General features: G+C 39.8%; 1 protein-coding gene across 3 annotated transcripts; it reads right to left on the minus strand.

The window, feature by feature from the left end:
* Positions 1-12,158: 12,158 nt before the first annotated feature.
* LOC126323496 (gametocyte-specific factor 1 homolog) lies at positions 12,159-43,393 on the minus strand. 3 transcript variants are annotated; one of them, XM_049994686.1, is made up of 3 exons: positions 43,220-43,393; positions 32,599-32,984; positions 12,159-13,495 (listed from the first exon to the last, which is right to left on the minus strand). In XM_049994686.1, exons 1-3 carry the CDS (start codon positions 43,305-43,307, stop codon positions 13,151-13,153), a joined length of 819 nt encoding a protein of 272 aa, XP_049850643.1. In that variant the 5' UTR covers positions 43,308-43,393; the 3' UTR covers positions 12,159-13,150. The 3 variants fall into 3 exon arrangements, with proteins under 3 accessions (XP_049850643.1, XP_049850644.1, XP_049850645.1); XM_049994687.1 differs by having other exon boundaries at positions 43,007-43,282; XM_049994688.1 differs by lacking the exon at positions 43,220-43,393 and adding an exon at positions 42,487-42,583.
* Between the last annotated feature and the right edge of the window lie 28,696 nt (positions 43,394-72,089).

A 72,089-nucleotide genomic window follows, 5' to 3' on the forward strand; every position in this document is an offset into this window, starting at 1 on the left:
GCTGAAGTATTAATTTATTTTTCAAAGTGTTAACAGTAAATGTAAATCCGAAAGATTTCTTTGTAAGAACCTTTCTAAATTGCAACAGATAATTAATTTACATTAAAGTTCATTTTTTAAATTATACAGATTCCATAAGTTCAGTAAGTTTTATCTTGGCTGCTCCACGGCAACAATCTAAATTCTCTCGAGCCTTGCTTTGCAATCAATAAATAGAAATTACCAAAATTACATTCAATTCAGTTAACAGCAACTATATTTTAGTCATCCCGTTCAAAATCTAAAGTTGGTACATGAATAACAGCGGCCCTTCAAGAACCCGTTTCACATTTACTTATGCATGTAAGGAAAAGTGATAAGAAAATATAATATCCCTGAGAGAAAGAATCATCCTCTAACAAAAGAAAAATTCATGCTGATAAATTAAAAATAAAAATGTATAAAATATACATGTAATTTTTTTGTGCATATGCCCTTGGTGTCACAGTGTGAACCATTCAATGAAACATCATTGATATGGGCTTTCGGGGCCAAAGGCCCACTTGTGTACCCTTGATGACTGCACAACACAAAACTTTACACCTCGCCTAGACTGGTCAACACTGCCATTGGACTGTTGATAACGGAACATGCTGCCTGGTCGGACGAGTCTCATTCCAAATTGTATCGAGCTGATGGACATGTACAGGTATGGGGCAACTTCATGAACCCCAAATGTCAGCAAGGAGACTGTTCAATCTGGTACCTACCGCAACCTACATCCTTCTGAATTTGCTTAGTGTAAGGGAAATAATAATGTGTGCAATATACAGTTTATCAAGTGGACAAGTAGACTTAAGGATGCAGGTGCACAGCAATCAGTGCCTCTCTGACTACCAAGACAGGCAGAGTGTGACTACTTCTTCACTCGTTTCAAATTCATACCTTCTATGAGTTTCAGAGATCTTCAAGGAACGGTGTGGGGCTTCGCAATTGCAGTCATACGAGACCCTGATACTTCTAGATATGACTGACAGGTGACATCCTGTTTGATTGCCTGCATCCATTCATGTCCATTGTGCACTCCGGCCGATTTGGGAAATTCCAGCAGGACAATTCAACATCACACACACGTCCAGAATTGCAACACAGTGGCTCCAGGAACACTCTCCAAATTTTAAACACTTCTGCTGCCCATCAAACTCCCCAGATATGAACATTATTGAGAATGAAACTTCCTGGCAGATTAAAACTGTGTGTCAGACCGAGACTCGAACTCGGGACCTTTGCCTTTCGCGGGCAAGTGCTCTACCAACTGAAAGAAAGGAGTGCTAGTTCTGCAAGGTTCGCAGGAGAGCTTCTGTAAAGTTTGGAAGGTAGGAGACGAGGTACTGGCAGAAGTAAAGCTGTCAGGACAGGGCGTGAGTCGTGCTTGGGTAGCTCAGTTGGCAGAGCACTTGCCCGCGAAAGGCAAAGGTCCCGAGTTCGAGTCTCGGTCCGACACACAGTTTTAATCTGCCAGGAAGTTTCATATCAGCGCACACTCCGCTGCAGAGTGAAAATCTCGTTCTGATTATTGAGCATATCTAGGATGTCTTGCAACATGCTGTTCAGAAGAGATCCCTAACCCTTCACACACTTAAAGATTTATGGACAGTCCTGCAGGACTCATGGTGTCATTTCCCTAGTCGAGTCCATGCCACATTATGTTGCGGCACTTCTGCATGCTTGCGGGGGCCGTACATGGTATTAAGAGGGTTGAATAAAAAGTAATGCTTCCACCTTCATTAATTGGGTTTAGATGGGAATATTTTACTAAATCAAATGCAGAAATAATCCTTAGAATGTGATCTTTAATTCTCAATATTCACTTTTCCACATAATCACCAGCCAGCTGGATACATTTCTGCCAACGATGAACAAATTTGCTGAAGCCGTCACAGAGGAAGTTGACACACTGTTTCCGCAACCACGGTCTCTCAATTCTCTCAACGTCTTCATCAGAAGCATGATGATGTCGCCGCAGATCATCTTTCATTATCAGCAGCAGATGTAAGTCAGGCGGTGCTAAATCTGGACTGTATGGAGAATGACGTACAGTGGTGAGATTCAATCTCTGAAGTTCTCCTTTGGTGGCACATGAAGTGTGTGGTTAGGCATTGTCATGCTGCAGGAAAACATTTCCCTTTTCCTTTCAGACCCTTGTTAGCCAGTGTTTCAGAGTTACAGCATTGTGATATAATACACTGAATTTATTGTTGTTCCACGATCAAGGAAATCAACATGGATAACACCATCTGCGTCCCAGAACACTGTAGCCATGATTTTTCCAGCTGAGAGCTGCGTCTTTAATTTCTTTTGCTGGGGCAAGTCTTTGTGTCAATATTCCATAGGCCGACATTTCATTCTCTGATGAACCTCCTTTGGGGTGACACCTTCTGCTATCAAGTATTCAATGACTACATATTTCTTAAATCGTATTGACTGCCCATCTGCGCAGGGTTCCATACTGTACACTGTAACAACACAATCATTCAATGCTAAGGTTTTCCGCCAACTGGAGCTGTAGAGAAGCTGCTACAGAACAAGCCAGTACCTGCCACATACCAATGTTGCCAACTGTTGAAGAGTTACGAAGGTGGAGGCATTACTTTTCAGTCGACCCTCGTAGTAGGCAGGTGTACCAGTTTCTTTGGCTCTTCAGTGTAAAAGACAAACATGTTTAGAATGCAAGAAAATTAATAAATTTGCAATCTAACAAAATAATTTAAAGCCAGCTCTTTGTATTCTGTTAGTGAGTACATTACCATACTGTTGAGCACTCTTGACCCATTCTTTCGTATGTTAGACTAATTAACATATACTCTCAGGAACCATAAGCCCAGTTCAACTGTTTTTAAATTTTACAATATAGTATTTGCTTTTGTGAACTCTCCTGAAAATACCCCCCTTCAGTTCATAAAACTAAATCAGTATCTTTGATAGCATTCAAGTGAAGCATTTGCATTGTAACTAAATTTCTCTGGACAGGACAATACATCATCAACTGAATTACATGTGTTGACTGCTGACAATTGAATAAAGACTTACAGGTTTTATTTAGTTCTACTCTATGAAAAGCAATATTTTTAGTCTTTAACAGTATTTTGTCTACTCTACTTTGACTTTAATTTTTTTTTATTTCTTCGCTATTTTTATTGCTAAGGCAACATAAATTATGGAAGGAGGCACAGCATCGCTTAATAACATGTGAGCATTATTTCAATGGGAAATTCTAGGATTCTCAAGTTAAAAACAACAGAAAACAGTGTGCAACCTTTTGCCTCTGCATTGTCCCACTGTTTAACACACTGACTTCCACGAAGCTGCCACTGGACACGGCAGAGCCTCAGCTGCATTACCAGGCTAGGTAGACCAGGTCACCTCACGTTAACAAGAGATTTGGAAATCACATAAAATGAAGTATTTTTACTTCAGCTTACACATGCACCTTATAGAACAAAAATGTGAAAAAAAATCTAGGTTGCCTTCAGATACATAATGTATCAATGCAGCATGTGAACTCAGTGCCCCAAGGTCAGGCCAGTTGTCTAGTGGTAAAGTGTGTGCCTGGAAATCGAGATGCCATGGAATCAAATTGAAGTCGGACCAGCACCTCAGTCTGCCACAAATCTAGCCATCATCTCTCAACAATGTGAAGAGTCACAAAAATGACACGATTCTTTTTCCATGTTAAACTGTAGGTCCCGTTTCTATAACATATGGATGCTAATAATGCAAGCATGGTGACTGTTGCAGATTACTTATATCACAACAAGCATTAGAAACAAAACCTAGCTCTAAACAACAGGTATACTATAAACAAAAATAAAGGATATTATGTTGTTGTCATCGTCATCGTAGTCGTCGTCTTCTTCTTCAGTCCTGAGACTGGTTTGATACAGCTTTCCATGCTACTCTATCCTGTGCAAGCTGCTTCATCTCGCAGTACCTACCGCAACCTACATCCTTCTGAATTTGCTTAGTGTAAGGGAAATAATAATGTGTGCAATATACAGTTTATCAAGTGGACAAGTAGACTTAAGGATGCAGGTGCACAGCAATCAGTGCCACTCTGACTACCAAGACAGGCAGAGTGTGACTACTTCTTCACTCGTTTCAAATTCATACCTTCTATGAGTTTCAGAGATCTTCAAGGAACATTCCTGGCACCTCTTTAACACTTTTCTATTTCTTTTACCTTTTTATTGTGTAACTGTCAGCCAGTGACCTTTTGAATCCCTGATATTAGACCACGAGATAGTGGTAACTTTTGTTGGCTCCTTAAGACCGCTGACAAGATATTGTAACAGATTTCCTTTACACTGGTATAAACTCAATCAAGAAAAATAAAATAATGCACCGTTCTAGGAGAAATCTATAACAAGTAGAACTGTCCTCCCCGGGGACACCGCCTTCCTTATATGCAAGTACAGATTTTCACAGCGAATTTCATATATGAAGTCTTCAGATTGTCAGCCAAATAGCATCGTCGTCTTGTAGCAACGTTTCGATGGAATGCGTCTCCATCATCTTCAGGCGAAAAGTCGGGATATCGTCAGTCGCAGGCTTATATCTCTGCTGAACCGCTCTCCGCTTCCCGCAGCCAGTCAATCACATGCCCGTGGAATCGCCCGATGTGCCTGGATCGGCCAGTGGGGGGAGGGGGAAGGGGGGGAAGGGGGGGACGTGCGCGGGGTTCGAGTCCCGACGTCCGTCTCTGTCTGCTCTGTCCACGGCCCTTGGAGGAACGGAACGATCTGCTCTGATTTTCCTGATTGCAGGCTCCCAGATTGTGCTGAGATGGTAGCCACTGCCGTGGTTGATTAGGTTGTCGTATAATCGTATTTCTATGGACTCTTTGATTACTGAGTCCCAAAATCTGTTTGCACTGCATATTTTCTTTGTGTCCTCGAAATCGAAGGTGTGCTTCACGTCAATGCTATGTTCAGCCACAGCAAATTTGTTGGTCTGACCCAAGCGTACATGTCTAATGTGTTCACTGCGGCAGCCACAGCAGATTTGTTGGTCTGACCCAAGCGTACATGCCTAATGTGTTCACTGCGGCACTGTGAGATGCAACACTGCGTCTGTCCTATATATTGCAGCCCACATTCGCATGTTTCTTGAGAATTCTCGCGATCTTGGACGTAGGAGAACTCGCGTATGGCAAGAACGCACAGCCCATTGCTTCGTCTTCATCTGGTCTCTCTTCTCGTGGTAAGTCTTCAGAGCTCTCTCTTTGTATCTCACTGTATCCATTTTTCTTGAAGGTGTCCTTTAGGGTTGCAATTTTCCTGGCAATCTTTCCGTATCACAGATGGACCTGGTCCCGTGCAGTAAGGTGTTGAGTACAGCATTGCGTTGCGCAGGGTGGTGGCAGCTATTGGCTGCTGGGACACACAATGTATAGAAAGAAACACACGGACCTCTATGTCAACACCAATAGATCATATGACAATATTCTGCTAGGGTAGTCATTGAAGGCTTCACACATTGCTCTCTAGACTGTCAAATTCATTTCATTCAGCATCTCTCTCTCTCTCTCTCTCTCTCTCTCTCTCTCTCTCTCTCTCTCTCTCTCTCAATAGCTCTCTGCTTTGTTTTATACCTATAATGCAGTAGTCCTTTTTTACAGTGACTCTATAAATGGAGGATCTCTCCCATTAAGAAATGTTTTACTGGCTACAAATCTGTCCCAAGCATGGTCAACTATGCTTTGAAACTTGAGCCTTAGTTCCTCTACATGCTCTTGTCCTGAGCTCAAAGTTTCAAATTCCTCACTATGGTATGACACTACTATTTCTCTCTTTAGTTTGTTCAAGATATAAATCTTGTCTGCTGGTTTTGGTTGTCCTTGGTGTTCTGGTGTTCATTTTAGCTGTAAATCACTCATTGTCACTGTCAGCAGCTTCAGTGCAGGCAACAGTGGGCTAAGACCACTGTTTTTGCCTCCCTGCATTAATCAGCTCAAATCAAATAGAACTGTTAAGAAGCCACAACTGTGACCAAGGCTAAACTGATACATCTTCTAGCCAAGTTTGCATTTACATGTGTCCACAGCATAAGTTCAGCTAACAAGCAGCATGTGACTAATATTGTTAGAAACTCACCATCCAAAGATATACTTTACCAAACATTTAGAAGCTTGTGGTCATCGGCAGGCATGTGGCGTCAGATGCAAGGCTCGGTAGTGTGTTTCTGCAGCCTCATGGCAGTCAAAATGTTAATCTCTGTGTTTCACTTACATGACGTGAAATAAAAAGAACCAGCAAACTTCAGGGCACAGAAAGACACATTACACAGTTGTTTTATCCTGATATCCTTGCATCTTGCAATTTTAGTTTATCAATTTAAAGGAATGACAAAAATATTGAGACAGTAACCAATACCTATTACCTGAATTGCTCACAGGATGTATTTGTATTAATGGGAGAAATTCTGTCAGAAAAAGGGGAAGAAAAAAAATAAAGTACAGCATTTCAGAAACATCAAATATGGGAAGACCTAGTAGGCATGACCTGCTGTGAGAACACAGTACTGAGCTCTTCAACACATTATGTGTCTCAGAAATCTGTTATTGTGCAATCAAATATGCATACTCATTGTTTGCTCAGAACACCTGACATTCACAGATATTTGACAAATTTTAAATAACAGCAAACACAAATCTCTGTATGACAAAACGACAGCATTTTGTGTCATATGGAAAGCTAACATCTGAATACGAAGTAGCAAAGTTTACAGCTGTAGCCAGCAGAAACTTAATGACAAATTTCAAGTTCTGCTGAATAGGTTGTAGTATTGCTATGTACATCAACCAAGGTCATAATTCTTGTAAATGAGATAATTTTGTGACCAGTGTAGCAATACTATTATGAGCAATTAAAGAAGGAAATGGTCAAATTAATGTTTCAGTTAAGCAAACTACAACTCAATATCACATGTCTGAAATCTTCATATAGATAATAGCTTTCAAAAAAAGGTAATTTCATATGAGAGAGAGAGAGAGAGAGAGAGAGAGAGAGAGAGAGAGAGAGAGAGAGAGAGAGAGAGAGAGAGAGAGAGAGAGAGAGAGAGAGCAATCATGGATTCTGTATGAAGTACCACTGAGCATTGTGGGCTGCCAGATTGGTATCTTTACACAATATTTACTGTGTTTGCAGGTGTATGACACTTTTTCCTTCAAAAATAGGCCCAAAAACTGGATGTGCATTATATGCCAGTAGCAAGTTAATGTAGGTATCTGTAAGCTCCATTTCTTCAAAATTTCTGTTTCTGCTTGAAGCAGTTTGTTGTTAGCTTCCTTGGAAATTTAGAGCATTTCAGCTGTATAGAGTTCAGTGCACTATAGTTAGTAGTTTTTATACCGTTCATTCAAGTTTCAGTTCTCGTGTTTACAGTGAACATCCACTTTGCGTCATACCTATATTGGAGTTCTGTTTGCAAAATATGGCTGAAAATTGGCACTGCTGTACTACTGCATTTAAGCTGCAAGTGATTGCATATGCTAAAGAGAATGGAAATGGGGCTGCAGAAAAGCATCTCGGGTCACTTGTAACTGAAAAAAAATTATGAGAACTTGGTAGAATTGGGAAGATGTTTTGAAGAAATCACCTCACAGTAAATATAACCTGAGAAGTAACTGTTAAATGGGAAGCAGAACTCAATATTGGGTTTTAGAGAACAGATAAGTGGGAATTTCAGTTTCTATGGAAATGATCAAGTGAAAGCACTATCCACTAACAAAGGGGTCATCAACTTTATTGGGTCAATGTCATGGCATTCAAGATCTGTTAAGAGCTATCAGCTTTGTATGCAGACCAAGACAAAAATATCATGCAAGTTGTCAGCCAAGTACAAAGAACATATTGTTGAATTTCATCAATTTGTCATTAATGCATGGAAAAGGGAAAAGTTTTAACTTTCGCAGACTGAAAACATGGACTAGACTCTGCTACCATTTTATGTGTCTTTTAACAGAACTGTGGATTCCAAGGGCAAAAAAGTGTTGTTAAAGTTTCGGGGCATGAAAAAGCTCATTACATAGCTGTTTTATCCTGCTATGCTGATGGGACAAATCTGAAATAACTTTTGATAAAAGGAAAGATGTTTCCCAAGGAACAACTGCTGAAAGGAGTCCATGTACTCAATAACAGCTGGACAGGTGGGGGAGGAATGAGGTTATGATTTTTTTATTTGAAATTTGATCTAAGTGACACAGAGGCCTACTGAAGAAGCCTGTCTACTCTGCCAGTAATGGATCAGATTCATTCTCACTGAAGAAGACATTAAAAGCAGATTGAATGGATTGACAACTGAAGTTAGCTGTAATTCCAGGAGGGTTAACTAGTTTTCTTCAACCATTAGATTTAGGAAACAGACCATTTAACACTTTCGCTGCGGCTGACGCTTATAAGCGTCACAACAAGCCACGAGCCAGTGCGGCTGAAGGTTATAAGCGTCCGCGCTCACTGTCTGATTTCGCAGTCTACTTGCAGCGTCTAAGCTAGCATAAGAGCGTGTAAACTTTAGTGTGGTCAGTTATCGAACATACATTGTTCGTAATGGAGACTACTGAACAGACACCTGGACCTTCCAATGAGCAGGAAAAGTGTTAAATTGACAGAGGAACAGTTACTTAGTGTACTAGACGACAGTGATTTTCTGTGTAGTGAGGACGAGGCATACCAAGGAGATTATCATTTAGAGACTGCACATGAACTACAGAGTGATGATAGCGTGGAAGCACAGCTTTCGAATCAGTTTCATAACAGTACCTGCCGTTTCAGAGTGTTACCGGCCCGCACTCGCATGTTGCCGGGCCGTACTGGAGAGCTGCACGTCTGGACCGATGCCACGGCGAAAGTGTTAAGGAAACTACAATGAATGAAACAGGTGGATGCAATGCACAGATTTTGAAACTGCACCATCAGGAAGGAAGGAAAGCCCTTTCATTTCTCAAGTTTGTGAGTGAGTCAACGCTTCATGGGATTCTATAAAAACTGAAACAGTGATTAAATCATTTAAGAAGTGTGGAATCAGTAATGCACAGGACGATACAGAGGATAACATATTGTTTGAGGATTCAGTTTCTGATATGGAAGCTTCAAGTACTACTTCCTTCAGCTCTGAGTACGAATTTTTGTGGATTTGATAATGATAATTAAAAGGTAGGCTTGTTTTTCTACTTGTATTGCCTAATTATTTGGATGTATGTGCCCACACGCGCTATTGCTTTGCAATAGAAGCATTAAGTGGGAAATTTCTCTCTAAAAAAAAGAAAGTCTTAAGAACTATACCATACCTATATACTAAATAATATTAATATTTTTCCAGAAGATAATATATCTTCTAGGACACAACTCATGTGAGACTCTTGAGGCTTCTTTCAATGCAGTAAATATCGCACATGCTCTTAATCATTGCAAAATTCAAACACCACCATTTAACCCAGTTCTTGGGAACCTCAGAAATGCAGTTGATGGGAAGCAGTGCCCAAATCCATTTATAGGTTGCTAGTGATGAGCAAATATAATCAAAAATGCAGCAAAGTAAGTAGCTACGTCCTTTGTAAGAACAAGACAAATCTTAAACCCATTCGTTCCTTATTCCAAAACAATGAAAAACACTCGATATACTGTTTACTGAAATCTTATACCACCTCATGATAACCTCTTGTTCATTTTCTCAGACAATGTACATAGTTTACCAATGCCTCTCATTTTGTATCAATGTTGAGTGGTCTGATCAACTACACAAGCAGTTTGATACATGTCTTCTGGTAAACTTTCCGGGACGTAAGGTCGTGGTCCATGAAACTATTCAGCTCCTAACGTTTCGTCCAGAGCTGCGCTGGACACCTTCAGAGGGGTGTTTCTCCTACGGGTCGGACGTCTGAGGGCGACTTATATATTGTAGAAGGTGGGTGTGGCCAGAGTTACACATGATATGCAGAGATAATCTTTGTCAGAGATAAAACTTAACTATTGATCGTAATCTCGTTACAGATAAAACTGTCTAGCACTTCTGTAGCGCTACTGTCAAAATATCACCCACCTTCTACGATATATAAGTCGCTCTCAGACGTCCGACCCGTCAGTCGGCAAGACTGAAGATGTCCAGCGCAGCTCTGGGCGAAACGCTAGGAGCTGAAGAGTTTCATGGACCACGACCTTACATCCCGAAAGGTTTACCAGAAGATATGTCATCAGGTCGTGAAAGCCTTCACACTATAGTTAGATACTATAAAACAGAATTCATCTAACTAATCACAATATTAGCCTGAAGGTCACTATTTAAAATACCTGTAATAATTTATGGTATTGACGACTGTACCTCATAACACAACATCCCCTCATGTCTCAAAGATTCTAACGATTTTTTGGTGTTCTATAGCACAGAGTGTATCCAGTAGCATGGATGCAAAATGTATCACAGCACCTTTTATTACCACTAAATCAGTGCTGTGTCAATTCCCCAACCACCACCACCACCACCACCACCACCACCACCACCACCACCACATACAATTATATTTGTATAATATCAGCTCAGGTATTTTATTTTAATTTGTGGACAGGAACACATTCTCAATTACAAACAAGCCAACTACAGCAGTGATCCCATATGTTCATAAGATTATTTTAAAACTTTGTCTTGATGTGGGAAACTTCATTCTTTATATGTAACTGAAGAGCAATTTGGATGCAGTTCCAAAATTTGTACAAAGATTTTTGATGTTTCACATCCCATTTTAAGCGAATTTATGCATGAAAGGCAACAAAAACTTGGAACAAAGTTAAAACTAAGAACTTTAGTTTTGTTTTTGAAGAGAGAATTTCACAGAGCTGCCAAAATATTCTTGTCATGGAAGCTTTAAAGCAACATTTACACTGAGCTTGAAATAGGTTTTGCAGCAATGTTCGCAACTTTGTTTGCAGCTGCTATCACTACATAAATGTTTTCAAGCTGTTGCAAACATAAAAACAGTGACCCATGGTTGTGTTGGTACAGATCAAAGGATATTGTTTCTGGCCTGCTACCACTAAATGCCACTGTACGGTGCCAGTATTTATTTTATGATAAACTTCATGAATTCTTGTAGCAGACTGTAATAATTGTGTTGCCTCAGAGAGTGACATGTTCAAATAACTATTGTGTCAAGACAACGGATATTTTATTTAATTACACTGAAGCAGATGAAGTGCCTTTGGAACCGAAAATGCAGACTACATAAATTCCAAATTAAAACAAGGCTCCATACAGAAAATCATGGAGCAGTGTAGTATAAAAAACACTGAGGTCACTGCTGACAAGTATAAATGAATTGTCAATGATCATCTTTGCAGTAGACTAATTTATAAAAGAATGAAGAAATCTTCAGTGAGCCTGGATGCAACAGAGGGATCGACAACATTTGCAGATCCCCCTATCATTTGTTTGCATCAATTTTAACACTCCTGTGCAAGAGGTGGTAGCTATTGCTAATGAATAGGTTTTGATAGTATATTAATAATGCACCACAATCATTCAATATATAATGCAGAAATCCTTTACACACTGCAGGAATTATTTGAGATATTGCTGCCTTTGAAATATATAATAAATTTGCAAGGCTTTGTAAGGAATCTCTTACAACAAAAAACTGCAGCACAGAAACTGCTTTTCTGAAAACTGTCTTTGTACAAAGTTGCTCCCTCAAGTTCAACGCAATTTTAAAACCTTGCAGTGACATCCTGCTGAAGTTACAAGAAGCAGTGTCTTTTTCCACATTCAGTTCGTGCAACACATCATTTCTGCCATTTCCACTATATTATGTTTTTGTCCAACACAATGACTGTGCCTTTTGTTTTTGTCTGCTTATATTGTCAAATATTAAAACTGCAGCACTATATATATCATTAATTCATTCTCTTTGCTGGGCATAACATAGTACATGCTAAGAATACATAATATGACATCTTTGCTCCCAGCTTCAGTGCATCAGACAACGTGAATACATGTGCAAAAGTGATTGACACTAGTGCAAACAGGATACAAACAACAAATACAACTGCAATCATATTGAAGACTATGTTGTGAACATAACATGTTTTTAAAATCAGTGGAAATGTGGGTTTAGAAATCATTTGCGCAACTGATTTTTATAATTTTAATGGTTATTCTAAACACAACAACATCAATTACAATGACACAGAAATCTTGTTTTAAAGTGTCTTCCCCCCCCCCCCCCCCCCCCAAAAAAAAAACAAAAAACAAAAAAGCTAAATACGGATTCTTGGCTAAATTTTTAGTAGCCATGTTATCTGAACACACATTGTAGAAAACATGAAGTGTCTTAGTTTATTTTCTCTCCTACAGCTCACATTCAATTACTTAACAATTAAAGTCATTTCCTTCCTGTTTCAGCTAACAATTCTTTCACTGAGCATCAGTTTGCTATCTACGAAAAATGTAACAACTTAAGTACATTCCTCATTATATATCCCTTTACACAACCACACCTTGTTTATATAAATCCATTACAATGTGTACCAACAACTGTGGGGAAACAATTACAATATCTCCCTCATTTTACTGAGAAATTTGAACATTTTCACACATTTCATCACCGGGATAGTGAAACTAAAGCACACAAAAAATATTATGCACGATGCGAGATGAAGGAGACAGAACAGAGGTATACCACTACTGAAAACAGAACATTAATTATGTTATCTTACATCCTGGAAATATGGGTGTGCATGTATTTGCAAAGTAATAAAAAGATAAAATTACTTTATATTACTTCCAATATATAATTAAAATTATATTTCCCATTAATGAAATATACACTGTTCTAAACTGCACATGACATAAAATAATAAAAAATCTCAGAAATGCCTCTCCACAAGCAAGTAGAGGCGACTTAAAACTGTTTGTAATTTAATTTGGCCTAACTGCCTTTGAAATTTAAGTTACAAGAAAAAGAGTTAATTCTTTATGTAACTGTGTGTCAAGTTCAAATAATATTTGCAGCATATGCAAGATCTCATCACAGCCAGAACCCTACTGCACTCTGATCCATTTATATTTACAACACAAGACTTCGAATTTTCCGAGTTGACAGCACATTGGTAACTTTTTAATTTTACACAGTCCTTTTTATCAATGCACTACCACGACCAAGTGGTCGACCCAATGAAAGTCCTCCCATTGAGGCCACTACTTCATCTGGTATATCTTGTTGAGCAGATGAGGTTGAGATGTCTTTTGACCGGTTCGAAAGAACTCCCTGGAGTGCCAGAGAACGAGTTTTCGGTTCACGTGGACGGATCGTACTATCACTTGCAATTGAAGCATGTGAACTGCATTCAGAGGGTGCTTTTGTGCTTGCTGAAGATGATGGTCTTGAATCATTATGTTGAGCTAATTCCTCTTGCAACCGCATGCGTTGCTGCTTTCTGAATGCCTTTGCTTCAGATTTTGTTGCTCCCTGCAATGAAAATCATTTCAACATATTTTTACAATAGATACAAGAATTAAGATATATGCATTGGCACAGCTTACACACTGTTCAATAACACATTAATGCATAATAAAGACTTCTCAATGTTGCAAAGGGATCTGACTAAATACAGCTTTACACTAGAACATGTGTCCATAAACAGACCCATTCACTGCTGCTAGAAGTTTGTCTTGTAGAACTCTTTCAGTTTATAAATGTTGGCATATTTCCTATTCTCCAAATTAAGAATTTTTTTCATCAATTATTCCAACAACACCTCCAACTTCATTATAACCAAACAAAAGTTTTAGCACTATTTTCAATCATTAAACATTAATTCAGCAATTCATTAAAAATCACACTGAAAGCAGCAGTAGTTAACACAAGGAGGGGTGGGGGTCGAGATAGTTTTATGCTTGTTCCAATGGACCTCTTGTCTACTACAGCATTTAATAAAAATGTGCATGGATAGTGAAAGATGTTAACCACTTTTGGCACTTAACAACAGTTTCATCCCAGTACAATAGGTAACTTTTGGAAGTTATAGCAAATTACTAGTTGAAGTGTGTACTGACTTCCAGACAGCTCTTTATAATTCCAAACCATTGCCCAGTAAATGAAATTTGTGCTTAGGCGAACCTTTAGTTAAGACTTTGATATGCCTACTTAAGAATGAATGAATTCTGCACTGTGTTTCTTACAGACACTAAATCCATCCGGCATTCCTCAAGGTTTGATACTTTTTACAATAATCACTGTCCTGACTAAAGTGAAGCACCCCAGAACAGGAAGGAGAAACTTCAGAGGTTGAGATGGTATAAGTTATGTTATTTCCATGATTACAAGTCCAAGTCAAACTTACAAAGGACCTGACAGTATCTGCGCACTTTTCAGCATGACTTTGCACTCCCTATGCCCTGGATGCACGCACATATTTGGTTTGGAAGGGTGACAGACCTATTGCATCTTGGGAGACAAGCTGGCCCACAACTCTTAACTGGTCCAAGATATCTTCGATATTGGAAATGGGAGAGACGAGACATTCTAATTGGCCCCACACATGGCCCACTTGGGCAAATCCGGAGATCTTGCTGGCCAGTACCTAAAAATCACAAGCAGGTCATAAACACATGTGCCATGTGTGCATGAGTATTGTCCTTTTGAGAAATGGCATCACAATACTGTCACACGAGAGGTAACATGAGGATACTGGATGTCCATGTCTTACCTCTGTGCCATCAGGGTTGCCTCAATAACTACTAGTAATGACTGAAGCCATACCCAATAGCTCCTCAAACCATGACCAACACCAAAACATTAGAAGAATGGGACTTCTCCCTGTATCACAGCCATACTCACTGAGAACGGTGATCCAGGGTAGGGCAGAACCACAATTTATTGCTGAATATAAAAATGCCAGTCATCAGCAGTCCATGCATTCCAGTCACAGGACCACTCAAAATGGTGTTAACAGCAGCCTACACTAGTAGGCCTGGTAACATCACTATACACATACAAGCCTGAACATTATGACCACCTGTTTAACAGTTTCATTGTCCATCTTTGGAACACAATACAGTGCCGATTCCGTCTACCACCTGTTCTAAAATTTGTTGGTAGTTTTGTGGAGGTAATCCAGAAGGGTTCTCTCAGATTCACATCAGGTGAATCTGGTGGCCAAGCCATCAACTTGATTTCACTATCATGCTCTTCAAACCACAGAAGTAAGACTCTGGCCTTGAGACACAGGCACTTTTATGCTGAAAGATGACATTACCATCAGAGGAGACTAAGCATGAAGGGATGCAGGTGGTTTGCAACTGTCAGCGTGTCTTTGATTACTACTACTGGTCCCATGAGAGTGCAGGTGGTGTCTCCTATAGCATAATACTGCTCCCACTAGCCTGCATCCATGACACATTGCACGTTTTGAGCCACCATTCACCTCAGTGACGGCGTTTGTGGAGACGACCATCCACCTAGTGTAGCAAAAAATATGAGTTGCTCAAAGAGCCAAAACGTTTCCACTGATAAATGGTCAAATCCCAATGGTCCCGTGTCCACTGCAGTCTTAATTGGCAATGCCATTGGATCAGCATGTGAACACACAAGGATGGGCTGCTGCGGAGTTCCACGTTCAACAATGTAAAATGAATGGTGTGCTCCAAAATACCTATGCATGCACTAGCACTGTGCTCTTTCGGCAGAGCCCTGACATATCACCATCTATCCCACTCTACCGAGAAGACAAGCCTCGAACCCCATATTCTGCAAAGAATCATAGATGTCCAACCATTTAGTGCCTAATGGTAGTTTCACCGTTCTACCTCTTTCTGTAGATGGTCACAATTCTGTAGATGGTCACAACAGTCGCACGTGAACTTTCGACCACCTGAACCATTTTCGAGATACTCATTCACAGGCTCTGCGTAATAACCTGCCCTTTGTCAGAGCCACTTTTCTCAACGGGTTTCCCTGTTTGCAGCCCATATCTTTGCTTGCGAGATCCCCAACTGTGTATGCTCCGCTTACATACTAACCCTACTGTGTCACGAGCCTGCAATTGCCTCCAGGTGGCATCCAACATCATGGTGAGCAGTGGTCATCATGTTTTGGCTGTTTGGTGTGCACTTATGCACTCTAGTGGCCATTCTACCTGCCACAGAAAATTCAACTCCAATCACTTGCATGACTACTAGTTATTTGTGTGTGTGTGTGTGTGTGTGTGTGTGTGTGTGTGTGTGTGTGTGTGTGTGTGTGTGTGTGTGAGAGAGAGAGAGAGAGAGAGAGAGAGAGAGAGAGAGAGAGAGAGAGAGGAGATATGAACACGTCTGAAGTTTTAAGCAGTTTGCAGATGATATGCGTGTTCATGAGGATTACACTGTTAGGAAATGCCATGTACACATAAATAGAGGAACAGATCTGGTATCATTTGACTATACTATTAGTGATTGTCATGACAATCAGCCAAAACTGGAAAGAAGCATGTGTCATAAGAAATTTAAGGTGAAATACTCACTTTAATCTTGTCATAGGGCATGGGAAAAGAATGTAACAGTTCCATTTGCTTCAAAGACGATCACTTACAAAACTTAATTCAACCAATCCTTGAGCATCTTTTACCATGTGGGCTCCATGAAATAATGGCAGAGTGATTAGCTTTAATTTCAGTTTAGATTTTGCTGCCAGTTTTGTGTATACTGGAGAGTAAAGTTCTTTGCAAGTTCCACAGGACACTGACGAGCATTTCAATGACACTCTTTAGCTGATTAAAGATGACTGTATAATTACTGCTGTGTTTTTTGTTACATGTTTCAGGTGGAAAGTGTGTGCACTCTAGCAAACAATACAAGGTGGAATCCAACATTTTCGGGACTGGTGCTGCCATCTGGAAAGTAGGCGTAGTAGATCTTTGCACCACTAGGTGGCGAGAGCTGCATATCTAATGAGTCAGTGTGCAGAGTGGCATTCAGCTGGGAGGACGTGTAGCGTGTCCACAGTGATTTCCGTAACCCACTGTGTTTGGTGTGTGGCGATTTTACAACGGATCCGCGAACAGAACAGCAAGTGTGTATCAAATTCTGTGTGAATCTCTGAGACCCTTGCAATGATCCTCTTAGATAAGCTGAAGTACTATGGAATGAATGGTTCAGTACACAGATGGTTCACTTCATATTTAACTGGTAGAATGCAGAAGGTTGAAACAGTAAACCCACATAGTACACAAAGGGCATCAGTTTATTCAGACTGGGGAGGTATCAAGAATGGGGTACCACAGGGTTCTGTCTTGGGGCCTTTATTGTTTTTAATATATGTTAATGACTTGCCTAATTATATTCATGAAGATGCAAACTTGGTTCTCTTTGCAGATGACAGAAGTATTGTAATCAAGCCTAAAAAGCAAGAATCAGCTGAGGAAAATGCAAATAATGTTTTTCGAAGAGTTATTAGGTGGTTTTCCGCAAATGGACTTTAATTGAACTTTTGAAAAAAACTGTACATACAGTTCAGTACAGGGAAAGGCATAACACCGGAAATAAATATAGAGTGTGGGGGAAAATCTTTAGCTAAAGCAGATTGTTCAAAAATTTCTGGGTGTCTGTATTGATCAGAATTTAAACTGGAAGACACACATTGACAATCTACTGAAACGATTGAGCTCAGCTACCTATGCTATTAGTGTCATTGCAAATTTTGGAGACAAGCACATCAGTAAGTTAGCTTACCATGCATATTTTCATTCGTTGCTTTCTTACGGAATCATCTTTTGGGGCAATTCATCACTAAGAAAGAACGTATTTATTGCACAAAAACATGTTATCAGAATAATGTCTGGGGCTAATCCAAGATCATCTTGTAGACAATTATTTAAAGAATTAGGGATATTGCCAGTAGCTTCACAATATATATACAGCCTAATGAAATTTGTTGTTAGTAACCCAGATCACTTCAGAATTAATAGCACAGTCCACAGCTACAATACTAGGAGACAGGGTGACCTTCACTACTGTTCATTGAATTTGACATTGGCACAAAAGGGGGTGAATTATACTGCCACAAAGATTTTTGGTCAATTGCCAAACAATATCAAAAGTCTGACAGACAACCAATCGGCATTCAAAAGTAAGTTAAGGGAATTCCTGAATGACAACTCCTCCTACTCCATAGATGAATTTTTAGACATAGGCTAAAGAAATACAGTAAGTATTAACAATTGTACCGTATGTAAGATTAACAAAGATTATTTGGGATAAATGAATCTTTTGTACTTTGACACGTTCCACATCATTACGAAAGAATCGTGTTCATGATCCATGGAACAAGTAATATAACTAACTAACTAACTAACTAACAAGTGTTTGGGGGACAGAGCATGAGCCGTACGCATGTGTGAGTGGCATGACTGGTTCAGTGCCAGCTGTACAGACGTCAAAGATGATGCTCACACTGGAAGGACCATTAGCCGCACAACGCCAGACATTGTTGCCAAACTTCAACAACTGGTTCGTGCGGATCGACAGTGAACCTGTCAAGACCTTGTGGATGAAGAGGGTATTGGTTATGGGGACATGTCAACAAATGTTGACTGATAAATTGGGCATGCATCATGTCGCCGCAAAATTTGTGCCAAGGATTTCGACTGCCAATTAAAAGGCACAATGTGTTGAAGTGTGCATGGACTTTCGTCAGACCACGTCTGATGATCCAACCTCCTCCTCATAGGTTATCACCGATGAGAGCTGGATTTATGGCTATGACAGAGAGAAAGCAACAATCATCCCAGTGCAAGAGCCTGGGCTCTCAAGACCCAAAAAAGCGAGACAGGTGAAGAGCAAAGTGAAGAGCATGATCATTGTTTTCTTTGATACCAAGGGAATTGTGCACAAAGAGTTTGTCCCATCCAACCAAACAGTTAATTCCGCTTACTACTGTGATGTTTGGCGACGGATCTGTGAAAACATGCCGTGACGACAGCCTGAACTTTGTTGTCAACGGAACTGGCTGCTGCATCATGACAACGCACCCTGTCACACGTCGTTGCACCAGGACCTTTTCGGCAAAAAACATGGCGGTTGTACCCCACCCACTATACTTGCCAGATTTGGTATCTTGCAACTTTGCATTATTCCCAAAACAAACTCAAGTTGAACTCTAGAGAGGATTCAAGAAGCATCACTGGCAGTGATAAACACCCTCAAAAAACAAGACTTCCAGAAAACGTTTGACCAGTGGCAGAAGCACTGGGACCCACATGTATGTGCAGACGGAAAACTACTTCGAGGATGGCAGCACCAGTCCCGAAAATTTTGGATAGCACCTCATAGTTAATTGCAAGAGGACTTAAAAATATTATTTTGTCAGACAAGACATGAACAACACCTTTAATTTTCTCTTTTCAACGCCAACTTTACAGAGGATCTTCAACAGTGCCATAGGGCTGATTTTGCTGAATACAATCAAACAAGCTTTTAAGATTTTGGCACTGCAAATACATAGCTTCACCCTGTTTTGAAGCTTTCTGTATAGTTTGTAACATTCAGATCTCAACTTTATATTATGCTGCTGGTGTTTTAAGATACCAAATCGTGCTGTCATCTGTCCCTTCAAAAATGAAATGCACAACAATTGACGCAATGGGAAAAATATGGCTGTTTTCTTTCCCAGGAAAGTAGATGCAGCAGAATCAACAGGCCTATGAGCAGTGATAAGTAGGACGATTGGCTTTCAGATACCCTGGGGAAAGTGTGTGGCAAGGAGTGCAGGCAGGCAGTACCACTGTGCCAGAGCTGGAGGGAGCAGTTCACCTTCGTCACCCATCCACCCTCTACAACACTGCAACAGTGGGACTTTTTTATTACAATAATCAATTGTGATTACAAAATCCATCCATTTCATTATCTGCAAGTTGCGACAGAAATGAGTATCCACCTTAAGTTCTTTACTCATGGATCTCTAAATGGTGCATTCAGCAAACTAATGAGCCACAGTGATGAATGCACTACATTCACAACTGGATTAAGACACCCTATTTTTTTCTTTTTACAGAAAAGAAGTGTGTGCGTTTCATGCGGTCGCCAGAGCCCAATGGATTATTCTCAGAATGTTCTTCTAGAAGTACTCCATACAGCCTGGGTTTCATTAATCTCATTTTGTTGAGGGTAGTTGTGGATTTCCTTCCTCCCATAATTTTAAATTACGGCACCTCAGTGTCAGATATTTCAATGACTAACCTTTCTTTAGTCTTAGCTTGCTTGGCCTTCCAATCTGCCACCTTATTTCCCTGTACACACACAATTTGGTGTACAAATAAAAGGGACCGAGATGAAGCTCTGTTAATTAGTCTTGGAAGTTGGATGCCAGCATGATACGTGAATATTGCAACATAATAGTAACCTCACTCTCCAGACTACTGGTGCATTGCAGTTCAGCAGTAAATACGCAACACTCATTACGTAGGAATCTCTTTCCATACCCTCTGGGGTAAATGACTTCAAAGAAAACTCTGCCATTGATTCTGAGCAATCAATGCAGTTACTTTGTCATAAACAAGAAAGTCATTGGGGCAATAGTCATCTTTAAGCCATGGGACAGGACTACACATCACAGGGAGCAATACTCACCATGGAGGTACTGAAAGAAGACCCCAGTGCACTTGCAGTGGAACTTTACAGTCATTTCTGAAAGTTTCTATTTACTTATTTATTTATTTCATTCAATGATCACCTCGTACTGCTATAGCTGCTATCAAGGCAATACAATAAAAATCAATAGCTCAAAATATATAAGACATTCACAGATTACTTAAGTATGCTCTATAAGATTCAAGGTCTGCTCTTGACTGGTTCATTTGGGCATCTGGTGGATTGTTACCCCCATCATTTATGGGCAATTTCTGTCGATTGACTTTTTGCACTGGGAACTCAGCCTGTGCCATCAAGACTGCTGAGGTTCATACAAAATGCTCGAGTGACCAGTCTCCCACCATTGTAGCGAACTGGGGCAAGCTTACTTCAGACTGACGCTGCTTCAGATCCATATGAAATTTAACCAAAGTCCAAGTGGGACAGTATTAATGACGTGTGTAGAGCATAATAATTACAGTTGGTGTAATGACACAGCCACATAAGAACAAGGAGGAGACTCAAAAAGCAGTGTCATTCAACAGATTCTAATAAGTAGTTGCTGAATTTTAATTTGGAGATAGAATGTACTAACCTGAGTGTACGGTACTGCACAACTCTGTTTCCGGTGGAAAGAATTCAAAGCCATGTTTTACCCTCTTTGGTTCCCAGATATCACATATTATACCTCACTTTCAAAATGTTTGTCACTGGACCCAACAATGTCACAAGCTTTACTTCATGCAGAACATGACCACTAATTGTTGCAAATGTTAACACTTTCGCATGAGACATCAGAATAGTGAAAGAGCGTGCTACTTGCCCCATGCTGCTAGCAGAAATAAAGGAAAATAAAATATTATTTCTTCTGTTTTGGAAGAGGTTTCAGATTACGAATTGAAATACAATTCTTTGTGGATTTCATAGGACAAAAATGTGAAAGTATCACATTTGATACTTATGTTATTTAACGTGCCAACTGACGATGGTTTGCTTTCACTCCTAGGCCTGACAGACAATGCAATTTCCGCTCTAATACATCAAACAGACCCAAAACACTGATTTTTAGTTTGAAGATACACAAGACAAATTTGAAATAAGTATGTGACTGTTTCAGGAAAATATTAACTCTTCTTGGGGAATTTCAAATAAGGATTCTTAGGCAAATGCTCTGAAATTTTAAACCAGTCGGGACAAGATATGAACAGGATTCTTACAAGCAAATAGATATGCAAGTTTACGCTTTTCTAGCAAAGTTTATTTAATAATGAGGAACTAAAATGCAGAGATAATGGACTGTATAAATTACAGGCTTTTTTCTTTTCTCTCAAGCAGATTTTCACCAACCCTAATTCCTACATCACAACCAGTGTCTAATTATAATCTTCAGAAGCCATTTGAACACTTTCTAGACTGTCTACATTTTTTTTGCAAAGTAGCCAAATTTACTAATTTAACGGGTTTAGAACATCCAGGAAAATCATTTGATTGCAACATAGAAGAAGTGAAAACGTTTTTTTCACGGTACATTTACACAATACTAATTGTTTATCCACATCTGCTAATAGTTTGGGCTCAAGGAGCAAGAATTTCGAAATAGCAGACATTTACAGAAACGGATTCTTCCTTGTTCAAACCAACCTGAAAGTAGTAAACGGAAACACTATTTAAACAGGATAAATAATCTGATCACTACTGGAAAGTGAAACTTACACTAAGTATGGTTTGAAAATCTTGGTTGAAAATCTCATGATCTACAAACATCTGTACTGACAAACAAATGATCCCCTTCCAGGAGCTATGAGATAGTATACCAAAGGCAAACTAAATGCTGTTGGAATAAAGATTTTTGTAATGGCATCTTGAAATGGTGTACTCTAGGACTTTGTGTTTTGTGGAACAGAGTTAACTGTGCTCTCAGAATATCATCCTTTCCACTGATACTCAGACATTGGAGAGAAGACAGTGTTGAAGATATGCGACAGCTCCTGCAAGGCTATGACTGACATATTTTACCTTGATTCCTTTATTTTATTATTTACTGCACAGAAATATCACTAATTTTTTACTATCGAATATGATTACAGATATTGTTTCTGAAAGATTCTGCTATAAAGAGGGCTGGAAGAGGCAGCCATGATCAGATGGTCCAGTAGAATGAAAAAATTGCCATAATTATGTGATCTGGTAATAGGACATTTCTGGCTTCAACTAAGTTTGCTTTTGAACCCAAGGATAAATGTACACAATAGTGTAAAAAAGTGTAGAAAGAGACTGGCCATCCATTGTCCCTCAACACAACACTAACATGGCAGATAATATCTTAGATCGAGTAATAAGTACAAAGCAGCGGGCAATAAACAGTTTCACTTCAGAGTGAATGTGGCTGAACATAACCTAAAACACACACATTTTTCCCACAGTTGAGAATACCCTTTGAATGTGTCTTGTAGGCCCAACAGTACCAACTGGCTTCCGAGTCATCCTTAAGCTTCACCAGATGCAGATACAGAGGGGCAAATTGCTTCAGACAATTTCATGCACAGCTGTAATTGAAGTACATATGTATGTATGGCCATAATATAACATAAGAACTATGGTATAATATATCATACTTCCCATCAGCCCCTTCCAGCCACAATAAAAAAATTTTGAACGTTACACGTGTCTTGTACCTCCTAGCCAATAAAACTTCAAGTTTTGTTTTATTGCCATTCTGCACATCACTATGGGTCTGAAGAGAGTGGGATGGCTCCCTGGGGCTGGCATTTTGGTGACATGCAATGATATGACATTGTGGTGGAAGCAGATGTGATGAGACAACGAGACCATGGGGCTCTTAGCATGAATGAGAATGTCAATTTGTTTAGCACAGATCATGACAGGAATGATCCATGACAATTCATTCTTTTGCATATGTTAGATGTTGAAGATCAATCCCATATGGGCATGGAAAAACTGTAGAGATGCTCTTCCTGGCGATCAACAGGAGGCCTCAGAAACATTATCTATTTAGTGTGGAAAGGATGTTACCAGATGGTTTATGTTTTCTGTACAGTGTAGAAAGAGAACCATTGCTCAGAATGACGTCAAAATTGAAAGTCATATTACTGGCTCAGAGGGAAACATCATAGAAAAAAAGAAAATCGAAGAAAATTTCACCTGGCTGGCAATGTCAACATAAAAGGGGGTTGGTTACAAATGACAGATGAATCGCAATCTGACAGGTTTGAGCTGCACATTACATCATCTGTACTGTTCAATGTGCATGACTGCACAAGTTCAGCAGTCAATAGTTGTGTCCCTGTTAGGTAAGCCAATTCGCCACAGCAAGGTCTTACCACATCATAAGGGAAAATTTAGTTTTTAATTGTCCTGAGGCCAAAATCCATATAAAAAGCAAAATTAGATCAGTTTTTAACTCTCCTGAGACCAAACACCACATGAGAAAGAATTGACATTGGTTTCTAATTGTCATGATAATAGTGGAAGACATATGCAATATGCTATCCAGCATTTTCAGCCCCTAGTTGAAATCGAGAAACAGCATGTTCCACAACAGATCCAAGTGTCTAGAGGTCACATTCAGAACGGGTTGCGCAATGCATACCTCCAATTCAGCTACATTTGTAATTGGAGCACTGAACACAAACCTGAAGTTACACACATCAAGATCAGGTGATCTCAATGGCAAGGTGTTGGGAAATGACAGCTGACAATTCTAACATTTCCAAAATACCTCTGCAGCACCCACTTCACTGGCTGTGCAATGTGTGGAAGAGAGCCATCTCGCATGACAATGAGCCTACCCACACATCCGTGTTGTTGAAAGGTTGGAATGACAATTGTGCACAAAACTCTCTTAACATTTACCAGTGACACTAGAGATAGAAAGACCCACATGACTCACCTCCTAAAAAAAATACAGCCTTACAATAAATGATGCCATTAGTCTGCATCGCACAATCAACTCCGCAGAATGAAGTGGTAACAAACTGGTGTGTGTCCCGATTTTCTGTTGCCCATAGTCTGTAGATCTGTGTATTGACATGTTTTTGGATATAGAAATGGACTTAGTCTGTCCACAGAATGTTCCATGACCATTCATTGCTAACTTCCGTAAGAGCAAGAAATTCCACAGCAAATATTTCTTTAGCTTCCATGTCAGTAGGAAGCAACTCCTGAACATGAGTTATTTTGTATGGATAGCAATGCACAATGTTCGTAAGATTTTATGCACTGAGATCACAGGCATGTCAAACATTTGGCCAATTCCCCATGTTCTGCATGTTTGCACACCACAAGTTAAGCCCTCCTGCAATCCTGTAACCATATCTTTGACATGTATTTGATTTACTGCTTTCCTTCCTCTGCCACATTGCACTTCAAAAGAACGTGTCTTCAAATTCTGTAAAATTTTCTTCAGACCCTTAGCAGACATCAGGCCATGCCTTTTTTCATACCCTCGAGTGACAAACTATGCAGGGCTACTGGAATACTAGCACACAATCACAGTTCTTGTGAAAGAGCTTTACCAGTAGTCCAAGATCCCTCTGACTGACAGTCATGCTGGACACCTGACGCGAAATGAGTAACTGCCATGTGCTGCGCACCTACTGATATGAATACCGAGATGTTTACATAGCCAGCTATTGGTCAAATTTTCGTTAATTTTTGTTTAATGTCTCTTCCCATGTCAATAATATGCTGTTCAAATAAGACTTCACCCTGATTAGTGGTTCTCTTTCTACAGCATTTTGAAACTGGAACTTTAATGATGGACACCATGTATATTGAAGAACATAGCAATTAGGTGAGTGGTGACATATGAAAGCATATCCAACTGCTGAGTCCAAATGCACCAGGTGGTCAGTGGTAGATCAAAATTAGTGGGAGCTGCATTTTCGTCAAAAAACAAGTAAACAACTCAAAGGAAATTTGAGTTTAATGTCCCATTAACTGTGAGGTCATTAGAAATGGAGCACAAGCTCGGATTACAAAAGGATGGGGAAGGAAATTTGCCATGACCTCAAACAGAAAATTAAATCTAGATGGCCAGATAAAGATCTGAACAGTCATTCTCCCAGCACAACTAAAAGCAACAGACACGTCACTAGTTAACAGCACTAGCCAGTTTGAGAATGATGCTGTAAGATGGTGATGAAAGTCCAACCTGGTGTACTCATCATAAAGTAGCCTTCTTGGTTGCTGTTGGAAAGTAATTGTTCTTCACTATGGTATCACTATAAATAAATAAGTCATGGATTACTACTTTGCAAAGTAGGATTTTATATAACCGAAGTCCTTGCAACGCAAGTTAATAAAAGCTTATCTTTGTGGAAGCCATCGTCTCTATGTGGGTGAGAAACACATTACAAATTATCTGAAGATAATGCATTTTTACCCAACCATTGATAGCAGTAAGACAGTAAATTTGGCATATTCTAGGTAGAGATGGTACAGAAATATACTTAACAATGAAAGACTGAAACTGAGTTTAAAATATAATTATGTGAAGAGAATCATTTCCATGTTATCTCCAACAGCAAAGTTAGCTTTTTCCGCCAGATTTTTGAGAGTCAAAATAGCAGTCTGTAACTTCCAATAATCATTTAAGATAACCAGTCTCCATCACAAAAAGTGAAAAACTGAAAAGCAAACAACATATGCAACTGACAACGTCTACACAATGAGGAAGACTAGGACAAAACACAGAGGGCTTGTAGTCCACAACTGAAAGCCAAGCTACATTATATGCTTTTACCTGTTTTTGTTACTATTTCTGAAGGTTACCGGAGGAAAAAAAATTCTACAGTTTTGTTACAGTGGTCATAAATATAGTACAATAAATGAAAGTCTGCTCACTACAAGTAGCAGCAATGCTCCATACTTAATTCTCACTCAAGAGGAGTATCAATATGTTGGCACTGTGTGTGGCATGTGCCAAAATGTAGGCCTGTTGCAAATGTCCATTTGTAGAGGAAAAAAAATGATTTAAAATTGCTAAATGCTTTTGCTGAATTTTAAGAACAGTAAAACATTACTAATATTATACTGAAAAAAGTTATCAGCAATGAAATTCATGAAGGCACATCATGCAACTGAAATTCCCAGCTACACACATTCAAAATGCTGAAGTGAATTGCAGAGGGTACACATGAATCCATAACATTGCATATTCTTCCCATTCCAAAAGCATGCGGAGCATGAAAGAAATGACTTTAAATGCTTCTGGGCACACTGTAATAAGTTTAATGTTCTCGCATTTTCTACAGGAGAAATATGCAGGAAACGGGGAGGGGGGGCTATAGTATACTCTTCAATCCTTCCCTAAATATTGATTCCTGAAACTTTATAAGTAGGCATTTGCAGAATAGTTTCCACCTATCTTCAGGCATATGTCAAACTTTGTTCTTCAACACTGCAATGACATTTTCAATTATTTGTGAAAAACCAATACCTTCTAATCCCACCTGGTCTGGGTATCACAAACTTAAGCAGAATTCTTGGATCGATTAGTCGAGCAACAGGAATCATTCTTAACATCTGAAGGGCAGTGAAGGTTGTCTTCATTCCAAAGCCAGGAAGAACTGAACATACCACAGCCAAGGATATGAGACCAATCTGTCTGTTCTCCTTTCTTCTTGAAACATTAGAAAAACTGGTCAATGTGCACGTTAGGAAGATGTGGTTAGCTACAGTCCCTCCACACACAAACCACATGCATACCAACCAGGAAGAATCATGTGAAACTGCACTCCACCAACTTGTTTGGAAGGTGGAGAAAGCACTACCCATTCAGGAAATAGCCCTCTGCATCTTCTTGGACATCGAAGAGACTTTTAGTAACGTGGCCTTTAAATCCATGGTTAAGACAGAAAAGGCGTATGGCTTGGAGACCACCATTTGCAGGTAGATTAGAGCCACGCTTAATGGTAGAAAAGTAGAAGCCACCATGATGCAAGAAAAAATGGTAATCAACACCAACAAAGGCTATCGACAAGGAGGGATCCTGTCCCCTCTATTGCGGAACCTTGTGGTGAATGAACTCTTTGTAAGATTAAACTCTAAACAGTACTTTCAGCAGGGATATGCAGACACTCTTGTGGCAAATTTTTAAGTACAGTCAGAGAACTATGGCACAAGGAGCACTGAACATTGTTCAAAATTGGTGCAGAAAACATGACCTAATGGTCAGCCCTAGGAAGACTATCTTACCATTTTATGAGGAAGCAGATCCAACACATATGCTGAAATCTGAATCTTCTCGATTAAACTACCAGTGAAGAGGTAGTGAAATATTTAGGGGTAACCCTGGATGAGAAACTATTGTGGACCCCTCACATAAGGAGCACCTGTTCCAAGGTGAAAGGTACTCTAATGAGAACCAGGAGAGCTTGTGGTAAAAACTGGGACTTAAGCCCCAAGAGTATATACTGGATACACACCATGGTAGTAAGACTGATCACTTATGGGGCTATAGTGTGTTGGAAAAAGGTAGAACAGTAGGTAGCTGCTAAAGTGCAGAGATTGGCCTGCTTAGCCATTACGGGCAGAATTAGCAGCACACCCACTGCTGGGATGGGAAGCAAGCTGAACATGCCCCCATTACACCTGTGGATAAAGATTGAGGCAGCAGCTGGAGCACATAGGTTAAAGACTGGCAAAAACAGGAACTCACTAGGGTATCCAGCATCTCACACTAAAATACTGAGTGAGGTAGACATAAGTATGATTGGGGGACATGGTGGCCGACTATATAATAACTCCCAGCTGCTTCAACAAGCCTTTCAATGTAGTAATAGGAATTAGAGAGCTCTGGGATGACAAATTTCGAAACCGTACTGGGGACATAGTCTGGTTCACTGATAGTTCGAAAACAGACCAAGGTGTTGGGGCCGGGGTATACGGAGTGCAGCCAAGGCTGGAAAGTGCAATTTCTCTACGGAAGATGGCCATTGTGTTTCGAGCAAAAATATCTGCTATCAGGGTGTGCATGGAGGAGAATTTGTGGAGGTGCTACAGAGGTCATAGCACTTTCATTCAGTCAGACAGCCAAGCAGCCCTAAAAGCACTGGCAGCCTCTGCAACAAGATCAAAGATCGTGGCAAAATGCCATTAAATCCTTGTGGAGCTAGGGGAAAGCAATAGGGAAAAACAATTGTGGGGCCCTGGTCACTGGAGGGATTAGTGGTAATGAGCAAGCCAATAGGTTGGCCAGGATGGGGCGAAGACACCATTTATTGGACAGGAACCTGTCCCGATGATCGCCAACGCAACGATCAAAATAGAACTACAAGACACGACAAGGAGACAGCATGTAGAATACTGGTCTAAGGTCCAAATGCAGGAACATGGCAAGGTATTGATGCCGGCACCATGTTCTAAAAGAAGACTCTCAATCCTGGGCTTGGAAATGAAACTCATGGTTAGACTGTTGATAGGCCACGAGAATTTCAAAAAAACACTTACATACAATGGGGATAACAGAAGAAGACCCCAAATGTAGGATGTGTGATGTGGGAGAGGAAACATCACATTTGATGTTCAAATGCGAAGCGTTGGCTATTAAAAGACACAGAGTATTTGGATCAACCAGACCTGAAGAAATTGAGTCTAGCAAAGCACTAGTGAAGGATCTCCTTGCACTGTTCAAGAGCACTGGTTGGCTTTACTAGAGACATAGGGAATGATACCACACACTAAACTCTGTTTTTAGCGTGGGCAGCAGCGGACTTTATTAATGTTGTTTTTGCTTCCCTGATAAAAACTAAATCAAATCAAGAACTTGAATGGCAACTGGGAGCAAGTTGGATGCAATGGCTACAAATAAAAAAAATTATAAAAAAAATTGTACTCTTTATCCATTCAGAGAACGGGTTGGAGCACTGATTTAAATCACCATCAGCACTTGACATGACATACACTACCCGGTCAACGAGCTAAGCCAGTACAATGACAGTCATAACTGTATTCACTGGGAAGATGCTAAGCGAATACTTAGATACTTCAAAGGAACCACACTCACGGAACTTACCAATGCCAAGGAAAAAGAAGGAATCTTCAGTTTCGCAGATGCTGATTGGGAAAGTCCATTGCTGATGGGAAGTCTTCCTTCAGCTACAGTTCCACCTTATCCAGAGCAGTAATATCATAGTGTTCATGTAAGCAAAGACTTGTTACTATTTCATCAACCAAAGTTGAGTGCATGGGCCTCAAGGAACAGCAAAGGAGGCAATTCCACTGTCAACATTCATGATGGAGCTGGTTATAGGAAAAGTGTCACATATCACCTTTTTAATGACAGTCAGCTGGAAAGTTAGCACACAACCCAGTTTTCCACTCAAGTCACATTTACATAAAACATCGTATCATGTCAGGCTCTACAAGAGTGTCCACTGAAACTGGAGTAGTAGCCAACAGAAGACATGATGGCAGATTGACTGAAGGTACCTTTTGCACTAAAGCTGAAGGACGGACTTCAAATCCTAAGGCAACAAACATAACACTCAATTTCTAATTTGTAACTATCTGTAAATGTTACTATGCGTATGTTTTAAAGTTAACTGTTAGAAGTTGTGTGTATTCTCCAAGCAGCAAGTAGCAAATTAATGTGTAATTATGTGTCATGCCTGCATTGTCAAATCACATCCCAACTAACACCCCTCCTCCTTCCTTCCCTTACTATAGAAAATACCATAGTAATCTACAGAGAACCCTCACTTTATCCCATAAGCAAAATTCACATTTAAAAATAATAATAATAATAAAAATTTAAAAAAGGACACACTTATGAGCAATGTTTCGCATAATGAGTGACAACGATTTACTGCGATGTCACCAGACGTTTACGCGCAGCAGGGGAACGTTCAACAATATGAACAACTCTCATTGCCGGCAGCGGCATATGAATGCTGTTTCTAGTACAAACTGCAGTCTGGGTTTAGCACTCCTGCTGCCATCTTAGAGCAGCTTGTGATCACACATTTTTCTAAACCAGTGTTCACAGCGTTTTTTGTGAGCAAATTTTAATAACCTTTGTAGATATGTTCCCAAACAAAGCCAGACGATCATAAGAGAAAGAAAAGGACCTTAGAAATGACACAAAATCATTGAAAAACGTAAACATAATGTGAGCGTTGCTGATTTAGCGTGTACATACATCAACTATTTGAATTATCCTCAAGAACAAGGACAAAATTAAGGAGACAGATGCTAAACAACTGTTTCATATTCTGGATGATGTCGAAGGGCTGCTCCTTATATGGATGAATAAAAAGCAATTGCAAGGCGAGAATGATTTTCGCTGACCTTGTTAAGAAGACGCCAAAATCATCAGTGGTCGGAGGAGTGTTATGGAAAGCCGTGGCTGGTTCGAGAAGTTTAAAAGAACAATTGGTGTGGTGGTGTGTTGGGGCTTATGGGCACTCAACATCGAGGTCATCAGCGCCCTGACACACATTAAAAGGAACGAATGAACAATTGGCATCCACAGCACTGCGAGGCATTGCTAAGCAGCTAGTTCCGATACAAAGGCGGCTGAGATGTGGAGGTCCAACAACAAGGCTTGCGTGATACATGATCTTTTTTGTGTAGGATCAATGACGTGTTTGGTCCTCTGGTGAATAAAAACATTTGCTTGAGATGAATCTGCCACTCCATGTCTTGCTTGTTATGGACATCGCTGTTCAAATTTCAATTCATCAAAATATAATTTCTGTCTCCCAACACCACTGTTATCCCAGCCTACAGACTAGCAGATTACTTCTAGAAGATGCTCTACACTAAAGCAGTCTTCGAGCATTGTTCAGAATAGACTGAAGCTACCAATCTCAGCCTCAGAGTTTTGAAATATCCCTTCAACATTGTTGTCTGCATCAAGATGATCAAGAAAGCATGGGAAGGGGTTACAAGGAACTCTCACTTACACTTTGCAGAAGCTTTGTCCAGAGTGCATTGTCGAATGTGACTCAAAGCATTTGAGTCAGTACCTGTGGAGCCTGTAGTCAATGAAATTCTGTCTTTGACCAATAGCATGGGACTAGAATGATATCAATGACATTGCGGAAGATCACAACCAAGACCTAACCACCAAAGAGCTCATGGAGTTGCAGTGTGCTACACAGCAGGAAGTTGTTGAGAGGAGGAGGAGGAGGAGGTAACAGCAAAGCAAGTCTTCTGATGCAATAAGAGAATGCTGAAAGCATGGGTACCAGTCGCATAATACATTGAAAATCACCCCAATAAAGCAGTCATTATGCATGCTACAAATTTATTTGATGATAATGCTGTGTTGCAGTTTCGTCAAGTTTTGAAGTGTCAGCTTCCTAATAAAAAAAGAATTAGTTCTGTATCACGAATAATAAAGTACATAATAACTGTGTGTGTAAAATTCTCTGAACAAATGGCATGAATAACTTAAAATTTTTAGTACTTTTTGTGCATGGAATGCATTATTGTATTTTACATTACTTTATATGGGATAAATTGTATTGCTTAATGAGTGTTTCACACTACGAGGAGGATTCTGAAACGAATTACATTCTGTGCACATGGAACAACCAAGACCCCAAAATAACTACATCAAGGAATGACACATGGGACAAATATATATTGCAGGAAAGAAAACTTGAGCACAAATCTTTAGTTGGGCCAAGTACAAGTACATTTATACTGTTTGCACTTAATATTAAGTTAGGCCTGATGAATCACACGAAGATTTTAATCATGTGAAAGAAGTCTTTCCCCCAAGATGAGTGATGCCAATTTGAAAGAAGATGTGGTCACTGCACCACAATACAGAAAATTACACTTGAGATATCCGACAAACTCATAGAAAAAATTTTAAGTTTGCTAACAATTGTTAGTGACGTACTGGGTATTTGAGTGCTAACACACTTTGACTGATCACTGAAACATGTACAGCCAGGAATTTTAACTTAAGATTTATATAATGAATAGCTTACAAACCTGCTTTACTACAAAAATTGGAGCTGGTCCTGCCTTCAGACTGGGATCATATCCTGCACCAACTTGTGTGTCCCAGTTCTCTTCACAGTCTATTTCTGGCACATCAAATGGAGCTGCTTTTATTTCACCCGAGTCTGCCTCATCCGTAAGACGATAAAATTGCTGCTCGATTATTTTCTTGCTGGGACAAGTCTTCAGATGATACTGGTAATCAGGCACAGGAACAACATGAGTAGCATTAAATGGGCAGATCTGCATTTCTGCCATGGGATGATTTTTGCGGCATTTTACTATATGTATCTGCATTCTAGATCTTCGTATCTGATGAGCCTTCTCATAAGGGCACGTCTCAAGAGGGTCATCTTGGTCTGTGTACATTATGATGCCTACGGAGGAATTACACATGAAGAAAAGTTAATGCCAATTAAAAGTTGTAGCACAAATTTAAAGTACTATTATAATAAATCATTTCTTACTATGCAGTTCCTATCTAATATACTCTTGTACACTATCATCAAAGGAAATGTAACCTGTATTTTATTTCAGATTGGTTTAGCTTTCCTAAACAACATTTTACAAATGGAAGATTGGATAAAGAAAGAAATTTAAATGGGCCACAAGAAAAATAGGAGCAGTATGTTCAAATTTACTTCAGCTTTGGATAGGTTTTTTTCAGTATTTAAGGTCTTCCCTTTTACCATATTTTATAGCTCATTACAAAAATCAAAAAATTTTTTAGCAAATTCAGCCATGTTGCTACATGCAGGACAGAAATACTGTTAATGTTTCCAAAGTAATGGGGATATTATGCAAGTCCTGTAATCTGAAGGAAAAAAATCAAATATTTACATTGCATTAAGCCATATCAAGTAATCTACAGATCTCACTATCATAACTGAATTTGTTCAAATTTGGTGTGCAGATCTGTTAAATGACCAAAGAAAGATTTACAAACTTACAGCTCTCAAATTTTAAAACCAATCCTGCAGAAAAAAAAATTCAGAGAACTTAATATTAAAGCTGTTCCATATATATATATAAAACAAAGATTCCAAGACTTACCAAGCGGGAAAGCGCCGGCAGACAGGCACATGAACAAAACACACAAACACACACACAGAATTACGAGCTTTCGCAACTGGCAGTTGCTTCGTCAGGAAAGAGGGAAGGAGAGGGAAAAATGAAAGGATGTGGGTTTTATGGGAGAGGGTAAGGAGTCATTCCAATCCCGGGAGCGGAAAGACTTCCCTTAGGGGAAAAAAAGGACAGGTGTACACTCGCGCGCGCGCGCACACACGCACACACACGGATGGGTGGGTGTGTGTGTGTGTGTGTGTGTGTGTGTGTGTGTGTTTTGTTCATGTGCCTGTCTGCCGGCGCTTTCCCGCTTGGTAAGTCTTGGAATCTTTGGATATATAGCTTTTTGTGACAATTATGCACTTTAAAGTAGATAGTACAGCAGACTTAAATAGACACATACACTATCACAAAATGAGAAACGGGTACAAATTAACTAGATAGGAAGCAGCTCAAATTAACAAAGAAAGATTCTTTAGCCATTATGGATACTGTATACGATAAATGATCACTAACAATAAAATTTATTGAAAGTGCATCTGTATTCAGAAATAATTAAGAGATTAAGGTAGTCTTCATCTATGTAGCCCAAGAGTGCCTAGAAGTTACGTCTACGTGATTACTCTGCTATTCACAAAAAAGTGCCTGGCAGAGGGTTCAATGAACCACCTTCATGCTGTCTCTCTACCGTTCCACTGTCGAATGGCACGCGGGAAAAACGAGCACTTAAATTTTTCTGTGCGAGCCCTGAGTTCTCTTATTTTATCGGGATGATCATTTCTCCCTATGTAGGTGGGTGCCAACAGAATGTTTTCGCAATCTGAGGAGAAAACTGTTGATTGAAATTTCATGAGAAGATCCCATTGCAACAAAAAACACCTTTCTTTTAATGATTGCCACTCCAATTCACTTATGTCTGTGACACTATCTCCCCTATTTCGCGATAATACAAAACAAGCTGCCCTTCTTTGTACTTTTTCAATGTCATCTGTCAGTCCCACCTGATGCAGATCCCACATCGCACAGCAATACTCCAGAATTGGGCGGACAAGTGTGGTGTGAGCAGTCTATTTGGTAGACCTGTTGCACCTTCTAAGTGTTCTGGAAATGAATTATAGTCTTTGGTTTGCTCTACCCACAATATTATCTATGTGATCGTTCCAATTTAGGTTATTTGTAATTGTAATCCTTAAGTATTTAGATGAATTTACAGCCTTCAGATTTGTGTGACTTATCGCGTAATCGAAATTTAGCTGATTTCTTTTAGTATTCATGTGAATAACTTCACACTTTTCCTGACTGGCAAGTTCATGATATGAAACCCACAAGCAACAATGTCATTAAAAGAAAGTTTCCACTCAAAGTGAAGCAACTATTCTCATACACAAAAAGCCTGGAAAAATTGTGTGTGAAAAACAAAAAACAAAAAAAAAACAGAATAGATTCAAGTTTGGTTCAAGTGATGGAAAAAAAACCAACTTCACAGAGATGGACAGTGTGCCATTACTAAGATTAAAAAATAAAGTCAGTGCTATGAAAACTGAAGGTGTAAAGAAACTCCTTAAGTATTTCGACAACACTCAGATGACTTAAGAATGTTTTATACATAGAAACTCTTCAAGGTCGCAGTAACAATGGCATTGACAAAGCTTAAGCTGCAACAACATATGATGATGATGAACCAATTTATTACAAGGATTGTAATATATTAAATTTTCAGTTATTCACAAATAACAGGCCATTGGGTATTCTAAGGAATTGTGATACGTGTAGTAGTTTGGTTTTGCAAAAACTTTGTAATTTCATTGCATATTTCCTTGTAATACTTCCACAAAATTACTATTTGGATGCAACTTTTATTTAATACCCCAGTGAGGAAAAAATCTAATGTGTTTTTACATTTCTGTTTCATGTGTTTCTGAAGTTATTCAATAAAAGGTGTTTCTTGAAATTTTACTTCTTTTAGATTTTAAGTTTTGCAAGAAATGACTTCTGGAGACTAGAAATCTACTATGTAGGAATGAGCATGGGTTTCGATAAAGACGATTGTGTGAAACCCAGCTCGCGCTATTAGTCCACGACACTGAGGGAAATAGGCACGGGTTCCCAGCTAGATGCCGTGTTTCTAGACTTCTGCAAGGCGTTCGATACAGTTCCCACAGTCGTCTAATGAACAAAGAAAGAGCATATGGACTATCAGACCAATTGTGCGATTGGATTGAAGAGTTCCTAGGTAACAGAACGCGGCATGTCATTCTCAATGGAGAGAAGTCTTCCAAAGTGAGAGTGATTTCAGGTGGGCCACAGGGGAGTGTCGTAGGACCATTGCTATTCACATTATATATAAATGACCTTGTGGATAACATCGGAAGTTCACTGAGGCTTTTTGTGGATTATGCTGTGGTATATCGAGAAGTTGTAACAATGGAAAATTGTACTGAAATGCAGGAGGATCTGCAATGAATTGACACATGGTGCAGGGAATGGCCATTGAATCTCAATGTAGGCAAATGTAATGTGCTGCGAATACACAGAAAGAAAGATCCTTTATCATTTAGCTACAATATAGCAAGTCAGCAACTGGAAGCAGTTAATTCCATAAATTATCTGGGAGTAGGCATTAGGAGTGATTTAAAATGGAATGATCATATAAAGTTGATCATCGGTAAAGCAGTCGCAAATGCAATCCGAAAACAAAGTAGGTTACAGTACATTTGTTTGCCCACTGCTTGAACACTGCACACCAGTGTGGCATCCGTACCAGATAGGGTTGATAGAAGAGATAGAAAAAATCGAACGGAAAGCAGCGCGCTTCGTTACAGAATCATTTAGTAATCGCAAAAACGTTATGGAGATGATAGATAAACTCCAGTGGAAGACTTTGCAGGAGAGACGCTCAGTAGCTCGGTATGGCCTTTTGTTGAAGTTTTGAGAACATACCTTCACCAAGGAGTCAAGCAGTATATTGCTCACTCCTACGTATATCTCACGAAGAGACCATGAGGATAAAATCAGAGAGATTAGGGCCCCACACAGAGGCATACCAACAATCTTTCTTTCCACGAACAATATGAGACTGGACTAGAAGGGAGAAGCAATAGAGGTACTCAAAGTACCCTCCACCACACACCGTCAGGTGGCTTGCGGATTATAGATGTAGATGGAGAAATGGTCCTCAACCACATTTCTATCTTATCGTGCTTATGGTGAGGAAATCTTTGTTTGGTGTTAGGTATTCATCTAAGCAGGATTAAGTTTTGATCGAATTACGATGTGTTTATTGTGTTATACATATAATTGAAATTGTATATGTTCTTATTACATCTATAGAATGCACTTTGTCAACAAATATATAAAATGACCTTGATTAATGGAGTTAATTAAAAAAGTACAACAGTAAAAGGAAAAGTTATCTGCACTTTCCTCTACTGAATTTAAGTTGGGCAAAAAGTAGTGATTCACAAAGCTATGACACACTGACAAAAGGCTCATGAAATTAAATGTCCAATAGACATTCGAAATGCTTTCAAATTTATATTAAAGTAGTTTCTCCTTAATGGCTCCTTTAACATGGATGAGTTAGACTGGTAAGCTTTTAGACACATGAAGACCCACAAATAATTTGTCTATCCAATATTTTGCTTAACTGATACATGGTAACATTTATCATGAAAATGATAAGCAGAAAAATGCTGCCGGGGCACACAAAAGGCTAATAGGCTCCTTTTTAAAAGGCTGACTGAGAAGTGAGGTACCAGCTACCTCATTCTACTTTCCTCAGCACCTCTAAAAATTTTCTCAAAAAGGTATGCGAACATATTCGCTCTAACATGCAACTCGCATCTTATTCCCACAAGCACCCGTAACTGTAACTCACTCACACCCACTATTGCTAGTCCACTGCTCATATCCATCCACTACCACTTGCCCATTCTCATTCATTCATCCCAACTCACTGTCATTATATCTGAGTGTCTACCTTTCACTGCCTTCTGTCTCACAGCCAGTCTATGGTTCTGTGCTCCTCCTCCCCTTCTTCCTCCTCCCACCCTCCAACCACCTTCACCTCCTCTCACTATTACAGACTCAGACTTGCTCTCTCTCACTGTCACTATCTCTTCCATTCTTTCTTAATGCCACTCCTTCTTTCCACTGTCACTATTTCTTTCACAGTATCATTGTCATAGACATCATCATCTCTTACCCACATTCTCCTCCTCAATTTCTCTCCCACTGATACTGTCTCCTTCACTTGTTTCCTAGCACTGTTCTGTCATTGTCTACTACACTGAAGCAGCAAAGAAACTGGCTTAGGCACGTGTATCCAAATACAGAGATATTTAGACAGGCAGATTATTGTGCTGTAGTCAGCAATGCCTATGTAAGACAAGTGACTGTCACAGTTGTTAGATTGGTGACTGCTGCTGCAGAGGCAGATTATCAAGGTTTAAGTGAATTTGAATGTGATGATATAGTCGGCACATGAATGATGGTACACAGCATCTCCGAGGTAGCGATGAAGTGAAGATTTTCCCCGTACGACCATTTCAAGAGTGGTCAAACATAAAATTTCCAACATCACTGTGGCTGGAAAAAGATACTGCAAGAATGGGACCAACAATGCAAATTTCTGCAGATTTCAATGTTGGACCATCCACAAGCGTCATTCAAATAAACATAATCGATATGGATTTTCGGAATCTAAGGCCCACTCGTGTACCCTTGATGACAGCACAAGGCAAAGCTTTACGCAATACCTGGGCCCATCAACACCAACATTGGACTGTTGATGACTGGGAACACGTTACCTGGTCAGACAAGTCTGGTTTCAAATTGAGTCAAGGAGACATGGATATGGAGACAACTTCGTGAATACGTGAACCTTGCATATCAGCAAGGAACTGTTCAAACTGGTGGAGGCATTGTAATGGCGTGGGGCGTGTGCAGTTGGAGTGATACTGGACCCCTGGAACCTCTACATATGACTGACAGGTGACACATACATAAGCATCCTGTCTCATCATCTGCAGTCATTCATATCCATTGCACATTTCGAGACTTTGGCAAATCCAGCAGGACAATGCGACACCTCACACACCCAGAATTACTGCAGAGTGGCTCCAGGAACACTTATGAGTTAGAACACTCCCGCTGGCCACCAAACTCCCCAGACACAAATGTTATTGATTATATCTGGGATGCCTTGCAATGTGCTGTTCAGAAGAGATCTCGACCTGCTCTTACTCTTGCAAATATATGGACAGCCCTTCAGGATTCATGGTGTCAATTTCCTCTAGCAATACTTCGGACATTGGTTGAGTCCATGGGATGTCGTGTTGACACACTTCTGTGCATTCATGGGGCCCCTACACGACATCAGGCAGGTGTTTCTCTGGCTCTTCAGCGTATGTTCCACTGCCACTACACCCCTCTTTCTCTCACATTACCATTATCTTCTCAGCTTTTTCTGTGCACTTTATTACTTTTCAGTCTGCTTCCCACTGCCACTGCCTGCTCTTCTTTGCACATAAAGTGCAGTTACATTCATATGCCAAAAGTTTTAAAGGTGCTGAGGAAGGTACATTTTGGCAGCAGATGCTACATTTTTCAAAGTCTTAAAACAAGAGCGTATTTGATTCTTTTGTCTTCAGATTGAAGCATTTTTCCACAGGTTTCTTTTTGTTACATCCAGGTATGTCACTCATAAGAAATTAACTTTATGAGTCAGTAGAATTTTGACAGTTTACTTACTGTGAAACGGAAATAACATAACATTATATAATTTTATACCTCAGACAGGGTTTTACGTGCACAAAAATTTTGCACTTGCCTCAGTACAACAACACAGGATTCCCAGAAGCATTCTGATAACTGAGACACTTTACAGCATATTTTCCCATGCCAAGTCTCTTTATCCATATTGCAATATAAAAGTCATGTATATGAAAGAATTGGGATATGTTAAGAAAAAATTACTTGACAATTACAAGATAATCACTTAAACAAAATTTTACATGTTTTCCGTTTAAACCAACTGTGGGAAAGAAACTGGTGCGCTGTGAAAATGTGCAGTTTCTCTTTCATCCTCACAGTCAGTTTTAAGCATGATAGCAGGGAACTTAAACCATTACACCGTTTCTCCCGCATATATATTTTTTTTTTTTTTTTGGGGGGGGGGGGGGGGGGGGATGGGAAGAGTTGTACCAAACTATATAATGTTTCACTTTCTTCCTCACAGTCCACTTTAAAACAATAGCAAAGTTGCGTTGACAGATGATTACTCAGGATGGCCAGACGTGGCTTTCAACTGGTATCCCCAATGCCATTCTAGTGTACTAATACCTGCACTACCTCGCTCAGTTCACATATCTAGCAGCAGTAGCAGCACCAGGAGAGGTCTCTCGTGCCCTTATACTATTGGCCCCTAGCGATTAACCCATTCATTTTATTAATAGGCCACGATTTTATTGCACCTGGAAGGGAGGACCTTTCGGGCAGCTTAACATGAGATTTCATCATCATACTTCACAAAAACACACCGAAACACTTGATAGTATACACTCAACTCTTAATCATTCACAGTGCCACTGCACTTGTTGACTGTAAAGTCACCATGTGTTTTTGTAACAGTCACTGAAGGCCAAGTGGAATACCATCTCTGTTGGGTAGTAAGCGACAAACTCTCAATCAAGGCTTAGTTGGCAATAACAACAAACAAGACTCAAGGTCAGAGGATGGGAAAAGGAGATGGGCATGACGGAAGGCGGGGAAGTGTGACGGTGGGGGAGGAAATAGACAGTGGATTAGTGGGTGGGAGGGGGGGGGGGGGCGCAGGAGGAGGGAGATGTGGTTGTTCTACCCCCCCCCCCCTTTTCAATGGTTGGCTGATTTGCGGAGGAGGGGACCAAACAGTGATGTAGTCGGTCCTATCGGATTAGGGAAGGTATGTGGAAGGAGGTCTACCGTGCCCTTTCAAATGAACCATCCTGGAATTTTTCTGAAGGGATTTACGGAAATCATGGAAAACCTAAATGAGGATGGCTAAACACTGGTTTCAACCGTCGTCCTACAAAATCTTGAGTCCAGTGTGCTAACCGTTGCACCACCTCGCTTGGTAATTTTCAATGCTACGGATATAATTGGTTAATTACCATAATCTTCCATGCAGAAAACTTTTAAACTACACCATTCATTCACAGGCAATTTGATGCCTTTTTCTTAGTGAGAGTTACATTCATCCCACTACCACCCCCCCCCCCCCCCCAAGTTTTCATAGTTTATGTACGTACATAATAAGCAACAAAATATTCATAATTTGTTATGTAAATTAACCTTCTGAGTTTACCTAAGCAATTTTGATTATTTATTATGAAAAGTGAGTTACATATAGGGCACTAAGACTTTGGATTACATTACATATGAACTTGTCATTGGAACTTTTACTTTGTATTCACATTTGTTGCCTTCATGTTGCATACAAATGTCACCATAACAAAGGTTTCATTAAGACACCACACTAACGCTTTGCTTCTTCTACACAGTTCGACACTGACCATGACCATGACCACCACTGCCAAATGACACAGTCTTTCAATTTTCTATTAATACTTATACATATATCCCAATATGGGTTGTGCTTGTTACAAAACTTTTCCTTTTACATTCCTCTGGCTTCCCAACGACCACATTCAGAAACACCATATGACACACATGCATTAACTTTTGTAATGAACTACGCTCCATCTTTTACAGCCATCCATTCTCAATCTGTCAGCAGTGAAACATCACTATGGACAAATCACTGACTTTTGTTCTATTTTGTAAACTAACACTACCAACACTGACACAGCAGGCACTTGTTTACAACATTGCACCAGTTTACAAATCTGGTCAGTTATATCAAAACGACCAAAGGTCTGGAACTCATACCGTCATATAATTTATTAGTTTTATGTGTAAAAAATTAATATACCTGGAATAACTCAAATACACTCTTCTTGTTCTCTCTAAAAAAAATTATGGTTTCCACATGTCTACAAAGAACAGGTTGTATGATATAAAATTCTGAACATATTAGGAGCTACATAAAAGAACTACTTGAATGTAAACTACATATTTAGAAACGCTATACTATAAATATAATATGATAAATCAATTAACAAAAATTACTTGAAAAAACTTCTAAGAATGATTTTACCTGAACTTTCTCCAATGAGATGTAAAAATACTGTTTGGGGAATTTCTATTTTATTCAATTTCATTAACAATTTTGCTTTAAATCTCACTTCTACACTTCCTTCTCAATTCATTTTTTATATATAAAAAGAATTTATTATGACAGCTTGTCATCAAAGTCTGGATCCTTCCAGTGAGCATCCTTAGCTCAACCTTTCCTAGCAAGCTTTACAAACAGCTAATATGTTCAAGGATTAGATAAGAATATATAAATAATCTTAAAGAAATCAATTAACATTTATTGTCCTTTTCAAGAATGCAAGCAACCTGCCACCATCTTCAAGATCTGGCACTTTTGGTTAAAGTAGTTTTAACCAACCCAACTTCAGTAACACTCAAATCTTCTGAGGAAGTATACTTTATTTACAATTCAATGATTATAGCTTAACCATTAGAATTTGTTAACTGCATACGTACTATCGATCATTTAAAAAAAATACCAGAAATAGATCTATTGGTCATAACTAAAGCCAAAAATAATTAAATTTCGTTTATCTGGTATTGACTTACAATATTGTTTCTCACCGACACACTGAGAAAATCTTATTTGCTAATTTTTTACCAATGATTTCGTACCTCCAAATTTAATTTCACACAATTCGACCAAATGTGACCAACAGTAATTCGAACATTTGGGTACAAATATAACACCTGTGAATGCTAGTGTGTGATAATTCAACAGCGACACCGTTTTATCTTAGTTACTGGTGGTGATTTATCTACAGCATGACAACATCTAGATTAGGCTGAATCGGCTGTGGGATCGTAGCCTCTATACTAGGTTAAGGATTTCACGTTCAGAGCTTGAGTGTACAATGTTAGGAGCTGCCTTTGTCAATATTGTAAGGAGTAATTTGGTTGACTTATACCAAAAATCACACGGAACTGAAGCATAGGCTACAAGGTCCGACTTAACTAAAAAACCATGTCACACAAAATCTGGTCCATCGCTACGATTATACTCCCAATATCACCCACAATCAGTTTAGGATGAAATTTCCCGGCCAGAATAAGAACCAGGTGCGTCCGCCTTTCAGCCACCATAAATTAGCTTCCGAAGACGATACATATGGTCACACAAATAAGATGTACTTACAGCTCAATACAAAGAGATGTACCTTTAAATGATTTAATACTCCGACCAGTAAATGCTCACGAAAATCAAATTAATAAATGTTCAGACTTTCCGTCAAAAAAACCTCTTATGACACCCACACTAATTTACACTAAACACTCGCTCTGCCTTCCCAAACTTCACGTCATTGTCCAGCAACACTTCAGACCTTCACGATAAGACAAATTTACTTACAAGCACGGAGCACCTCTCGCCCACTATTTACACAAAAACCTGCTCGACCTTGGTTCAAAGATAACAGCAGAGAAACACGACGCGCCATTCGACACAGGGGAAGAATTGTATCACATTATTACATAGACCTGCTATACAATTAGTGCGGAGTACCATAAAAAATTCTACGATATTGATTAACACTTACTTCGATAAATACAGTTATTTTCAATTAATAAAAAGTTCTTAGTTGAAAGGAAACCGCACAGAAACCACAGCAGCACACGAAGCAGAAAAATCCTCAGCGACAATGAAAAATTCCCAGATTTATCAATCAGACCTTTCCTCCAGGGAAACCCCTCGCGTTTTTTAGGAGTAGGTGGCCCTCTGAACGGAACAGACCACTTCCGCGTAACGAAGACTGAATTGGTAATTTAAGGTCGGGTCTGCCAGGAAGAAATTTTTGATATTGGTGGGGAGAAAGTGTCGTCGTTTGCTAATATCAGACGTTACCAAATCTTCAACGCCCTAATCGTTATCCATTATAGTAATGGAGTTTGCGCTTTTGTTTCTTTTTAGGCTTTATTTCATTACTTTGCTAGTTAGTTACTTTCACGTTCCATGGATTATTTTGCACGATAAAACGTCATGATATAGAACAAGTTATTTTACACTCATACTGCAAATTAATTTGTACATCTATTTGTACTCTAAACATCACCATATAATAATATTTTTACACATGGATTGAGTTAGCAATTCCTATCCACCATCTTTTACACATTACAAACATAGCAATTCTTCTACGGAATAGAAGAAGTTGTCAAGGAGAAACTATTTCAATTTATTTTTAAATTTGACCTTGCTGTCTGTTAAGACATTCTATATCAGTGGGTAAGTGGTCAAAAATTTTTGTTGTAGCGTTGTGCACCCCTCTCTGTGCTAAAGACAACCTTAATGTTGAGTAATGGTTGTCAGTTTTTTCTTCTGGTATTGTAATTATGCACCACATTGTTCCTCTTGAACTTTTATATTTACAACTAACTTCATGAGCGAATAAACATCCTGTGAAACAGTATGTTTTCACGACACACTGGAATGTTCAGCAATGACTGAGATATTTTTTGCAAGAGAGTCCAGATATTTGAAAGTGAAAAACTATTTATGTTTTATACTAATGAACAGAGCTGACCCACACAAAGTGTGTAAATAAGAACATAATAATACATTAAGCAATTTTCGTTAAACGAATTTTTCCCAAGTGGAAAAATTATCTCTATTGAAGGAGAAATATACAATTGCTTCAGACGTTATTTACTGCATAGGGAAAAAAGATAGGTAAGGTAAACAGGCTTTATTTATTCCCTTATAAATATATTTTGATGTTCTTGTATTGGTATGTATGTTATTTTCGCTCGCAAATCACTGTCGATTTTCTGAAATATTTCACTTGTCAACAGTTTACCATTCAGAACTTATCAAGAATGTCTTTTAAGAAGCTTCCTTTGGCTGTTGATAAACTTCATCAAGAATAGTTTCTTGATTCTGTTACTACATTCTGACTTTTTGTACCATAGCCGTTTTGGTCTAAGCGAACCTACATCATGTTGGGGTTCCATGTAGTGCGAATATTTCACCATTTGATGGTGATGTTGCCTGACGTACCATTCAGTTTCATGAACATTTAGTATAAATTGACCCAGCCATGTTTCCACGTACCAAAGGAGTGACGCCACAGCAAGCGAAATGGCAGCTGATATGACAGTGACGACGTTTGCAGCTGTTTCCACATGCTCCTGTCAAAATTGTTCTAGCACTGTTTTTAATATGGCATCAGCCAGGATTAATCACACAGATATTGGTGTTGTCATTTTGTGTCTGGTATTAGAACTAAGGTAGCTCAAACACAGCTAGAAGTGACACTTCAGTGTCTGACATCTGGCGAATATACCTTTCCAATATTTACATCTATACCACATTCTCAAAAGCAGTGTTTCAGAAGTTTTGTGTGTTATATTGGTTTCTATTTATGATGCACTAAATACTAATTTAAAAGCTAAAATTTTCAATTTTGAACCCCACATGAGTTAAATAGGCTAATATGAAATATTAAATTTATTCTATATCAAATTTTGGAGGTTTGCTTCGTGCAAGTGCATTAAAAGACACTGTAATATAGTCGATTTCCTTTCTTAAAAGCTACACTCAATCTGAAATAACAATGCAAGTGGAAATCGTATCACTTGCTTTTTAAAATGCATGGACAAGTCTTTAAATAACACTGAAGTTTCCAGTACTAGAACCTGAATATATAGAAACTATTGCATTAATTTCTCTACCACTTTCAAAACAAAATCAGCTGTTGTGAAACCAAACATCACCTTTCATTAATTAAATAATACTTGTTTAGACACATATAAATTTTATGCACGCCTCATATATCATCTATTAACCATTATCTACTGACAAAACCTCTATACACTGGAGTGGCACATCCTTTTTTATCTCTAATTTTTTTATTTTATTTTTGATCCAACATCAACCCTGCCACTGTAGAAAAAAAAAACATATTCAAAAGAACGTGTTTTGGAGAGCTCCTCATTCCTGTCTGTAATTGAAACTACAGTTTTTCGAAATATACATACATAAAAATTAAAAACATAAAATATCACATGTTAGGTTTAAAGATGGTGGCCACTTCTGATGCTAATTGATGGTGAGAGAACAAAAGTGGTGTCGTAAAATTAAAGAGTTTTTAAATTTGTGGCATGGCTAAAATTGATATCACTCGAGTGGTGCTACAGGAATTATTAAGGTGTTTCCACTTACAACTTGGTGACGCCACTCGAGTGCCAGGTAAATGGCGTCATCTTTTGTTGCCTGGGGAAACCTCAGTGTATTTCGTGAAATATAGGTAAGAAGTTTCCCAGAGATTATAAAGAAATGAACAGATTATTAGCTGATGGGTACCAGCAGCGACAACTAACAGCTAAACTTAATAATATCAGTCGTCACTTTATACAGTTTATCAGTCTTAGTGAGTATATGCAAGTACAATGATGAAAACACAACCAATAAGATAAATAACTCGTATCACAAAAGAGAAAACAAACCTTTCCCTCATTACTTTCCAAACACACTTCCCTGCTTTTTCTTTCTCCAGTGCCCTTTAGTAGGTCATCATTTCTTCGATAGGCCCTTGAAACAAACCAAAACACAAAAACAACAGAAATGGTCTGAGACAAAATCAGATTTAAGATTTCCTTGATTTCCCGTGAAGTGTTTACTCTTTGACTTGTACATAGATAATTATTGTTTGGAAAATATATATTTATATGCAGTTTTCCTTTTTTTAACATGTGTGGGCAAGATAAACGTAAAGAATTTGTAACTTATTTCTGAACTAACAAGTAACCAGCATTTACAAATGCTGTATTTTGCTGAGCCATCCCAAATATATGTAATTCGTTCCTACAGCGCTTATAGGACAAGGCAACAGTTGCTCAGTGCATGATTGCATCATATACATGAGGCAAGTATATGTACACTGCTGGCCATTAAAATTTCAGCACTAAGGAGAATAAATGTCGACAATTTGTAATAGTGGTGCCTATACAGTATAGTAGGAAGAATGCTTGATTAAATTTGTAGATAGATAGGAGATATACAGGGTGCCAAATTTAGTACACAGAACTGCTACCTCTAGCAGCAGCAAAAGATCTAACCCAGATGGGCAATGAGTCAAATTGAATTTGGATGAAAAATATGAGTAGGTCATTCTACATTGCTTCTACTCTATGCCATAGTTCATCAGTCACTGTGCCTGACAGATGATGGTGAACCAATCTCTTGGCTACCCATAACAGTTTTTAGTAGATGAGAGACCTGTAAGGCATGCTGGATGGATCAACAGTCAAATACTCTCCATATTGAGGTAGGTCAGGGCATCATGGACAATGTGTGGTCTTTGCGTTATTTCATGGAAAGGGACTGTCATAGATATCTTGAAGACAGGACACTGCCACTAACCTTAAAACTTCAGCAGTGTAACACCAAATAAACTTCAAGTCACAAAGTAGTACACACGCACTGCATTTGTTTAACATAGTAACAAAATACCCTCACTCTGCACACAGTGGACCCAAGCCAGCCTGACATGTCAGTTCACTTTGGGCAATTAATAATCAACAGCGAAATTTGTGGACATCATATATCTGGCAAGATTAAACTATGTGTGTTTAATTGTTAAACACTCACATTTACAAAAACTTTGAAATGATCATGTCGGAAATATCTTTCAGGTTTTTTTCCTAAAAAAGATACTGAACACTCATGAACTTCTTTCAAAAGACAGTGGCATGGCTCCATATGATGCAGAATTCCACCATGAAGAAGTAAGAGGAGCAGGCCTAATCAGGAAACCTGAGAATAAAGAAGGCTGAGCTTCTTATTTACCTTTGTGTAAAGGGTTTTTAATTTTGAACTATAAGAATATAAAAAAAGCTATTCCTCCATTTTATTTGCATCTGATCTGTAGTTTACACCTTTTGCCAGTTGTAGTGACTAACTTTTGGAATATTGTACAGAACCATAACAGTTTCACTCGTTTCATGTATATAGTTTGGTTGTGCAAATAAGAGGGTTTGCTGCCTATTCTCAGATTTTTGTTTGTATTACAAATATGGACATGAAGTTTAGACTTTAATTACAAGTGAGCCAACAGGGCTATCACAACTTGTATTATATCAATACTTTTCTTGTTTAATTCTACAGTAGGCTAGATGAGAGAATTTGAGTTTGATGTTCAATACCTATTTCTTATATATGATTATAGTAAGAACTGTCTGGAATTTGAGAGTCTGCTAGGAACTGATCAGTTTAAAGCACTTCAAACATATTAGTCTGGTGTTAATGAAATTTTAATAGATTATAGGCACATGTATTGACAGTGCAAATCTCAACTTACAGAATTTTTCGATCACCCAAAAAAAGATTTTTTATAATTTTTCTAAAGTATCTTTTTCTCAGACCTGCTGAATAACAAAATTAGGTTTGTTTTGAAGTTCACTTGAGTGGTTATCTGGAGCGACAATCTCCGGGACAGGGCAGTGTGATACCAATCTTATAAAGAGGGTTCATCAAACCATTTTATACTACTTCTTTACTATTCAACTCTCAAATGGCTCGTGGGAAATGGAACACCTAAATCTTTCTGTTCGAGTTCTGATTTCTCTTCTTTTATTATGATAATCACTTCTCCCAACGTAGGTGAGTGTCGACAAAATATTTACATATTCGGAAGAGAAAGTTGGTGAAATTTCGTAAACAGATCTCGCCACAAAGAAAACCGCCTTTGTTTCAGTGACTACCAGCCCAACTCGCATATCATATCAGTGACACTCTCACCCCTCACGAGCTGCCCTTCTTTGCACTTTTCCGATGTCCTCCGTCAATCCTACCTGGTAAGGACCCCATACCGCGCAGCAGTATTCCAGAAGAGGATGGACAAGTGTAATGTAGGCTGTCTCTTTAGTGGCTTTGTTGCATTTTCTAAGTGTTCTGCCAACAAAGTGCAGTCTTTGTTTCGCCTTCTCCACAATATTATCTATGTGGTCTTTCCAATTTAAGTTGCTCGCAGTTGTAATTGCTAGGTCTTTAGTCCAATTGACAGCCCTTAGATTCGTGTGATTTATCGTATATCCAAAATACATCGGATTTCTTTTAGTACCCATGTGGATCACCTCACACTTTTCTTTGTTTAGTGCTAATTGCCACTTTTCTCACCATACAGATATTCTCTCTAGATCATTCTGTAATTGGAATTGATTCTCTGATGATTTTACTAGCCAGTAGATTGCAGCATCGTCTGCAAACAATCTAAGAGGGGTAATCAGATTATCACCTAGATCATTTATATAAATCAGGAACAGCAAAGGGCCTATGAGACTACCTTGCGGAACGCCAGATATCACTTCTGTTCTGCTCGATGATTTACCATCTATCACTACGTGCTGTGACCTCTATGAGAGGAAATCACGAATCCAGTCATACAACTGAGACGATACTCCATATGCACGCAATTTGATAAATAGTCGCTTGTGAGGAACGGTATCAAAAGCCTTCTGGAAATCTAGGAATATGTACTCAATCTGATATCCAATGTCGACAGCACTCATTACATCATGGGAATAAAGAGCTAGCTGTGTTGCACAAGAACAATATTTTCTGAATCTGTGTTGGTTATGTATCAATAAGTCAATTAGAGTGAGTGTGTGATCATTAGATCATGTGAAGTAGCTTCATGTTCTCTGTGCCACAGGTGCTGCACCAAAGCGCTGACCATCTACTGGCTGAAAAGTATCTGTGACAAAGTTATAGGCAAGTTAAGCTATAGTTAGTCTAACTTTTCTTGAGACATGAACTGCACAGCATGCAAAGAGGAAGGCGCTAAGCGCTTTGGGATCTGTGAACGGTGAAATGTTGTGTTGAGGATGGAAAAAGATCTCCCTCACTGCTAACAACATCTGCAGGCAGATACATTCTGATCACATGTTGTGGTAAAAATGATTTGCAGAAATAACCTTTTATGACAGTGCATTACAACAACATTAATGTCCACACCAATACATGTGAAATCTGAAATGTAATTAATTAAGGTCAAGTACAAGATCAAATAACAAGCAGTCCGCAGTGTAATGACTATGACAGCACTACTAAGTATAGATTAACAATTCTATTGATGGAGCCCAGTAAGACAGATTATATCACTGCTCTATTCCTGCAGATAATACCAACATATTCATTAATCTTATGCAACATAGAGAGTATTCTTTTGGATTTTGCGTCAGTTCTCCAATGAAGTTCTCTCTGAAATGCATGTTTTGAGGTATAGAAATTTAGAGCATTGCTAGAAAAAAGTTGTAAAAATTAAAATATCTTTCATGTAAACAGTATGAGAATTTGATTTTGATTGAATTCACACTGCATAAAAGTCAGAAATCAAAATTTTTCAAAGCTTCAGTTAGCAAAATTTTAACGTTTTCCCTTCACATAATCTTGCTGAAATCCTTGCACATAAGAAGGGCAGCAGGCTTTTTCGTGTTGAACAAGGAATTATAAACAATCCATAACACTTGTTTTTAAAAGTTACTTAGTTTGTTGTATAGAAAAGTGACAAGAAATTGTATAAAGATGTCATATAATACAGTTGTTGTGTTACTGTCATTATTATTTCTTTAAGGACAGCTATATGGCTATTTGTATTATCAGTTGTTTAGAGGTTATTTTGGGCGATCTTCTCAATAAAACGGAAACTACATTAATGTTGGATGTTAAGGGAGGATCTGTATGATTGTCGCATTTACAGACTGTCACAATTCAGTCACAGGCATTATTTTGACACAGGACATAACCTAATAGGGATGCTCTATCCTGTGAAAGAGTCACAGGAATTCCAGGAGGTGCATCACCAACCTATCAGTGACATCAAAATATGTGCAATAAAGAAACAAACAGTGATTTAAATACCATCGTTAGAGCTAGCTGTACACCAACAACAGTGAAAGCATGTAGTTTTAGTGTTTAATTTTAATTATTTTCTTTCTTTTATAGCCAGGTCGGCTTTTTCCAGCTACACCCATGGATTATGATAGTGGGGTGATATGTTAGTCATCCTCCAACAAATGATGAGCGAAAGTTGAAAGAATTAAAAGAGCCTTGAACCCCATTGGATACTTACATGTTTCGTAACTGGCAGGAAGAACCTTCCTTTTCAAAATCTTTGGACTATGATACAATCATGACTTGTGTATTCAAATGGCATGCAGGGAGCATTTTGCAAAGTAGGTGTTTTATGTGGAAAAAAGCAAGGTGCTCATGATCATCAAGAACTCGGAGCCTTTGGTTGTATGCCATTTACTAAATGGAAGAAAGCTTCCGAGAGCTTTGATCAAAATGCAGATATGAAATATGATAAATTCGCTGTTGAGCAGACTGTTGAGGATAAAGCGCTTGATGTCAAGGAATCTGTCAGCGTAGACAGTAATAAAATTGCTGAAGACAACATAAAAAGACTAAAAGCTATTGGGGAAACAGTGCTTTTAAGCGAAAGACATGAATTTTCCTTAAGAAGATGCTGTGGTTTTGGAGAAGTTGGAATAAACAAGCTAGCACATAATGATGGTAATTTCAGAGCACTACTTCGTTATCATGCATGATCTGGTGACGAATCATTTAAGAACCATTTACACAAAACTACAGGAGTTCCATGTAAACCTCTTCGTGAACTCAAACTAAAGTTATTGAACATTTGGTAATGCCACTCAAGTGCGAGTAGTTGTCAATGAGGCAGGTTATTTACTGTACATATCATGGCAAGAACAGGTAGCTTTATGTGTGAGATGCATACTCTGCTCATCTGGAAAATCGATTATCAGGGAGGACTTTCGTGATTTTTCTGTGTGGAAGATGTTTCAGCTCAAGCATTGCAACAATAATTGGAACATATGTGTTCTCTTATAACTTGGCAGAGATAAACTGGGCAGGGCTTTGACACCACTGCAGTGATGAGTGGGCAGTTTCGAGGCATGAGAACAATAATTGCAGAAAAATCTGGGAGAGCATAATTCGTACTCAATGTGATATCCGTTTTTAATTTAGTACTAGCGTATTCATGCGAGGTACCCATGATGCAGAACTGTATTGGAAACACAAAAAGCATAGTAAAAGTTTTTGGATGATACCCACTATGGGACAATCTTTTGAGGAAAACTGCAGAACAAAGTGACTCCTCTTATTCGCTGCTTATCTCTCTTTGTGAGAGATGGTAGACCCAAAACGATGTGGCTGTCGGTGTATTTGCACAAACTTTTTCTAAAGTAAGCACAACACTTCAAAACACTGTTAATGAGGACGTCATGTCTCAAGCATGGAAACTGCTTACTGCCAAGGATAATGTGTCGTTAGTTCTACTAAGAAAAGTTTTATTATTTATGGTGAACCTAAACCAAGCAATGCAGAAGGTCAATGTGGACTTGCTCAACACTCACAGTTATGTGAAAATGATAAAAACACTTTACAAAATATTCAGAATGAAAGTCACAAGATGAGTTGAAGTGAACAGTTGCGCCAAGAATAAACTCTAAGCAAACCAAGACAGCAGTGTACAAGAAGTAACTGCCGAAATACACTCTAAGATAAAAAACACGACGCTCCACGAAGGAATTGGCCACAAATTGGTATTCATAGCGGCATTGACAGAAATGCAAATTTGTAAACGTTGATGGCTGATGGAGAAATGTGCGATGCTGCAGCACAGTTTCACTGTCCAGCTGACAAGGGTAGTAAACAGGGCACATGTTGATTCAAGGGCATGTAGTCTGTGTGAATTTCATTCTGTGACCTTAGTTGGACAGTAATTAAGCCTCACAGAGAGGCGTGTGACCAATATAGGGAGATGTGAGCATCTGAGAGAGAACATATTGCTGGGCTCAAAGAAGCCTGTTAGAGTAATTAATGAATCACTTGACACTTGAATAGGAACAATGCCACAATTCGACAATGTTGGCAGGAATGGGAGGATCGTTGCTGAACACAGCATCATGATGGAAGTGGTCCACCCAGAGAGTAGACAGAACGTGAGGACCAAGCAATTGTCAGAGAAGCAGTCATAGCCCCAATTTCATCATTATCATCGATCCAGCGTGCAATTGGTGTCTTAGTCATCACAACGACCATTAATATGTGTCTCACAGAAAGGAATCTGTACTCACAGCGTCCCTTGTGCCGACTATAATTGACCACTGTACGCCACCAAGCCCATCTGCAGTGGTGTCAGATACATTCAGCCTGGAATATGAATGTAGTAGAGTTACCCTCAGTGTTAAATCCCACTTGAAGACTTAGCCCCAATGACCAGTGAAGACATATCTGGTGATGCTCTGGACAGCAATGAGATACAAGCCTGATTGTTACCCACCATACCACCTAGCAAGCTTGAAGGAGTGATGATCTGGTGTGCCAATTTATTTCATAGCACGACTTCTTTTTTGTCATCCATGGCACCCTTACAGCGCAGCAGTACTTCGATAATAATCTATGCCACATTTTGTTGCCCTTCATGGCAAACCATCCTGGGCTTAACATTTCAGTAAGATAAAGCCCGAATGCATAAGGTGTGAATGTCTACTGCTTGTCTTCATGCTTGTCAAACCATATCTTGGCCAGCAATGTCGTCAAATCTCTCAACAATTGAAAATATTGGAAGTGTAATGGAAAGGGCCCTCTAGTCACCTCAGGAATTTATGATCTAAGACACTAGCTGGACAGAAGCTGGCATGAGATCCCTCAAGAGGACTTCAACAACTCTGTCAATTAATGTCAGTCTAAATAACTGCTTGCATAAGGGCTGGAGGTGGACCAGTGTATAATAGCCTTGCTCAACATGTGAAGTTCTTTCTCTTCAATGAATCATCCAAATTATCTGAAACTATAGTCATATGTACACCTGTATGTGTACACCACTTCCATCAATTTCTGGTTAGATTATTCCTTTGTGGTGCATCCATTTTTGTCTTAGGGTGTATATTAGCGTCGGAACGTATTTTACCCTTTTACTGAACATGTGACTATATGACTAGTTGCTCGTTTTAAACCACATGAAGAAACCATCAAAGAGATTCAGATGTTTCTACTTGTGAGAGCCAGTAATGACTCCACCATAAAGTCGTAAATTTACACAAATACTTCTGGTAGAAAATGTAGGTACAATATTTGCATGTGAATATGAGATATTGCACAATCACCATTAATCTGCTATTGATCAGTGTGGTAAACAATTTTCCCCTTTAATAAAAAAAGCTCTTTATCGTTTTAGCCACACTCCCAATCTCTACTCCAGCCGCTTAAAGATGTTACTTCACGCTAACAAGGCTACAAACATGCACTAGAAATAAAATGGTAGCTGAAAGACTTATTGGTCTTGCCCGTACCATCACGTCGGATGATTCGCCAGTATGGCGATGACGAATACACGCTTCCAATGTGTGTTCACCGCGATGTCTCCAAACACGGATGCGACCATTATGACGCTGTAAACATTACCTGGATTAATCCGAAAAAATGACGTTTTGCCATTTGTGCACCCAGGTTCATCGTTGAGTACACCATCGCAGGCTCTCCTGTCTGTGATGCAGCTAAAGGGTAACTGCAGCCTTGGTCTCCAAGCTGATAGTCCATGCTGCTGCAAACGTCGTCGAACTGTTCTTGGAGATGGTTGTTGTCTTGCAGACGTCCCCATCTGTTGACTCAGGGATCGAGACGTGGCTGTACGATCCGTTACAGCCATGCGGATAAGATATCTGTCATCTTGACTGCTAGTGGTACGATGCCATTGTGATCCAGCACGGCGTTTCGTATACCCTCCAGAACCCACCGATTTCATATTCTGCTAACAGTCATTGGATCTCGACCAACGCGAGCAGAAATGCCGGGATACGATAAACCGCAATCGCGATAGGCTACAATCCGATCTCTATCAAAGTCGGAAACGTGATGGTACGCATTTCTCTTCCTTACACGAGGCATCACAACAACGTTTCACCATGCAACGCCGGTCAGCTGCTGTTTGTGTTTCAGAAATCGGTTGGCAACTTTCGTCATATCAGCACATTGAAGATGTCGCCACCGGCGCCAACCTTGTGTGAATGCTCTGGAAAGATAATCATTTGCATATCACAGCATCTTCTTCCTGTCGGTTAAATTTCGCGTCTGTAGCACGTCATCTTCGTGGTGTAGCAATTTTAATGGCCACTAGTGTAACATAATTTATTATATACTTTTATAATATACCAAGACTAATCACATTTTTAGGTTTGTTTCTTTTGTCAAAAATATGTATCGTAGTATCCCAATTATATGTCTTTTATTTAAATGTGCTTGAAATAATTAGCACTCGCAAGCAGCTTTACGTGTCTTTGATATAGATTCTAAAATGTTTATAGGATTTTTAATTTGCAATTAACTGTTTTTATTGCTGTTAACAGCAATGCATTTTTATGTTGTTATGCTCAAACTCTAGTTTACCTTTCTAAACGGCAGTGCTGAACACGCTTCCACCACCCATGTATAATCTATAGATACATCTATGCTATACATAGGACTTAAACTCATCTGAAACAATGATGTGGTGCTGCTCAAGGTCCGACTGTTGATGTTCGTTGTAGCACTCTCTGCTGTCATGTCAAGGGAAGCTGCAACACTGGTCACTATATAATTATGGAAATGCATTTGTGCCTTGAGTAAAGACAACTTCTTCTTCTTTAACACAATAATATGTTTCAGTAAAGTTTCACCAATGTCAGTGGGTTAATTTACTCTGTTTCAAATACAGGGTGTTTCAAAAATGACCGGTATATTTGAAACAGCAATAAAAACTAAACGATCAGCGATAGAAATACACCGTTTGTTGCAATATGCTTGGGACAACAGTACATTTTCAGGCGGACAAACTTTCGAAATTACAGTAGTTACAATTTTCAACAACAGATAGCGCTGCAAGTGATGTGTAAGATATAGAAGAAAACGCAGTCTGTGGGTGCGCCATTCTATACGTCGTCTTTCTGCTGTAAGCGTGTGCTGTTCACAACGTGCAAGTGTGCTGTGGACAACATGGTTTATTCCTTAGAACAGAGGATTTTTCTGGTGTTGGAATTCCACCGCCTAGAACACAGTGTTGTTGCAACAAGACGAAGTTTTCAACGGAGGTTTAATGTAACCAAAGGACCGAAAAGCGATACAATAAAGGATCTGTTTGAAAAATTTCAACGGACTGGGAACGTGACAGATGAACGTGCTAGAAAGGTAGGGCGACCGCGTACGGCAACCACAAAGGGCAACGCGCAGCTAGTGCAGCAGGTGATCCAACAGCGGCCTCAGGTTTCCGTTCGCCGTGTTGCAGCTGCGGTCCAAATGACGCCAACGTCCACGTATCGTCTCATGCGCCAGAGTTTACACCTCTATCCATACAAAATTCAAACGCGGCAGCCCCTCAGCGCCGCTACCATTGCTGCACGAGAGACATTTGCTAACGATATAGTGCACAGGATTGATGACGGCGATATGCATGTGGGCAGCATTTGGTTTACTGACGAAGCTTATTTTTACCTGGATGGATTCGTCAATAAACAGAACTGGCGCATATGGGGAACCGAAAAGCCCCATGTTGCAGTCCCATCGTCCCAGCATTCTCAAAAAGTACTGGTCTGGGCCGCCATTTTTTCCAAAGGAATCATTGGCCCATTTTTCAGATCCGAAACGATTACTGCATCACGCTATCTGGACATTCTTCGTGAATTTGTGGCGGTACAATCTGCCTTAGACGACACTGCGAACACCTCGTGGTTTATGCAAGATGGTGCCCGGCCACATCTCACGGCCGACGTCTTTAATTTCCTGAATGAATATTTCGAAGATCGTGTGATTGCTTTGGGCTATCCGAAACATACAGGAGGCGGCGTGGATTGGCCTCCCTATTCGCCAGACATGAACCCCTGTGACTTCTGTCTGTGGGGACACTTGAAAGACCAGGTGTACCGCCAGAATCCAGAAACAATTGAACAGCTGAAGCAGTACATCTCATCTCCATGTGAAGCCATTCCGCCAGACACTTTGTCAAAGGTTTCGGGTAATTTCATTCAGAGACTACGCCATATTATTGCTACGCATGGTGGATATGTGGAAAATATCGTACTATAGTCCGCAGCTCGTGGTCTCGCGGTAGCGTTCTCGCTTCCCGAGCACGGGGTCCCGGGTTCGATTCCCGGCGGGGTCAGGGATTTTTCACCTGCCTCGTGATGACTGGGTGTTTGTGTCGTCTTCATCATCATCATCAATCATCCCCATTACGGTCGGAGGAAGGCAATGGCAAACCACCTCCACTAGGACCTTGCCTAGTATGGCGGCGCGGGTCTCCCGCGTCGCTCCCCTACGCTCGGTAAACGGAGTATGGGACTCATCATCATCATCATCGTACTATAGAGTTTCCCAGACCGCAGCGCCATCTGTTGTTGACAATTGTAGCTACTGTAATTTCGAAAGTTTGTCTGCCTGAAAATGTACTGTTGTACCAAGCATATTGCAACAAACGGTGTATTTCTATCGCTGCTCGTTTAGTTTGTATTGCCGTTTCAAATATACCGGTCATTTTTGAAACACCCTGTAACATATAAAGCCGTCTAGCATGACAGTACCCAGTTCTGATATTTGGGTATTTAGATTCATAACAGAAAAATGTGTATCTTAATTCCATATACTGATGTTTATGTGGCTGTCTGTCATTTGCATCTGCACTTAGTCAGGGTTTTTCAATATTGTACTATGTATATATTGTGTATATATTACGAGAACATTGGGCCTAAAATGAAACTAACCCTTTTTTCCACTTTGCTAATATTAGATTACAATACTGCCATTTATTATATACTTTTGTCAACACCAGTTTGTTATTTTATTCTTTAACTACCATTTTTAGGTTAAAGTAATAGTTTTTCGATATTGTGAGGAAGTGTTGATCATGAATGAGCTTTGTAAATTGGTGATTGGGAGAGGCAGTCTTAGTATGTAAACTGAGTGTACTTAATTTTTGTTGATTTCGATTTTTCATGTCACTACATGCTCTGTGTACTTAACTTGGTTCTGGATGTTATTTACAATTGATAATCTGAAGTTCCTTTGGTCTTGGTACGTTAATCTTATTCTCACATATCTCTGATAGTTGACAAAGTGTCTATTCATTTATCTTCATGGCTATGTATAGGAATAGTGTAATCTTATTAGGCGTAGACTGAAACTTGACTATAGACTGGTACAGACAAATGCACACTGGTACAGGCTAATGCAGGTTTGTACACTCGTTATAATACCTCGCCCGTTCAGGTATCACTTCATCTTGACCCGCAGGTAGACATGAAAGTACATCGGCGTTGGCTTGTTTTGCCATCGATGTATATGAGATCTGGAAGTTGAATTAGACAGCAGCAATGCCCAACGTCGTAAACGCTGTGCTGTCTTAGCGGATACACAATTATGTGGTCCGAATATTGTCAACAATATGGTCTGTGAGCAGAATAACTTTTCGTCCGTAAATGTAGTCATGAAACTTCTTTACTGCAAAGATAACTGCTAGTGCCTCTTTTTCTACTTGACTATAGTTTCGTTGACTTGAGTTTAAAGTTTTCGACGCGTATGCAATCGGTCGTTCAATTCCTTGATGTTTATGGGACATGACTGCACCGATCCCGTAATCTGACGAGTCCGCTGCAATAGTGGTCAACTTTTGCGCGTCATATGTCGTAAGACATTTTGCTCCTACTAAACTTCGTTTCAGTTTGTCGAATGCGTGCTGGCATTCTTTGGACCAATTCCACGCGACTCCTTTGCGAAGCAATCTATGCAACGGTTCGGAAATTTCAGCTGCTTTCGGTATGAATTTCCTGTAATAATTAATTTGGCCTAATAAAGCTCTTAGTTGCTTTAAGGCTTTCGGAGCTGGCAATTTCTGTAGTTGCTTCTATATACTGTGGTGTCGGACTGATTCGGTTATTTGACAATATATGTCCTAAATACTGAATTTTCTTGACAAAAAATATCCATTTGTCATTGTTGCACCAGAGATTGGCCTTTCTGAGAACCAATATACATTTGTCCTTGTTGCACCTGAGATTGGCCTTTCTGAGAACCTTGAACAGTTCTTCCAGGTTATCTAGTAAATCTTGTAGAGTTTTTCCCGCGACGATTATGTCATAGAGACAGTTAACTGCGTTAGGACAGTTTCTAAGTAATTGTTCCAAGCAATGTTGAAAGATGCTTGGTGCGCTAGCGATACCAAATGGTAAGCGCTTGTGTCTGTACAATCCAAATTGAGTATTTATTACCATAAACTTTTATGTATCTTTGTCTAAAGGTATCTGCAGATATGCTTCCTTTAAATCCATTTTGGCGAAATACACACCCCCTGCTAATTTATACATCAGTTCTTCCGGTTTCGGAATCGGGTATGTATCTATAATGCACTGTGAATTGACAGTATTCTTGAAATCTCCACAGATACGTAATGATCCATTTGGCTTTTCTATTACAACGATTGGTGTCGCCCAGGCGCTACATGTGATTGGTTCGATAATACCATTGCCTTATAAACGGCCAAGTTCTTGTTTTACGCGTTCTTTCATTGCGTAAAGGACAGTTCTAGCTTTGCAAAACTTCGGCACTGCATTCGGTGTCAGCGTAATGTGTGCCTGGTAATCAGTTACACTGCCTGTCGCGGAGGAAAAAATATCTTCGTACTTCTGCAACACTGTTTGTAATTTTCCTTTCAGAACTTTATATGTGACCTGTTTCGCTTCATGGATTGTGAAGCCTAATTCGTTAAAGAGATCCAGGCCCAGCAAGTTTGATGTCTTATGAGTGTTAACTACTGCTAAAGTAGCTGTCTTGGTAAACTGTTTGTAAGTTACTTCCGCCATCAGTGCACCTTTGACTGGAATTTGTTCATTACTGTAGCTGTACAGTGAGCTTTCAAAATGCTGCAATTTAGGATAACCTAGTCGTTTATGCGCGTGCAGATTTATGATAGAGATCGACGATCCTATGCCAATCTGGAATTTTATAGGCATTTTGTTCACCGGTAATGTGACATACAAAGATTTGTCCCTGTTTCGTGCAATAGCATTAACTTAATGTTTAACTTTTGAAACCTGAATATAGCCGTACCTATTCATAGTGTCACACGCATTGGAGGTATACTTCTTAAAATTAAGCACTTTCTTATTGCTAACCTTATTTCTAGACTGCACACTTTTCTTATTACACACGTGTGCCCTTTACGTTTGCAAAAGTCACAATGTGCGTTACGATAGTAACAATTGTCTCTGTGATGATTGATTTCACATTTAAGACATGATTTCAACTTTAGTCTTTGAGTGTGTGATGCGTTCTTAGATCGCGTGAGCCTAACCTTGCTGTTCTGTTTACGGCCATGGGTACGCGGGCCGCGTTGCCCCGTGTCGCGTACCTGTGTCGCGAACACGTCACAGCCGTCGTCTTGTACCACACTCAAGGTAGCTTGGCTTTGTTCTTGTGCTCGAATGATTGGTAAACAATCTTGCAAGGACGCATTGATTAAACTGAGGAGCCCTTTCCTTAATTTCTCGTCTGGTGAATGCATTATGAGCATATCACGTATTAAAGAATCTGCATAGGACTTTTTACACTTTTCGTTTTCACAAATAACTTTGCAGTTCCTAGTTAATCCTTGCAACTGTGTAATCCATTCCGTGTATGTCTGCTGTGCCTTATCCTTGCATAAGTAAAATTTATGCCTTGCAGCAGCGACATGCGTTTGCTTCTCGAAGTATTTTTCGAGCAAGTCTTTAATAGCTGGGAATGACAAATTTGTCGCTTCACAAGTCGGATTCAGTTTTAAGATAAGGTTGTAGATAGCTGCGCCGCAATTTGCCAAAAAATAAGATCTTTTTTCTACATCACCTGATATCTAGTGTGTGAGGAAGTGCTGTTCCAATCGTGCTCCATAGTCCAGCCACATTTCTTCCTTGATGTTGTAAACTGCGAAAGGTGGTGGCGGAAGTTTAATTTGTAGCGGAGACGCTACGGCAGGCTGCGACTCCAAACGTTCCACTCTTGTAAGCAACGCCTGTTGCGTCTGTTGTATTTGTGCCATGAGATTTACGATCTGCGCCGTGAGGTCCATGGTTATCTGAAACTTCCAAGTGCGACTAGATTACTGCCTTAATGATATTTTAGCTGCAAGAGAGCGGGTTAGCAATCAAGTATGTATCTTCCAGAAATCCATGTAATCTATTTTATTTCAGGCTCACACGTGGTCATCCGTAATTGTGCTGAAATCATCTGTGTCCTTAGTACCACATCGCCAATGTGTTGTGCGTACTGTAAGACCTCCCGTACACACACCATTAGATTATTTGACTTGTCGCTCTAACGAAGTAGGCGAGTGTCAGCAATGTGTCTCGTGGTCTTATCGTGGCGTGTTTATCTTCTGCCGTTAGGTCAGACGATAGAAATGCCACTTGCACGCTTAGAGTAGCAGATTGACGGTGACCAACTTTAAACAGAACTTGATTAATTTTCAAACACATTTATTAAAATAATAACAAGCATAAAAATAACTTAACTTGGTTCTGGATGCTATTTACAATTGACGATCTGAAGTTCCTTTGGTCTTGGTAAGTTAATCTTATTCTCACATATCTCTGATACTTGACAAAGTGTCTATTCATTTATCTTCATGGCTATGTGCAGGAATATGGTAATCTTATTAGGCGCAGACTGAAACTTGACTATAGACTGGTACAGACAAATGCACTGCGAGGAGAAAAGATTCTACGTTAGCAGCAATCTCACTGGCTGCGTTACATTTTAATACATGGATCGGTGGAAGCAGAATTTGGTCTGTCTCTAAGGCAGCGCCATCTTGTAGTGCAGAGACCGACGAGCGCTGCGCCTGTGCTGTTGTGCTTAGCGGGATGCGCTCTAGTGGGAAAGTTGTGTACGTGCTGACTATGCGGAACTATGACACAACATGTAGAAACATTTCCTCAGTCAATGCCCCTGATATGCCTCTGCAATCCCTTATGGCTAAGCAGACAGTATGTCTGGTCTCTTACGCACTAGTCATGAGGGATCATTGTAATCCTGCATGGCATTTACTATGTCCCTCCTTAACCCAGTAGTTCCATACTCATATGACAGTCATAGGATCGTGACCAACAAGAGTAGCAACATCAGGGAACAATAAACTGCAGTCTCAATAGACCATAATATTATCACTGGCGATTTCTGATGCATGCAGTCAGATCCTGGCCTTCTTCTTTCGTGAGCTGTAACACGATCTCCCTGCAAATAGTCAAAATTCAAATTTTATTTCTGAATGAGATAGCCTCTGCAAAATCTTTATTTACATAAGGTGCGGCTGTACTGAAATGCTGATCGTTTACATATACAAGCATAGAGTATATTTCGTGAAAATTTTAGATCTGTTGCACATCATCTTCAAGATGCAGTTTTTGCGGCTAGTAATATATTTGGTGTATGTATGTGAAACAATCATGCATTGAGAAACAGTGTTACCTTGTGTACATACAGGGTGAAGCGAAATTCACGCACTCGGGCTTCACAGCATGAATCCTCACATGCCAGTGATAAAAAAATGTCTGTCACAAAATTTCGTTGGGCGAGTACATCCGGCAGAAAAAGTACGTTAAAGAGTCGCAATCTGCCAACACTGCAATCATATGTATGGTAACTTTCTCTATCCACACTTGCAGGTTATGCTGCACAGTTGGTGCACTGGTTACCGTTTTGGGTTAGCATTCAGGAGGTCAAGGGTTCGATCCTGGATTGGGGCGCATTTTTTTCAATTGCTAATTTCATTCTGGCGTTTCATACTGTAATATACACCGTTTCTTAGATCACATGTATCATAAATTTACTACATTTTTTAACGCTGAGCATCAAACCCGTGGATAGAAAAATAAGAAATAGACAGCTGAAACGAACGACCTGTCACAGGACAGAATAACTACAAAAACAATATCAATTTCGAGACGCTAAAGATGATAGCACAGCTTTTCATTTATACTGCATGTAATATGAGCACTAAGACGTCGCACATTAGAAACCAGTGACAATAAAAATGTCCATATTAATGACCGCATGGCCTTCACAACAGAATACGCTGTCCTCAGAACAACAGATGGTCAAAGCGACCTCCCTGTACATCCAAACATTGTGCAACACGCCGGATCATACAGCACTGGACCCTTCATAGCAAAGCTGCGTCCACAGTAACAAGAGTAGCATGAACATGTGCTACCAATTCTTTCACATTCGTCGGCAGAGCAGTGCACACGTACTCCTTCAGGTGTCCCCGCAGGAAGAAATCCACACGTCCAAGCCATTTCCTTGAAAATGTTTTGTCCAAATACTGGCGCACATTAATTCCAGAGTATGGAGGTGCACCATCATGTTGGAACCATATCCTCTGTTGAACATGTAGTGGAATATCCTCCAGAACATTAGGCAGATAGTTTGAGAGGAATGCATAATACCTACATGAAGCCAACCGGTTAGGCAACATGTAGGGGCCCAAACATCTGTCGCCCAATATTCCGGCCCAGATGATGATACCAAAGCGAACTAGATATCAACAGTCGCGGGTGGCGTGCGGGTTAACCTCACACCAATGGTGGGAATTGCGCATATTGAAGACACTCTCACAAGTGAATGCTGCTGCATCTGATCATATTATGAAGTTCACGAAGTCATTGTTGGCTTCATGTTGGTGTTGGAAGCACTCACAGAATTACCTCCACTGATGGTGATCTGCAGGATGCAGGTGTTGCGTGAAAGCATAATGAGAGGAGTGTAGCCCGTTAATGAGCATGCCTTGCGAGACACGCAGCTGCCTTGCTACGCTACGTGTACTGCGTTGAGATTCTCGGTTTATCACCTACAGAATAGCTTGCTCAGTGGCTGGAGTAAGGCGAGTCCATGCACGACCACTTCTACCTGACTCCCGGAGGCACAGCTCCAGATGACGAAACACATTGTTATCTTGATGGCGTTGACGAGGATATCTAGCAGCATATTCACGAGCAGCAACACCATCCAAGTTATCAGATGCATCAAGGACCAGAAGCATGTCCACATATTCATCGTTTGTGTATGCCATAGGTCTGCCACACTGGTTTAGAGGTTTACAATGAGAAAATTCGATACATATACGCATGTACACTCTTTGACATAAAACTCGACCGGCGGCCGGCCGCTGCAGAGGTAAGTCGGCGCCGATCGTGACATGGGACAAATAAACTGACCAGCTCGCTAATTCTTTAAGTCCGGCTGTCTGCACAATCTGGCAACACTGTAGACTGCGGCACTTCCTGGAGGAAGTCTTGTCTCATGTTAGATAAACTGTAGACAGTTTATGCCCGTGGTATAGTAGCAGCGTGTGTTGTTTCTGTCTACACTGTTGTGAATCGAGACCAGCTGGCGCAAAGAGTTTTGGTAGCCTCTTCTGTCTGAATGCTGATTGGTTCTAACGGCTCTGAGCACTATGGGACTTAACATCTTAGGTCATCAGTCCCCTAGACCTTAGAACTACTTAAACCTAACTAACCTAAGGACATCACACACATCCATGCCCGAGGCAGGATTCGAACCTGCGACCGTAGCAGTCCCGGGGTTCCGGACTGCAGCGCTAGAATCGCACGGCCACCGCGGTCGGCTCTGAATGCTGAAGACGTGAATGTAATGGTAGCGAGGATTCAATCTATTTCACTTTCTGACACACCGATAGCAGAATTTTATCCAGTAACCATTTTTGGGCAGATTTCTTGCAGACTGTCCTCCTCTGGACGCTGTATGCGGCAAAGCTCCGGGATCCATTTGCTGCTTACCGGCAGCGGCCGTGGCGGCAGCAGCGGCGCTGCACTCTCCCGTTCTTTATCTAAAGCGCCTGCTACCGCTCATCGCTTTTGATAATTTAAAATGCTTTATTATTATTAAATGTTGTTCCGTAGAAAATTTCCACGATTTCCATTCACGCTCGAAAGCAACGGACACAGACGCCCTGATTAGTAGATGGGTACTGTATTACATTAATCGGCAAGAGCTGAGTATGGCCCGAAATTAATTTTATAGACTGGGACGAAATTAAACCACCTCACTACATTCGATGAATGTATAAATGCTTCATACCTCGTTTCTTTTCTTTTCAAACATAATAGCAGGAAGCCTGTCATATACTTTCAATTAAGGTTTCCTGAACCTCATATAAATATTACATGAGCATCCTTACCCCATCAAAAAGGATTTGCTGTTATTGCATTTTACATACATTTTACTACTGAAAGCTTCAGGTTTCTTGCTTCTCACATAGCAAACAATGGCTACCACTCTCACTGTCGCATGTCATAACCTAATTCCTGCAACATCATCTGGTTTAATTTCGAGTACAGTTCGTTATTCTTAAACATATGCCTATACTTAAAAAACTACAAGTATTATGTCTACGTAATGTTCACTGCAGGGCTACTTAAGAAGCTTTTCGAATAGAAGCGAAAATCGTTTAGCGGATGAGAATTTTATTTCATGATACACCTCAGAATGAAAGAAACAAAGTAACAGTAAGAGCAGCAGGCTCATCATATTGAGCGTGGGAACGGTCAACGCAGCGCCCTGAATTTGGCCGTACTCCTCCAAATATACTATACAGATGCTCGATTCTCGCTGTTAATTTTTATTGAACCAACCTGGCCGGCCGTTGTGACCGAGCGGTTCTAGGCGCTTCAGTCCCGTACCGCGCTGCTGCTACGGTCGCAGGTACGAATCCTGCCTCGGGCATGGATGTGTAATGTCCTTAGGTTAGTTAGGTTTTAGTAGTTCTAAGTCTAGGGGGCTGATGACCTCAGATGTTAAGTCCCATAGTGCTCAGAGCCATTTTAACCAACCTGCTGTGTTTAGGAAATTGATCAGAGCAACTGGATGAGTTTATTATTTTGGTATAATGTATAAAAACCCACTTTTCCCACTTATAGTCCACAATTGGGTTGAGAGCAAGGTAAATGTATGCAATGTCGATAGAATGGGAGTGAATACTGAAACGTAATTATTAGAATCATGGGAATGCAATTGTGTATCGATAAGCAGCGACATGAGAGTTTTCTGAGGTAAAGGTCTGCCTCTGACATTGATGAAAAGGGTGCTTGCTAGGTTTGTCTGTATTCTTACGTTAAGTCCACTGAGTAGAAAAGTGCGGCCAGATTTCATTGGGGAGAAGACAGCCGGGAGTTTCAAATGCTTGACATTCTGGAGCCTTGACTGGCCAGGGTCAGGGTGCACGCCACCCTCGCCGTAGGCAGGGAGGGAGCGGTAGCGTGGTAAGAGAAAGGCACTCGCCTGGGGACGAGTGAAGCAGCCGGATGGATTGAGGAAGTGGCGGAGCAAAATGTTCTCCGCAGAGGGAAGGCAAATGAGTTATTTAAGGCTTTAATGTTCCACCTTATGTGGATATCTTCTCTTTCAGGGTAGATTTATTTTAATATAATATTTTCGAGGGAATCATATTATTTATAGGCAGGTAAAAGATAGGCGAATGTGAGAATACTATGTCGTGAGCGCGAAGCGTACCTTGAAAGTTGACGGAATTTGATATTTCGTTTTGAGTATTTCGGTGAACAGGAAAGTGTTAGAATTCAATTGTAAAGCAGGTACGACACAAATGGGATGCATGTGACGAACTATTTTAGCCTAAAGACCTGGCACTCACCAGATGCGGCTGATGAAGAAAACGATGAACAGTGGATAACTGAGTACTAGGAACCGTTAGTTTGTAAGTAGGAATGTGTTGATTTACCACAATTCTTTTTAGTAATGGTCAATTTAAATTCATGATTTTTGTTATTTCGTTTCAAAATCTGATCTGGAAGTGTAGGAAAATATCTCGTGGCTTTAACTAATCGAGCTGCTAACAGAAATTCATGGTAGAAAGTAATGCTCTTAATTTTGATCTGAAAGAATTAGTTTTCAAAGAAGCCATTTGTAGCTTGCGTGTGTTTCAGTTTGTAATTTGACGAGTTTCTGAAATTCATGGATGAAGGCAAGGTTGCTAAATTAATATGAAATAATAAGAAGTCACCTTTTGTGGAATTAGTCTGTAGAAATTTACGTGTGAAGCTGATTTTTAGAACAACGGGATTTGAAAGATACGTGGGAATCAGTGAGATCGCTTTCCTGAATTAAATAAAGGGGAAACAGAATAATAGTAATTAGTGTAGCCATGCTATGCATGCTATAAACGAACTGTAAGTATTGTGAAAAGTTCTGTGGGTGTATTTACGTATCTTTTTGAGGGGAGGTTTTGGATGGTATATTATTTCAAACGGCTCTAAGCACTATGGGACTTAACATCTGAGGTCATCAGTCCCCTAGACTTAGAACTACTTAAACCTAACTAATCTAAGGACATCACACACATCCATGCCAGAGGTAGGATTCGAACCTGCTACCGCAGCAGCAGCGCGGTTCCGAACTGAAACGCCCTGAGCCGCTCGGCCACAAAGCCCGGCGGTATATTAATTAACTGTGCCGAGATATAATCAGGAAATCAGTCTAGGTAACTTGTGGAGGTTTTTTTCAGTCGCAATAACGTACCGTGCACGAATATAACGGGAACGTAAATTTCGGAATCGCGACCGCGCGAACTTTTCAACCAAGCGACACTTAGATAACATCGAGGCACGTCAATAAATAAGAGGTGTTTTTGGGATCAGACAGTGATTGAACAAGTTACAGAATTTTTCTGGTAGTAGTCCGCGTGGAGATACAATCACTGCTTTGTCCAATGGTAATAAGAGTGATGGTGTGTTGCTGTGACGTTATAAATCAAGCATTGTGGACTATCCTTCATTCCTTCCCGTGGGTGAGAAAAAGGTTATCTTCGTAAGAGACCATAGGAAGTAGAAATATCTTTATATGTGCTGTTACAAGATCAGCTGTTAGGCAGTTTTATCTTGTATGTTACTGGTAATACCGTTATTATGTTTAGCACACTGGACTTGCATTCGGGAGGACGACGGTTCAATCCCGTCTCCAGCCATCCTGATTTAGGTTTTCCGTGATTTCCCTACATCGTTTCAGGCAAATGCCGGGAGGCTTCCTTTGAAAAGGCACGGCCGATTTCTTTCCCAATCCTTCCCTAACCCGAGCTTGCGCTCCGTCTCTAATGACCTCGTTGTCGACGGGGCGTTAAGCACTAACCACCACCGTTATTATGTTTTGAGAGATGAAAGTAAGACAGCATGAAAAGAAATAGCTTACAGAACGGAGGAGGAGTTATTATGCAGGCCCCATTATGATTCCGGTTACTTACACATTTTCTTTAAACACAGTCGGGTGATTAACAGTGTACCAAATTTGGGGTTATTAGTAGAAAATCAAACATTTATCCGTTGCGCAAACATTTGTTTATCTATTTCTTTGAGTAAAGAATTTAATTAGTAGTTGCTATTGTAAGAATCACACAGTGACACATTTAATGAGAATACACAAGGAGCCGACCGGTGTGGCCGAGAGGTTCAAGGCGCTTTAGTCCGGAACCGCGCGACTGATACGGTCGCAGGTTCGAATCCTACCTCGGACATGGATGTATGTGATGTCTTTAGGTTAGTTAGGTTTAAGCAGTTCTAAGTCTAGGGGACTGATGACCTCAGATGTTAAGTCCCATAGTGCTCAGAGCCATATGAGCCATTTGAATACACATGGACCATTTAGCTTTAGTAGGTTTCCAGAGCACTTTAGGAACTCGCAACTGGTTTGGCTTTTATTTTTCTTTCAGTACCCTACCCATCCTCCCTCGTTTTCTATAATTGCTCGAAGGCGCCGGGGAAGTGATAAGGCTAAATTCCTCGAGAGATTGTGATGATCGTTTATCTCCCACCCTGTATTCTCTATATTTTCCAACAGAGTTTCTGATTTCCTTGACCCAGGTGGTAACGACCTGGTAACCTCCGCCCATATATTTTCAATGGGTTTGAGGTCTGGTGATTTTGGCATGAAAGGAAAAATTAAATGAAATGGCTCTGAGCACTATGGGACTTAACATCTGAGGTCATCAGTCCCCTAGAGCTTAGAACTACTTAAACCTAACTAACCTAAGGACATCACACACATCCATGCCCGAGGCAGGATTCCATCCTGCGACCGTAGTGGTCGCCCGATTCCAGACTGTAGCGCCTAGAACCGCTCGGCCAACCCGGCTGGCACTAAAGGAAGAAGTTTTCTTTTCAGCTGACCTTGGGACCAGATCTGGACGGCTCTGCTGTTATGAATCGGGATATGTTCCTGTAAAGAAATGATCATTCATTGACTTACAGATTAAATACTTCTGACTAATACTATGAACACTTATTTTCTATACTGTGAAAAAATTCGACAACTGCAATGGCTGTGTAGTCTAAGCTACAGGTTTATAAATTATTCGGAGGATTCCACATTCCGAAATACTTCGCTGACAGCTGTTGACAAAAACCTACATTGACAAGGTGAGGGTGCTGGGACGGAGATCAGAATACAGAATATAGTTTAAGGCGCCAGTTATAACAAGAAAGTAAGCCTTCTTTCAGAATATACCGTCCTCCTATGCTTCGGTAATGATGAGGTGGGGTTCAAATGGCTCTGAGCACTATGGGACTCAACTTCTGAGTTCATCAGTCCCCTACAACTTAGAACTACTTAAACCTAACTAACCTAAGGACATCACACACATCCATGCCCGAGGCAGGATTCGAACCTGCGACCGAAGCGGTTGCGCGGTTCCAGACTGTAGCGTCTAGAGCCGCTCTGCCACCCCGGCCGGCAATGAGGTGGGGGCCTAAGTTGTTCAATACAGTGCAGCAGTCCGTTGAACTGTTAAGACACTGTTGCATGGTTGTAAAGCTAATATGTTTCGCTTATTCAAAACGATTGCTAGCCTTCGCTATACAATTATTCTTTCTATCTTTCCTCTGACAAAGATGTATAGAAGAAACAAATCTGTTTTATAGCGAGATATTCTCTACGAACTTTACGCGTGCTCGTTCGCACCGAAGGCGACCTTGGCTCTGACGTCGCCTGTTCACACCTCGTGTTAACGCGGCCCCACGCTCGGAGTAAATGCCTACAGTTGAGATAAATAGCTGATTTCAGGAATGTTAATGAACTAAGTCTTCCCTTCGTATTAGTGAGAACTAAATACCACTACGAGTACGTATCTTTATGTAACGTTCATTACTCAAGAACAATTCGTGTATGCAACGTTACTGTTATGACTAAGATCATAAAATCTGTAAATCGTAACCCAGTTCATATATTTGCATGCGCCTACGGAATATTAAACATGAAAACAATTTGTTTCTTCGTCATATAATTTTTAATCAAGGCAATACAGGCAGCTGTCAGCTGATATCAAAATTGAGTGTAAAGGAGGAATAAAGAACAAGATATACGAGAAACAAATCTCAAACCCATGAACAACTGTGTACTATCCTAGAAACGTGCTGATGCGGCTATCTCACAATTTCAAAGGATGAGAAAACCATCCTGTCCACTTTCCGAGGACGGTATTTCCTGACAGAAAGCACACTAGGGTGAACGGCTTTAGGCCGAGAGACCAGGAACCTCAAACTACGTCACTAGTACGTTCACTCTCCGATTCCTAGCCCCGTCATCACGCACTTCCCCTGTCAAAGTGGCTGGCAGAAAGGAGCGCGAACGACGTGGGATTAGGCGAAACAGACTTCGCCTCTCCTGTTTGACAGATGTATTATCATCCACCTGGAGAAAAAGAGTCTATACCTTTGAAGATATGTTATAGATTATGATTGTAATGTTAGTAAAGTACTGTAAAGTATATTTTATCTTATGCTAAACTTTCAAAGAAAAATCAGCCAAGGCAGTCAACAGTAAAAAGTACAGCATGCCTCCAATAAATGTACGAATATCGTACAATTTTAATAAAAGGAAATATAAATCGTTTTATTGGGGTAGGCCTACTCGGGAACAAAGTAAGGACAACCAAATCAATTACTGGTTTGTATGTGCTGCTACTTAAAAGAGAAGAAATGAACCGATAAAGAAATAATTCCTTCATTGATCTAGGAATGGTTCGAAATGGAAGGTATAATTTTACTATTATAAGAAACTGGCCTGGATTGAGTTGATTAGTTCCAATTTTTGAATACATTAGAGCACAATAATCAATACAAATCTAATAAAATAGGAATATAAAGTCTGGAAATGAGTAACCGTGGACGTCCTTTGTCCACATATCTGCTTCGAATATATGGTATTGAAAACAAGTAATCCATATTTCGAGACAGAAACAAGACAAACACATCCAGCAAACAAGAGCAATGAGTCTGGAATGAATATCGTAAGAGCAATGAGCATTTCTTCACCTTTACTACTGTGAAACACATCTGTTGTTCTAATTAAAACACTTCTCTTGTACTGAAGAATTGCGTGTAGTTCCTTCGATATGCAGTTTGTCTTGTTTTATTCCATACTACCGACTCGCAAAGCATGGAATACCACTTTCCTTAACACCGTGTATATATATTACAGAAGCAATACAAACAAATGTAGTCTTGTTTTAGTCCATACTGTCGACTCGCAAAGCATGGAATACCACTTTCCTTAACACCGTGTATATATATTACAGAAGCAATACAAACAACGTAACAGGAAACATCAACAGTTAAATTCAATTGTGGAAACATACGCAGCATCACATTTGTTAACAATTTCCTAATAGTTCCAAATTTAGAAACAAAATAACATTTTGCAGATATTATCTGAAAATCGAGAAAAGAATAACACTGGAACGTAAGAACAACAACAAATGGTAATGGCAATGAGAAAAAGTAATAAACATATGAACACAGCAATAAAAATTGATAGCATTAAAAGTACAGCACTTCAGCCACTTCAGGGCCGGAATGAGAGAGAAATAGATGCTTATCAAAAATAAAGCGAAGCACAGCTAGCAAACCATTTATGTTTACGAATAATATTCTTTCAAGTAAACATACAAGGGATAGAAATATAGAAACACACTGTAAAATGAATGATGTGGAGTACTCTTTTCTCTGGAAGTGAAAGATGGGATCTGAAAAAATAAAGTATGGTCCGCCTACAGGTAACAGGTTACTGAATGTAGTGGAAAATGACCAAAACAAGGTAAAAGGAGATAGAAACGAATCGCAGAGTCGTATAAGAAGCAACTGTCGAGAAGAAGAGAAAAAGTAAGTAGGAAAATGAA

The sequence above is a fragment of the Schistocerca gregaria genome, chromosome 2, assembly GCF_023897955.1.
Source record: "Schistocerca gregaria isolate iqSchGreg1 chromosome 2, iqSchGreg1.2, whole genome shotgun sequence".
Taxonomy (NCBI): Eukaryota; Metazoa; Arthropoda; class Insecta; order Orthoptera; family Acrididae; genus Schistocerca; species Schistocerca gregaria.

Coding starts and splice junctions, on each gene's coding strand:
- LOC126323496 (XM_049994686.1), bottom strand. CDS start 43,307: ATGGCGCGTCGTGTTTCTCTGCTGTTATCTTTGAACCAAGGTCGAGCA. Junction 32,985..43,219: donor GCGAGAGGTGCTCCGTGCTT/GTAAGTAAATTT, acceptor ATTCCTCCGTAG/GCATCATAATGTACACAGAC. Junction 13,496..32,598: donor CAATTTTTGTAGTAAAGCAG/GTTTGTAAGCTA, acceptor TTTTCATTGCAG/GGAGCAACAAAATCTGAAGC.